At 46.6% G+C, this 62670-nt stretch overlaps 2 long non-coding RNA genes and 1 pseudogene across 2 annotated transcripts; all 3 read left to right on the plus strand.

The window, feature by feature from the left end:
* Positions 1 to 16752: 16752 nt before the first annotated feature.
* LOC134202760 (uncharacterized) lies at positions 16753 to 17276 on the plus strand. The gene is made up of 4 exons (XR_009977336.1): positions 16753 to 16889; positions 16954 to 17032; positions 17089 to 17155; positions 17223 to 17276. It is a non-coding gene; the product is annotated as an uncharacterized LOC134202760 (long non-coding RNA).
* A 19726-nt stretch (positions 17277 to 37002) lies between these two features.
* Positions 37003 to 53023, plus strand: LOC134202755 (uncharacterized). Its single transcript, XR_009977331.1, has 4 exons — positions 37003 to 37783; positions 37953 to 38136; positions 38196 to 38364; positions 52864 to 53023. It is a non-coding gene; the product is annotated as an uncharacterized LOC134202755 (long non-coding RNA).
* A 1360-nt stretch (positions 53024 to 54383) lies between these two features.
* On the plus strand, positions 54384 to 55785 carry LOC134202761 (eukaryotic translation initiation factor 3 subunit F-like; annotated as a pseudogene).
* The last annotated feature ends 6885 nt before the right edge of the window (positions 55786 to 62670 follow it).

A 62670-nucleotide genomic window follows, 5' to 3' on the forward strand; every position in this document is an offset into this window, starting at 1 on the left:
ATATGACCAGCATAGCGAATATTGTTGATTTGAACTTTGTTCACTACTATTGAACCAATCGACCAGAAATAGACATCTAGCAGCATACAGCCCCGTGGGGAATCATATGAGGAATCCCTAAGAAGCACCCTGCCTACTGGGTTGGTCTTGGTAGGCCTGGGTTCTATGCTTTTTTGACCAGTATAGTGAAAGTTGCTGTTTTGTACTATGTGGGCTACTATTGATACAATCGACCAGAAATCGCCTTCTAGCAGCATACAGCCCCATGGGGAAACATATAAGGCATCCCTAAGAAGCACCCTGCCTACTGGGTTGGTCTTGGTAGGCCTGGGTTCTATGCTTTTTTGACCAGTATAGTGAAAGTTGCTGTTTTGTACTATGTGCGCTACTATTGATACAATCGATCAGAAATCGCCTTCTAGCAGCATACAGCCCCATGGGGAATCATATAAGGCATCCCTAAGAAGCACCCTGCCTACTGGGTTGGTCTTGGTAGGCCTGGGCTCTATGCTTTTTTGACCAGTATAGTGAAAGTTGCTGTTTTGTACTATGTGCGCTACTATTGATACAATCGACCAGAAATCGCCTTCTAGCAGCATACAGCCCCATGGGGAAACATATAAGGCATCCCTAAGAAGCACCCTGCCTACTGGGTTGGTCTTGGTAGGCCTGGCTTCTATGCTTTTTTGACCAGTATAGTGAAAGTTGCTGTTTTGTACTATGTGGGCAACTATTGATACAATCGACCAGAAATCCCCTTCTAGCAGCATACAGCCCCATGGGGAATCATATAAGGCATCCCTAAGAAGCACCCTGCCTACTGGGTTGGTCTTGGTAGGCCTGGGTTCTATGCTTTTTTGACCAGTATAGTGAAAGTTGCTGTTTTGTACTATGTGCGCTACTATTGATACAATCGATCAGAAATCGCCTTCTAGCAGCATACAGCCCCATGGGGAATCATATAAGGCATCCCTAAGAAGCACCCTGCCTACTGGGTTGGTCTTGGTAGGCCTGGGTTCTATGCTTTTTTGACCAGTATAGTGAAAGTTGCTGTTTTGTACTATGTGGGCAACTATTGATACAATCGACCAGAAATCCCCTTCTAGCAGCATACAGCCCCATGGGGAATCATATAAGGCATCCCTAAGAAGCACCCTGCCTACTGGGTTGGTCTTGGTAGGCCTGGGTTCTATGCTTTTTTGACCAGTATAGTGAAAGTTGCTGTTTTGTACTATGTGCGCTACTATTGATACAATCGATCAGAAATCGCCTTCTAGCAGCATACAGCCCCATGGGGAATCATATAAGGCATCCCTAAGAAGCACCCTGCCTACTGGGTTGGTCTTGGTAGGCCTGGGTTCTATGCTTTTTTGACCAGTATAGTGAAAGTTGCTGTTTTGTACTATGTGCGCTACTATTGATACAATCGACCAGAAATCGCCTTCTAGCAGCATACAGTCCCATGGGGAAACATATAAGGCATCCCTAAGAAGCACCCTGCCTACTGGGTTGGTATTGGTAGGCCTGGCTTCTATGCTTTTTTGACCAGTATAGTGAAAGTTGCTGTTTTGTACTATGTGCGCAACTATTGATACAATCGACCAGAAATCGCCTTCTAGCAGCATACAGCTCTATGAGGAAACATATAAGGCATCCCTAAGAAGCACCCTGCCTACTTGGTTGGTCTTGGTAGGCCTGGGTTCTATGCTTTTTTGACCAGTATAGTGAAGTTGCTGTTTTGTACTATGTGCGCAACTATTGATACAATCGACCAGAAATCGCCTTCTAGCAGCATACAGCCCCATGGGGAAACATATAAGGCATCCCTAAGAAGCACCCTGCCTACTGGGTTGGTCTTGTAGGCCTGGCTTCTATGCTTTTTGACCAGTATAGTGAAGTTGCTGTTTTGTACTATGTGCGCAACTATTGATACAATCGACCAGAAATCGCCTTCTAGCAGCATACAGCCCCATGGGAAAATATATAAGGCATCCCTAAGAAGCACCCTGCCTACTGGGTTGGTCTTGGTAGGCCTGGCTTCTATGCTTTTTTGACCAGTATAGTGAAGTTGCTGTTTTGTACTATGTGCGCAACTATTGATACAATCGACCAGAAATCGCCTTCTAGCAGCATACAGCCCCATGGGGAAACATATAAGGCATCCCTAAGAAGCACCCTGCCTACTGGGTTGGTCTTGGTAGGCCTGGCTTCTATGCTTTTTTGACCAGTATAGTGAAGTTGCTGTTTTGTACTATGTGCGCAACTATTGATACAATCGACCAGAAATCGCCTTCTAGCAGCATACAGCCCCATGGGGAAATATATAAGGCATCCCTAAGAAGCACCCTGCCTACTTGGTTGGTCTTGGTAGGCCTGGCTTCTATGCTTTTTTGATCAGTATAGTGAAGTTGCTGTTTTGTACTATGTGCGCTACTATTGATACAATCGACAAGAAATCGCCTTCTAGCAGCATACAGTCCCATGGGGAATCATATAAGGCATCCCTAAGAAGCACCCTGCCTACTGGGTTAGTCTTGGTAGGCCTGGCTTCTATGCTTTTTTGACCAGAATAGTGAAAGTTGCTGTCTTGTACTATGTGCGCTACTATTGATACAATCGACCAGAAATCCCCTTCTAGCAGCATACAGCCCCATGGGGAATCATATAAGGCATCCCTAAGAAGCACCCTGCCTACTGGGTTGGTCTTGGTAGGCCTGGCTTCTATGCTTTTTTGACCAGTATAGTGAAAGTTGCTGTTTTGTACTATGTGCGCTACTATTGATACAATCGACCAGAAATCGCCTTCTAGCAGCATACAGTCCCATGGGGAAACATATAAGGCATCCCTAAGAAGCACCCTGCCTACTGGGTTGGTCTTGGTAGGCCTGGCTTCTATGCTTTTTTGACCAGAATAGTGAAAGTTGCTGTTTTGTACTATGTGCGCTACTATTGATACAATCGACCAGAAATCGCCTTCTAGCAGCATACAGCCCCATGGGGAATCATATAAGGCATCCCTAAGAAGCACGCCATTATGGTCTTTAAAACACGCTAATCTTCAACCGTCTAAGACGAGTTAAGTAACTCCATTTAATTCCACCAATTATTTCGATATCTTTGCAGATACGTATTTCGACCACAACTGTGTGGTCGTCTTCAGTGTCTCGTACTTGACTCGACGACGCTAATCATTTCTACTTTGCTTGGCGGTCTTCATAACACGCAGGTCATTTAATCTTTACTTGGCTGTTCACTAAACACGCCATTGCGGTACTAAAACACGCCAATTCTTTCATATTGCGGTTCTCCAAACATGCCACAGCAGTTCTTAAAATACGCAAATGATTTCATCTCTACTTGGTGGTCTTCCCAACACGTCATAGCGGCCCTCAAAACCCGCAAAAAAATCATCTTTACTAGGCGGTGCTCCAAACACGCCATTGTGGTCCTCAAAACTCGCAAATCATTCCATCTTTATTTGGCGGTCCTCTAAACACGTTATTGCGATCCTCAAAACTCGCCAGTCATTTCAACTTTTCCTGGCGGTCCTCCAAACACGCCATTGCGGTCCTCAAAACTCGCAAAACGTTTCATCTTTACTTGGCGGTCCTCCAAATTCGCCATTGAGGTCCTCAAAATACGCAAAATAATTCATCTTTTCTTGGCGGTCCTCCAAACTCGCCATTGCGGTCCTCAAAACTCGCAAAACATTTCATCTTTTCTTGGCGGTCCTCCAAGCACGCCATTGCGGTCCTCAAAACTCGCAAAACAATTCATCTTTTCTTGGCGGTCCTCCAAACTCGACATTGCGGTCCTCAAAACTCGCTAATCATTTCATCTTTTCTTGGCGGTCCTCCAAACACGCCATTGCGGTCCTCAAAACTCGCAAAACAATTAATCTTTTCTTGGCGGTCCTCCAAACTCGCCATTGCGGTCCTCAAAACTCGCCAATCATTCCATCTTTTCTTGGCGGTCCTCCAAACACGCCATTGCGGTCCTCAAAACTCGCAAAACAATTCATCTTTTCTTGGCGGTCCTCCAAACTCGCCATTGCGGTCCTCAAAACTCGCAAAACAATTCATCTTTTCTTGGCGGTCCTCCAAACACGCCATTGCGGTACTCAAGACACGCAAACAATTTCAAATCTTCTCCGTTTTACTTACTTACGCAACCGCGTCTCTCCCAATTTAGAGCACCGGTCCCCACGTAAACACTGCAAAAAGCAAACATCCTTCTTGGTTCAGGAATTTACCTTTTCTTCTGAGAATGCGCAGTGGGTGATTTCCATGACGCAGTATTTTTTTCAGGCACATTAGTTTTAACATTATTCCACTTGATACTAACAAAAAATGAGCAGTAAAACCTGCCACTGTCGCCAAATGTGTAGCTTGCTGCTGCGCCAGGAAATCACCCATTGCGCATTATTGCACTCGGCGAAGGTATCGCCTTACTCGGATCACTGTAGGACTCTGACTGAGGGAGAACGATGCTTGGCTGCTTGCTCGTCACCAACACCAAGACGGCATAAACAGCATATAATATAGAGTGGTATACAACAGGGCTGTCTCGCCCCACACAGTGTGTACAGCGGGGGCGAGCCCAAACACCTACCATCGGTGCTACTTAGCAATTCTTAAAAAGCATCACAATTCTGACAATCATAATGTAGTTGAAAGTTTATTATTGACAAGAGCTTTAACATTACAAATTACGATACAAACTACATTTATACGATTTGAGAGTTTATACTAAATTTTAAAAACGATATTATCTGCTTTTGTAAACGAACATGCAATCGTCGATTAGACAAATCTGATCGCACTCCCACGCAAACCAACACCATCAACAGGTAGCAGTTACCCTCACCTACGTTTTGGTGGTGTTGGTTTGCGTGGGAGTGCTATCAGTTTCGTCAAATCGACGATTCAATGTTTGTTTACAAAAGCAGATAAGTCGTTTTGAAAATTTGGTATTGACTTCATTGTTGCATGTATATCACGGGGATGACAAGCTACGCCATCTTTGTCACATCTTTTCTGATCCACCAATACGAGTGCACTGCGAATGCAACATAAACAATTCCGAAGGTGAAAATGATATAAAACGAACAAAGGCATAGACAGTAACTCGTGCAAGTAGTATTCTGAAGAACAGAGCAAATAAGTTGAATATTCTTATGTTTAAAGCATGGAATCGAGTGTAAAATAGTTTTAATTTATAGTTCGTTAATTTTTCTTTCTATTTTCTCATGACTGTATCATGTTGGATTATTGAGTGGTATGGGCGTTTTGCCTCATATTCTCCTGTAAAAACGTCAACATTTAAAATTGGCGCACATACTAATGCAAAATAAATAAGTATTGGGGTAATTTGACACTGGGGGATAAATTTATCCCCCGACAAATAACGAACAGGCAAACCTGTCAAAATCCATAGTGAAAAAATTGGATGTCGGTCCTCTGATGTATATAGTGTGGAGAGGTGCAATGCACACCTTGTCACTAGCAACATTGGTCGCCGCACCCATATGTGACCTTTGTCTGTATGTTGCCAATCCCCCGAGTAGCGCAACTGACAGACACCGACTCGACGCCATCGTCATTCTCGAAGAGCGAACCGTAGAGCAACAAAGTGTTTATTAATTACCTCTGTAATTCTTCTATAAATAAAAGTTCACGTTAAAGTAATCGCGAGTGCTTTCTTATTACTTTTACTCCCGAATCCCTTCGCTGGTTTTTCCACTGTGCTACCGTGATTGTCCGTCAGGTTTTGGTCCCAGTTGGACCGGGAGAAAAGTTGTGAATAACATTCGGCTGTGTAGAGCCATTTTGTTTGGTGTTCCACCTAAAGGGTGAAGAAAAAGAAGTGCACAATCGCGATCGGCCGCGTGCGAGAACGTAAACAAAAGTTTGTTCGGGCGAAAAGTGAACTGTTTGTTTTTGCAAGTGAAAATGGTTGACCCGCGTTTCTCGATTACCAAGCTTAATGGTACAAACTGGCAGACGTGGAAAGTCCGCCTTGAGAATCTGCTTTCCCGCGAAGATGTGTGGTACACAATCGAAGAAGCTGTTCCGGCAGTGAAAAGTGAGAAGTGGAAGACGGCCGACCGTCGCGCAAAGGCCACGCTGATGTTAATGATTGAAGATAATCAGCTTCCACTTGTTAAGAAATGTGCTCATGCTCGCGATGCGTTTGAAGCTTTGAGTGATTATCATGAGAAGAAAACACGATCGGTTCGTGTGTCTCTCTTGAAGAAACTGTGCGCGATGAATATGGCAGAACGCGGTGATCTTGAGCAGCATCTGCTTGAAGTTGACGAACTTTTCGAGCGGCTTGACGCAGCCGGCACCGAACTGGACAGTGATACGAAGATTTGTCTGCTTCTTAGAAGCCTTCCTCCTTCTTTCGATAATCTGGTTACGGCTCTCGACAGCCGTTCAGATGATGACATTTCGATGGATGTTGTCAAGTCCCGGCTGATGGATGAGTATCATCGCCGGCTGGAACGGGAAAGTGTGAGTGTCACAAAAACAGAAAAAGCGATGCGATCCGCGGAAAGCGCAAATAGTGAAAAGCGTGTATGCCACTTCTGTAAGAAGGCTGGCCACATCCGACGCAACTGTAGAAAGTTTCTGGCGTCGAAGAGAGACAGTGAAAGTGCGTCGAAATTCCGTAGGGAAGACAGTGTGAAAGCGAAGGCAGCTCAAAGTGATAGCAAAGGTGTCGCATTTGTGGTTGGCTCTGAGACGGCTTGCTGGATCATCGACAGCGGCGCCAGCGCTTCTTGGCGCTGAAGGAATTCGCTGGCGGCTGGATAACTCTGGCCGACGGTAAGAAGACACAGATAAAAGGTGAAGGTAGCGGTGTTCTCTATGGTGTTGACGGCGAAGAAGATGTTATGAAAATCGACATTAGTGAGGTGAAGTTTGTTCCTGGTCTGTCGACCAATTTGATCTCTGTTGCAAAGCTTGCACAGAAAAAATTTAAAGTGTGTTTTGACGAAGAATTGTGTAGGATTGTCGATCCGAAAGGTGTCGTTGTAGCGACTGGATGTCGTTACGGCGGCTTGTACCGTCTGAAGCTTGCGGAGATTTCACTCAAGGTAACCACCGGACATCACAAGGAAAACTGTCAGCATCAGTGGCATCGGCGCCTGGGCCACCGTGACTGGGCGGGTGCTGAACGCTTAGTGAAGGAGAACCTTGCGACAGGCATGCAGGTAAGCGATTGTGGTTTGCGTATTATATGTGAATGTTGTTTGGAAGGGAAATCGTCTCGACCCCCCTTCCCTGCTGTTACTGAACGGAAATCGACTGGAATTTTGAACATCGTGCACACCGACCTGTGTGGCCCGATGAAGACCGCCACCCCTAGCGGTAACCGTTACGTCATGAATATCATCGATGATTTCAGTCGATTCACGGTTACATACCTCCTTAAGAACAAATCGGAAGCAGCTGAATCCATCAAGGAGTATGTACGATGGGTTGGAAATTTGTTCGGTCGGAAGCCGAAGGTAATCCGCTCCGACGGTGGAGGGGAATTCGACAATAAGGACCTGCGAAATTTCTACCGAGTGGAAGGTATCAAGCCACAATTTACCACCCCATACACACCACAACAAAACGGTGTGGCTGAGCGTAAAAACAGGTCGCTCACTGAGATGGCTACCTGTATGCTTCTCGATTCTGGACTCGAAAAGCGATTTTGGGGTGAAGCGACGCTTACCGCAACATACTTGCAAAACCGATTACCGTCTAGATCCGTACAGAAAACACCATATGAACTCTGGTGGGGCCGAAAGCCAGAACTAAGTAACTTAAAAGGATTCGTCACCAAAGCCTACGTGCACATCCCGGATGTGAAGCGAGGGAAACTGGAAGGCAAGGCGCGCAAGCTTACTTTTGTAGGCTATTCTATGGAGCATAAAGGCTACTGTTTTGTGGACCGGGAGACAGATCAAGTAACTGTGAGTCGAGACACTAGATTCATAGAGCTCGGCAATGGGTCAAACTCAGTGGAGTATCCGGTTTCAACTGAAGAGGACGAAATCAAGCTGCTGCCGTTTATGGAGAAGAAAGAAGACAGTGACAGTGAATCAGTGGTAGAAGATTCTGGAAGCGACGAATACTACCAAGCATCGGATAACGAAGCGCACCCCAAAGGCAACCGTCGATCAGCACGGCTAAACTGTGGTGCTGTCCCGAAGCGTTTCCACGATTTTGTTTTGGATTATGCCGTGGGCATCGCGGCATGTGCCGTCGAAGAACCGTCAAATTTTAGGGAAGCCATCCAGAAACCGGAATGGAGAAGCGCAATGGAGGATGAACTGGCCTCGCATCAACGAAACGGGACCTGGGAGCTCGTTCCACCACCACCCAAAGCACGAAAAATCGTGGGATCGCGGTGGGTGTTCAAGGTCAAACGCAACGAGCAAGACGAAGTCGTGAAATATAAAGCCCGGATTGTAGCTCAGGGCTACAACCAACAACAAGGAGTCGATTACGACCAAGTGTTTGCGCCGGTTACACGTCAAACGACTTTCCGAACATTTCTCGCATTGGCTGCTAAGCACAACATAGTTGTTCGGCACCTCGATGTAAAGACCGCGTATCTAAATGGGACTTTAGATGAGGAAATCCTGATGCGACAGCCTCCTGGCTGCGCAGTACCGTCCAAGGAGGAGTATGTTTGCCGACTCAAGCGAAGTATTTATGGTTTAAAACAATCGGCACGCTGCTGGCACCGACGACTCAACGAAGTGTTGGCGAAGTTAGAATTCAAGTCATCAGGAGCAGATCCATGCTTGTACGTCAAAAGTGTTGGTACAACTAAAGTGTTTCTACTTGTTTATGTTGACGACATGCTGATAGGGTCCACCGATGAACGGGAAGTGGAACACCTATTTGATTCTCTGAAGGAAGAGTTCGAGCTTACTTGTCTTGGCGAAGTTCGACACTTTCTCGGAATGGAAGTACAGCGAGAAGATGGAGTTTACAGGATCAGGCTACAGAAGTATATAGAGAAGCTCATCTTACTGAATGGGATGGGACAAGCAAAAATTGCTAAATCCCCCATGGACCCTGGGTTCCTGAAATTGGCCGAATCCAGCGAAGCCTTCGAAGATTTAACGAAGTACAGGAGTCTCGTGGGAGGATTGTTATACCTTGCGGTAACTGCTCGGCCCGACATTGCCGCGTCAACTGCAATCCTTGGAAGGAAATTCAACGCTCCCTGAAGAAGCTGATTGGATAGCTGCGAAACGCATCCTGCGTTATTTAGAAGCAACGGCAGATTACAGTCTGCAACTCGGAGGAAATCCAGAACAAAAGTTACTCGGATATTCAGATTCGGATTGGGCTGGAGATGTTGGCAGTCGAAAGTCAAATTCCGGCTCGATGTTCATGTTTGCTGGAGGAGTCATATCCTGGATGAGTCGCCGTCAAACATCTGTCACACTTTCGTCTATGGAGGCGGAATACGTGGCACTCAGCGAGGCCTGTCAAGAAGCTGTATGGCTGAGACAACTCTTACGTGATTTCGGCGAAGAACAGAAATCTCCAACAGTGATGTGTGAGGACAATCAAGGCTGCCTGGCATTTGTCAAAACGGAGCGATCTAGTCGACGGTCAAAGCATATCGACACGAGGAGAAATACGTAAAGGATTTGTGTGAGAAGCAGGAGATCAAGCTGGTCTACTGCCCAACCGACCAAATGACAGCAGATGTGATGACTAAGCCCCTTGGGCCGAAGAAACACCAACTGTTTTGCGAATTATTGGGTCTCGCGAAGCACTAGTGGCCCGGTAGTTTATTGAGGAGGAGTGTGGAGAGGTGCAATGCACACCTTGTCACTAGCAACATTGGTCGCCGCACCCATATGTGACCTTTGTCTGTATGTTGCCAATCCCCCGAGTAGCGCAACTGACAGACACCGACTCGACGCCATCGTCATTCTCGAAGAGCGAACCGTAGAGCAACAAAGTGTTTATTAATTACCTCTGTAATTCTTCTATAAATAAAAGTTCACGTTAAAGTAATCGCGAGTGCTTTCTTATTACTTTTACTCCCGAATCCCTTCGCTGGTTTTTCCACTGTGCTACCGTGATTGTCCGTCATATAGATGAGTTGAATCGTACATATGCATACTGAAACTGCATATGATAATCCCGATAAAATCCCGGAGGAACTTCCGGAGAAATGCCCGGAGGAATTCCGGGAGGAACTTCCGGAAGAATTCCCGGAAGAACTTCGGAAGGAATTTCCGGAGGAACTTCCGGAGGAATTCCCGGAGGAATTCCGGGAGAAACTTCCGGAGGAATTCCGGGAGAAACTTCCGGAGGAATTCCGGGAGGAACTTCCGGAGGAATTCGCGGAGGAACTTCCAGAGGCATTCCCGGAGGAACTTCCGGAGGAATTCCCGGAGGAACTTCCGGAGGAATTCCCGGAGGAACTTCAAGAGTAATTCCCGGAGGAACTTCCGGAGGAATTCACGGAGGAACTTCCGGAAGAATTCCCGTAGGAACTTCCGGAGGAATTCCCGGAGGAACTTCCGGAGGAATTCCTGGAAGAAGTTCCAGAGCAGAGGAGGAATTCCCGGAAGAAATTCCAGAGCAAAGCAGGAATTCCCGGAGGAACTTCTGGAGCAATTCCCAGAGGAACTTCCGGAATTCATTTAGGAACTTCCGGAGGAACTTCCGAAGGAACTTCCGGAGGAATTCCCGGAAGAAGTTCCAGAGCAATTCCCGGAGGAATTCCCGGAAGAACTTCCGGAGGAATTCCCGGAGGAGCTTCCGGAAGAATTCCCGGAGGAACTTCCAGAGGCATTCCCGGAGGAATTCCTGGGGAAACTTCAGGAGGAATTCCCGGGGAAACTTCAGGAGGAATTCCCGGAGGAACTTCCGGAGGAATTCCCGGAGGAACTTCCGGAGGAATTCCCGGAGGAACTTCCGGAGGAATTCCCGGAGGAACTTCCGGAGGAATTCCAGGAGGAACTTCCGGAGGAATTCCCGGAGGAACTTCCGGAGGAATTCCCGGAGGAACTTCCGGAGGAATTCCCGGAGGAATTCCAGGAGGAACTTCAGGAGGAATTTCGGGGGAAACTTCCGGAGGAATTCCCGGAGGAACTTCCGGAGGAATTCCCGGAGGAATTCCAGGAGGAACTTCAGGAGGAATTTCGGGGGAAACTTCCGGAGGAATTCCCGGAGGAACTTCCGGAGGAATTCCCGGAGGAACTTCCGGAGGAATTCCCGGAGGAACTTCCGGAGGAATTCCCGGAGGAACTTCCGGAGGAATTCCCGGAGAATACCTGGAGGAATTCCTGGAGGAACTTCCGGAGGAACTCCGTAGGAACTTCCGAGGAATTCCCGGAGGAACTTCCGAGGAATTCCGGAGGAACTTCCGGAGGAATTTCCGGAGGAACTTCCGGAGGAATTCCCGGAGGAACTTCCGGAGGAATTCCCGGAGGAACTTCCGGAGGAATTCCCGGAGGAACTTCCGGAGGAATTCCCGGAGGAACTTCCGGAGGAATTCCCGGAGGAACTTCCGGAGGAATTCCTGGAGGAACTTACGGAGGAATTCCCGGAGGAACTTCCGGAGGAATTCCTGGAGGAACTTCCGGAGGAATTCGCGGAGGACCAGTCGGAGGAATTTCCGGTGGAACTTCCGGAGGAATTCCCGGAGGAACTTCCGGAGGAATTCCCGGAGGAACTTCCGGAGGAATTCCCGGAGGAACTTCCGGAGGAATTCCCGGAGGAACTTCCGGAGGAATTCCCGGAGGAACTTCCGGAGGAATTCCCGGAGGAACTTCCGGAGGAATTCCAGGAGGAACTTCCGGAGGAATTCCAGGAGGAACTTCCGGAGGAATTCCCGGAGGAACTTCCGGAGAAATGCCCGGAGGAATTCCGGGAGGAACTTCCGGAGGAATTCCGGGAGCAACTTCCGGAGGAATTCCGGGAGCAACTTCCGGAGGAATTCCCGGAGGAATTCCGGGAGAAACTTCCGGAGGAATTTCTGGAGGAATTCCCGGAGGAATTCCGTGAGAAACTTCCGGAGGAATTCCCGGAATTTCTGGAGGAACTTCAGGAGGAATTCGCGGAGGAACTTCCGGAGGAATTCCCGGAGGAACTTCCGGAGGAATTCCCGGAGGAACTTCCGAAGGAATTCCCGGAGGAACTTCCGGAGAAATGCCTGGAGGAATTCCGGGAGGAACTTCCGGAGGAATTCCGGGAGGAACTTCCGGAGGAATTCCGGGAGCAACTTCCGGAGGAATTCCCGGAGGAATTCCGGGAGAAACTTCCGGAGGAATTTCTGGAGGAATTCCCGGAAGAATTCCGGGAGAAACTTCCGGAGGAATTTCGGGAGAACTTCCGGAGGAATTCCGGGAGGAACTTCCGGAGGAATTCGCGGAGGAACTTCCGGAGAAATTCCCGGAGGAACTTCTGGAGGAATTCCCGGAGGAACTTCCAGAGGCATTCCCGGAGGAACTTCCGGAGGAATTCCCGGAGGAACTTCCGGAGGAACTTCCGGAGGAACTTCCGGAGGAATGCCCGGAGGAACTTCCGTAGGAATTTTTGGAGGAACTTCCGGAGGAATTCCCGGAGAAACTTCCGGAGGAATTCCCGGAGGAACTTCCGGAGGAATTCCCGGAGGAACTTCCGGAGGAATTTTCGGAGGAACTTCCGGAGGAATTCCCGGAAGAACTTCCGGAGGAATTCCCGGAGGAACTTCCGGAGGAATTCCTGGAGGAACTTCCGGAGGAATTCCCGGAGGAACTTCCGGAGGAATTTCTGGAGGAACTTCAGGAGGAATTCGCGGAGGAACTTCGGGAGGAATTCCTGGAGGAACTTCCGGAGGAATTCCTGGAGGAACTTCCGGAGGAATTCCTGGAGGGACTTCCGGAGGAATTCCAGGGGGAACTTCCGAGGAATTCTGGAGGAACTTCCGGAGGAATTCCGGAGGAACTTCCGGAGGAATTCCCGGAGGAACTTCCGGAGGAATTCCCGAGGAACTTCCGAGGAATTCCCGGAGGAACTTCCGGAGGAATTCCCGGAGGAACTTCCGGAGGAATTCCGGAGGAACTTCCGGAGGAATTCCCGGAGGAACTTCCGGAGGAATTCCCGGAGGAACTTCCGGAGGAATTCCCGGAGGAACTTCCGGAGGAATTCCCGGAGGAACTTCCGGAGGAATTCCTGACGGAACTTCCGGAGGAATTCCTGACGGAACTTCCGGAGGAATTCCTGACGGAACTTCCGGAGGAATTCCCGGAGGAACTTCCGGAGGAATTCCCGGAGGAACTTCCGGAGGAATTCCCGGAGGAACTTCCGGAGGAATTCCCGGAGGAACTTCCGGAGGAATTCCCGGAGGATATCCCGGAGGAACTTCCGGAGGAATTCCCGGAGGAATTCCCGGAAGAACTTCCGGAGGAATTCCCGGAGGAACTTTCGTAGGGATTTTCAGAGGAATTCCCGGAGGATTTCCCGGAGGAATTCCAGGAGGAACTTCAGGAGGAATTCCGGGGGGAACTTCCGGAGGAATTCCCGGAGGAACTTCCGGAGAAATGCCCGGAGGAATTCCGGGAGGAACTTCCGGAGGAATTCCGGGAGCAACTTCCGGAGGAATTCCCGGAGGAATTCCGGGAGAAACTTCCGGAGGAATTTCTGGAGGAACTTCCGGAGGAATTCCCGGAGGAATTTCCGGAGGAATTCCCGGAGGAACTTCCGGAGGAACTTCCGGAGGAATTCCCGGAGGAACTTCCGGAGGAATTCCCGGAGGAACTTCCGGAGGAACTTCCGGAGGAATTCCCGGAGGAACTTCCGGAGGAATTCCCGGAGGAACTTCCGGAGGAATTCCCGGAGGAACTTCCGGAGGAATTCCCGGAGGAACTTCCGGAGGAACTTCCGGAGAAATTCCCGGAGGAACTTCCGGAGGTATTCCTGAAGAACTTCCAGAGGAATTCCTGGATGAACTTCCGGAGGAATTCCTGGAGGAACTTCCGGAGGAATTCCTGGAGGAACTTCCGGAGAAATTCCGGGAGGAACTTCCGGAGGAGTTCCGGGAGGAACTTCCGGAGGAATTCCGAGAGGAACTTCCGGAGGAATCTATGGAGGAACTTCCAGAGGAATCCCTGGAGGATTCCCGGAGGAACTTCCGGAGGAATTCCCGGAGGAACTTCCGGAGGAATTCCCGGAGGAACTTCCGGAGGAATTCCCGGAGGAACTTCCGGAGGAACATCCGTAGGAATTCCTGGAGGAACTTTCGTAGAAATTCATGGAGGAACTCCTGAGGAATTCCCGGAGGAACTTCCGGAGGAATTCCCGGAGGAACTTCCGGAGGAATTCCCGGAGGAACTTCCGGAGGAATTCCCGGAGGAACTTCCGGGGGAATTCCCGGAGGAACTTCCGGAGGAATTCCCGGAGGAACTTCCGGAGGAATTCCCGGAGGAACTTCCGGAGGAATTCCCGGAGGAACTTCCGGAGGAATTCCCGGAGGAACTTCCGGAGGAATTCCCGGAGGAACTTCCGGAGGAATTCCCGGAGGAACTTCCGGAGGAACTTCCGGAGAAATGTCCGGAGGAATTCCCGGAGGAACTTCCGGAAGGAATTCCCGGAGGAACTTCCGGAGGAATTCCCGGAGGAACTTCCGGAGGAACTTCCGGAGGGATTCCCGGAGGAACTTCCGGAGGAATTCCCGGAGGAACTTCCGGAGGAATTCCCGGAGGAACTTCCGGAGGAATTCCCGGAGGAACTTCCGGAGCAATTCCCGGAGGGATTCCCGGAGGAACTTCCGGAGGAATTCCCGGAGAAATTCCCGGAGGAATTCCCGGAAGAACTTCCGGAGGAATTCCCGAAGTAACTTTCGTAGGGATTTTCAGAGGAATTCCCGGAGGAACTTCCGGAGGAATTCCCGGAGGAACTTCCGGAGGAATTCCAGGAGGAACTTCCGGAGGAATTCCCGGAGGAACTTCCGGAGGAATTCCCGGAGGAACTTCTGGTGGAATTCCAGCGGAACTTCCGGAGGAACTTCCGGAGGAATTCCTGAGGAACTTCGGAGGAATTCCCGGAGGAACTTCCGGAGGAATTCCGGAGGAACTTCCGGAGGAATTCCTGGAGGAACTTCCGGAGGAATTCCAGGAGGAACTTCGGAGGAATTCCCGGAGGAACTTCCGGAGGAATTCCCGGAGGAACTTCCGGAGGAATTCCTGGAGGAACTTCCGGAGGAATTCCGGAGGAACTTCGGAGGAATTCCAGGAGGAACTTCCGGAGGAATTCCGGAGGAACTTCCGGAGGAATTCCGGAGGAACTTCCGAGGAATTCGGAGGAACTTCCGAGGAATTCCGGAGGAACTTCCGAGGAATTCCCGAGGAACTTCCGGAGGAATTCCCGGAGGAACTTCCGAGGAATTCGGAGGAACTTCCGGAGGAATTCCCGGAGGAACTTCCGGAGGAATTTCCGGAGGAACTTCCGGAAGAATTCCCGAAGGAACTTCCGGAGGATTTCCTGGAGGAACTTCTGGAGGAATTCCCGGAGGAACTTCTGGAGGAATTCCCGGAGGAACTTCCGGAGGAATTCCTGGAGGAGCTTCCGGAGGAATTCCCGGAGGAACTTCCGGAGAAATTCCCGGAGGAACTTCCGGAGGAATTCCCGGAGGAACTTCCGGAGGAATTCCCGGAGGAACTTCCAGAGGAATTCCCGGAGGAACTTCCGGAGGAATTCCCGGAGGAACTTCCGGAGGAATTCCCGGAGGAACTTCCGGAGGAATTCGGAGGAACTTCCCGGAGGAACTTTTGAGGAATTCAGGAGGAATTCCCGGAGCAACTTCCCGGAGGAACTTCCCGGAGGAACTTTCGGAGGAATTCCCGGAGGAACTTCCGGAGGAATTCCCGGAGGAACTTCCGGAGGAATTTCCGGAGGAATTCCCGGAGGAATTCCCGGAGGAACTTCCGGAGGAATTCCCGGAGGAACTTTCGTAGGGATTTTTAGAGGATTTCCCGGAGGAACTTCCGGGGGAATCTTCGGTTGATGGGAACTTCCGGAGGAATAACCGTAGATATTTCCGGAGAAATTATCGTATAAACTTCCGAAGTAATTCCCGAAGGAACTCCTGGAGGAATTCTCGTAGAAGCTTCCGGAGGAATGCCCGTAGCAACTTCCGGAGGAATTTCCGGAAGATCTTCCGGAGAAATTCTTCAGAGGAAATCCCGGAAGAAAGGAGCTTCAGAGAAAATCCCGGAGGAAGAAGAAATTGCGGAGAAATTTTGATATACATATTAGTTCACGCCGATTTACGCCATCACGTCAGGATTTTCCGTGAGATCTTCCGGAAGAATTCCCGTAGGAACTTTCGGAGGAATTCCCGGAGGAACTTCCGGAGGAATCGCTGTAAGAACTTTCGAAGGAATTGTCGTACGATCTTCTAGAGGAATCGCCATAGGATCTTCCGGAGGAATTGCCGTAGGTGTAACCGTCGGTTCCATTATTAACTTGTGGCTCCTCCACAATTCCAAAATACTCCAATCACCAAAAACAATATACGCCTCAATCAAAACAAATATCCCATCCGAATGAGATAGTTGGCACTCACGCAGTGACTTGGTGTGTGAGCTGAGCCTGTCTCACTCTCACGGCGATCTGTCATGCTAGAGTGACAGCTCATATTCGTGCGGTGTGAACCGGCCTTTACCAGCCAATGATGGTTCCATGGCTGCAGCCCACATGTGGAGCGTTAATAGCGCAAATACAGGCTGCGGAAATGCGAAAAGCATAAATTTATTTACCTTAGATTCTGGGTTTCCTATAAATAGGAAATAAATCCCAGAATCGTTCTCTTTTGGCTGGTGAATCAAGAACGGTCTAGAAGTGCGCGCGTGTGTAGCTTTTTATTAAATAGAGGTTAGAAAGTAAATCCTCATGTGGTGTAATTGTTTTAACTTGGTGTTTTTGTTTCTTTAATTAGGTGTTAGTCAGTTAGTAAAAACGGCTAATTGTAGTACGTCGAATTAAAATTGTGTTAGTGAAAGTTATGATTGTAAAAAGTATGTACAGTGTTAGTAAGCGTTGAAATTGTCCTAAAAATAATTGTATATTACAGTCCGATTGTTAAAAGTTAATTGTTCAAACACAAACATCGACAAACAAGAAGAAACTATAAGAAAAAGGTAAAAATTAATTGTAAAATTGTGAAATCATTGTTAGTGACGTCACAGGGGTCTAATGTGTGGTTAGGTCCGAGGCAAGGGCCTTTTTCTTTTATTTTGGGCTTTTTCCCAGCAAACGGCAGAAGAAAGCGACGATGAGCCACCTCGAGCGATGCACAAAAGCCAATGCCAGCCATAAGACGCCATTGTCGATGGCATCCCACGGTTCGAACGCCTATGAACCCCCTCACCCGGCGACAAGCTCCCCTGCAACCATCCGCCATTGCGAAAGCGGCATATTCGCCTTTGGATTCCGCACCATCTCGCCCGGTTGCTACCTGTAATCGGCGACTGCGGCAATCCGCCTTGGAGTCTGGCGCAGATACCCAACACCAGTTCGGCATTCACTGTCGAATCGAACCAGCATTCGGAACCAGAGGTTCCCTACTACAAGACTACCAACCACACACCAAAAACCGCAAGTATAAACCCCCTGAAAATGACGTCAATAAATAGGCCTTAGTTTGTAAACAGTTCCACAGTGGTAGCTTATTTAAAGAGCATAGCCCGGAGGTAAAGCTTTTCCACCACTTTGTTCTTTTCCGCTTTGTCGAGCTCAAACGGAGCTATCAGGCCTCGCCTTTCTGGTATTCTCCCCCAACGTAAAACCATTATTATGCTTTCCGTATCAAACAGCCGACCTATTAGCGAAACATTGGTGGGTAAGTATACCAAAAAAAAGGTCCTGCACAATAGGTTTGTCCTCAGCTGGAGATGAGAGAGACAAGTCAGTTCCAAAATGACCCCGAGATCCTCAATCCCTGAGCAGGCGAGTTACATAGGAACTGCCGTAGGTACTTCCGAAGTAATTCCCGTTGGATTTTCCGGAAGAATCTACGTGGGAACTTCCGGAGGAATTCCAGGAGGAACTTTATAACTTTATCTTAATGAGCCTCACCAACCTGGTAGAATTAGATTACTTCTTACTCCCTTTTAGCTCTGCTTAAGAGACAAGTGCTCAAAACATCAATTGGGTGAAGTGGATCCTCATGTGATCTTACGTTTACTCGGCATGAGACACTTGGGCTAGCATTAAAATTAATGGGATCACAATTCAGCCAATAGTAATCATAACACACGACTTACAACATTACATATATTGAACGTAAACATCTTCTTACTCACAGTACACGCCTAGCTTACTATTAACATTCACTTCTTCTGTGCCCTTTACCGGCCGTCGCCGGTACGCTGCGTGGCCCCGTGTGTTTGTACGGCAATCCTGTGCGACTCATGCAGATTACTCCGGATGCAGCCGCCCCTCCGCTCGCGGTGTGCAAATCAGGAACGCGTACGCCGATGATCTCCCTCTCGCTTTGGTCCTACGCAGTGCTTCTTAGGGATGCCTTATATGTTTTCCCATGGGGCTGTATGCTGCTAGAAGGCGATTTCTGGTCGATTGTATCAATAGTTGCCCACATAGTACAAAACAGCAACTTCACTATACTGGTCAAAAAAGCATAGAAGCCAGGCCTACCAAGACCAACCCAGTAGGCAGGGTGCTTCTTAGGGATGCCTTATATGATTCCCCTTGGGGCTGTATGCTGCTAGAAGGCGATTTCTGGTCGATTGTATCAATAGTTGCGCACATAGTACAAAACAGCAACTTCACTATACTGGTCAAAAAAGCATAGAAGCCAGGCCTACCAAGACCAACCCAGTAGGCAGGGTGCTTCTTAGGGATGCCTTATATGTTTCCCCATGATGCTGTATGCTGCTAGAGGGCGATTTCTGGTCGATTGTATCAATAGTAGCGCACATAGTACAAAACAGCAACTTTCACTATACTGGTCAAAAAAGCATAGAAGCCAGGCCTACCAAGACCAACCCAGTAGGCAGGGTGCTTCTTAGGGATGCCTTATATGTTTCCCCATGGGACTGTATGCTGCTAGAAGGCGATTTCTGGTCGATTGTATCAATAGTAGCGCACATAGTAAAAAACAGCAACTTCACTATACTGGTCAAAAAAGCATAGAGCCCAGGCCTACCAAGACCAACCCAGTAGGCAGGGTGCTTCTTAGGGATGCCTTATATGTTTCCCCTTGGGGCTGTATGCTGCTAGAAGGCGATTTCTGGTCGATTGTATCAATAGTTGCGCACATAGTACAAAACAGCAACTTCACTATACTGGTCAAAAAAGCATAGAACCCAGGCCTACCAAGACCAACCAAGTAGGCAGGGTGCTTCTTAGGGATGCCTTATATGTTTCCCCATAGGGCTGTATGCTGCTAGAAGGGGATTTCTGGTCGATTGTATCAATAGTAGCGCACATAGTACAAAACAGCAACTTCACTATACTGGTCAAAAAAGCATAGAAGCCAGGCCTACCAAGACCAACCCAGTAGGCAGGGTGCTTCTTAGGGATGCCTTATATGATTCTCCATGGGGCTGTATGCTGCTAGAAGGGGATTTCTGGTCGATTGTATCAATAGTAGCGCACATAGTACAAAACAGCAACTTCACTATACTGGTCAAAAAAGCATAGAAGCCAGGCCTACCAAGACCAACCAAGTAGGCAGGGTGCTTCTTAGGGATGCCTTATATGTTTCCCCATAGGGCTGTATGCTGCTAGAGGGCGATTTCTGGTCGATTGTATCAATAGTAGCGCACATAGTACAAAACAGCAACTTTCACTATACTGGTCAAAAAAGCCTACCAAGACCAACCCAGTATGCAGGGTGCTTCTTAGGGATGCCTAATATGTTTCCCCATGGGACTGTATGCTGCTAGAAGGCGATTTCTGGTCGATTGTATCAATAGTAGCGCACATAGTACAAAACAGCAACTTCACTATACTGGTCAAAAAAGCATAGAACCCAGGCCTACCAAGACCAACCCAGTAGGCAGGGTGCTTCTTAGGGATGCCTTATCTGTTTCCCCATGGGGCTGTATGCTGCTAGAAGGCGATTTCTGGTCGATTGTATCAATAGTTGCGCACATAGTACAAAACAGCAACTTCACTATACTGGTCAAAAAAGCATAGAACCCAGGCCTACCAAGACCAACCAAGTAGGCAGGGTGCTTCTTAGGGATGCCTTATATGTTTCCCCATAGGGCTGTATGCTGCTAGAAGGGGATTTCTGGTCGATTGTATCAATAGTAGCGCACATAGTACAAAACAGCAACTTCACTATACTGGTCAAAAAAGCATAGAAGCCAGGCCTACCAAGACCAACCCAGTAGGCAGGGTGCTTCTTAGGGATGCCTTATATGTTTCCCCATGAGGCTGTATGCTGCTAGAGGGCGATTTCTGGTCGATTGTATCAATAGTAGCGCACATAGTACAAAACAGCAACTTTCACTATACTGGTCAAAAAAGCCTACCAAGACCAACCCAGTAGGCAGGGTGCTTCTTAGGGATGCCTTATATGTTTCCCCATGGGGCTGTATGCTGCTAGAAGGCGATTTCTGGTCGATTGTATCAATAGTAGCGCACATAGTACAAAACAGCAACTTTCACTATACTGGTCAAAAAAGCATAGAACCCAGGCCTACCAAGACCAACCAAGTAGGCAGGGTGCTTCTTAGGGATGCCTTATATGTTTCCCCATAGGGCTGTATGCTGCTAGAAGGGGATTTCTGGTCGATTGTATCAATAGTAGCGCACATAGTACAAAACAGCAACTTCACTATACTGGTCAAAAGCATAGAAGCCAGGCTCATTTCAAGACCAACCCAGTAGGCAGGGTGCTTCTTGGGGATGCCTTATATGTTTCCCCATGGGGCTGTATGCTGCTAGAAGGCGATTTCTGGCCGATTGTATTAATAGTTGCGCACATAGTACAAAACAGCAACTTCACTATACTGGTCAAAAAAGCATAGAACCCAGGCCTACCAAGACCAACCAAGTAGGCAGGGTGCTTCTTAGGGATGCCTTATATGTTTCCCCATAGGGCTGTATGCTGCTAGAAGGGGATTTCTGGTCGATTGTATCAATAGTAGCGCACATAGTACAAAACAGCAACTTCACTATACTGGTCAAAAAAGCATAGAAGCAACTTCACTATACTGGTCAAAAAAGCATAGAAGCCAGGCCTACCAAGACCAACCCAGTAGGCAGGGTGCTTCTTAGGGATGCCTTATATGTTTCCCCATGGGGCTGTATGCTGCTAGAAGGCGATTTCTGGTCGATTGTATCAATAGTAGCGCACATAGTACAAAACAGCAACTTTCACTATAGTGGTCAAAAAAGCATAGAAGCCAGGCCTACCAAGACCAACCCAGTAGGCAGGGTGCTTCTTAGGGATGCCTTATATGATTCCCCATGAGGCTGTATGCTGCTAGAAGGCGATTTCTGGTCGATTGTATCAATAGTAGCGCACATAGTACAAAAACAGCAACTTTCACTATAGTGGTCAAAAAGCATAGAAGCCAGGCCTACCAAGACCAACCCAGTAGGCAGGGTGCTTCTTAGGGATGCCTTATATGTTTCCCATGGGGCTGTATGCTGCTAGAAGGCGATTTCTGGTCGATTGTATCAATAGTTGCGCACATAGTACAAAAACAGCAACTTTCACTATACTGGTCAAAAAACATAGAAGCCAGGCCTACCAAGACCAACCCAGTAGGCAGGGTGCTTCTTAGGATGCCTTATATGATTCCCCATGGGGCTGTATGCTGCTAGAAGGCGATTTCTGGTCGATTGTATCAATAGTAGCGCACATAGTACAAAACAGCAACTTTTACTATACTGGTCAAAAAAGCATAGAAGCCAGGCCTACCAAGACCAACCCAGTAGGCAGGGTGCTTCTTAGGATGCCTTATATGTTTCCCCATGGGGCTGTATGCTGCTAGAAGGCGATTTCTGGTCGATTGTATCAATAGTTTGCGCACATAGTACAAAACAGCAACTTCACTATACTGGTCAAAAACATAGAAGCCAGGCCTACCAAGACCAACCCAGTAGGCAGGGTGCTTCTTAGGGATGCCTTATATGTTTCCCCATGGGGCTGTATGCTGCTAGAAGGCGAATTCTGGTCGATTGTATCAATAGTAGCGCACATAGTACAAAACAGCAACTTTCACTATTCTGGTCAAAAAAGCATAGAAGCCAGGCCTACCAAGACCAACCCAGTAGGCAGGGTGCTTCTTAGGGATGCCTTATATGATTCAACATGGGGCTGTATGCTGCTAGAAGGCGATTTCTGGTCGATTGTATCAATAGTAGCGCACGTAGTACAAAACAGCAACTTTCACTATACTGGTCAAAAAGCATAGAACCCAGGCCTACCAAGACCAACCCAGTAGGCAGGGTGCTTCTTAGGATGCCTTATATGTTTCCCACGGGGCTGTATGCTGCTAGAAGGCGATTTCTGGTCGATTGTATCAATAGTAGCGCACATAGTACAAAACAGCAACTTTCACTATAGTGGTCAAAAAGCATAGAAGCCAGGCCTACCAAGACCAACCCAGTAGGCAGGGTGCTTCTTAGGATACCTTATATGATTCCATGGGGCTGTATGCTGCTAGAAGGCGATTTCTGGTCGATTGAATCAATAGTAGCGCACATAGTACAAAACAGCAACTTTCACTATAGTGGTCAAAAAAACATAGAAGCCAGGCCTACCAAGACCAACCCAGTAGGCAGGGTGCTTCTTAGGGATGCCTTATATGTTTCCCCATGGGGCTGTATGCTGCTAGAAGGCGAATTCTGGTCGATTGTATCAATAGTAGCGCACATAGTACAAAACAGCAACTTTCACTATTCTGGTCAAAAAAGCATAGAAGCCAGGCCTACCAAGACCAACCCAGTAGGCAGGGTGCTTCTTAGGGATGCCTTATATGATTCAACATGGGGCTGTATGCTGCTAGAAGGCGATTTCTGGTCGATTGTATCAATAGTAGCGCACGTAGTACAAAACAGCAACTTTCACTATACTGGTCAAAAAAGCATAGAACCCAGGCCTACCAAGACCAACCCAGTAGGCAGGGTGCTTCTTAGGGATGCCTTATATGTTTCCCCATGGGGCTGTATGCTGCTAGAAGGCGATTTCTGGTCGATTGTATCAATAGTTGCGCACATAGTACAAAACAGCAACTTTCACTATACTGGTCAAAAAAGCATAGAAGCCAGGCCTACCAAGACTAACCCAGTAGGCAGGGTGCTTCTAAGGGATGCCTTATATGTTTCCCCATGGGGCTGTATGCTGCTAGAAGGCGATTTCTGGTCGATTGTATCAATAGTTGCGCACATAGTACAAAACAGCAACTTTCACTATTCTGGTCAAAAAAGCATAGAAGCCAGGCCTACCAAGACCAACCCAGTAGGCAGGATGCTTCTTAGGGATGCCTTATATGTTTCCCCATGGGGCTGTATGCTGCTAGAAGGCGATTTCTGGTCGATTGTATCAATAGTTGCGCACATAGTACAAAACAGCAACTTTCACTATACTGGTCAAAAAAGCATAGAAGCCAGGCCTACCAAGACCAACCCAGTAGGCAGGGTGCTTCTTAGGGATGCCTTATATGTTTCCCCATGGGGCTGTATGCTGCTAGAAGGCGATTTCTGGTCGATTGTATCAATAGTTGCGCACATAGTACAAAACAGCAACTTTCACTATACTGGTCAAAAAAGCATAGAAGCCAGGCCTACCAAGACCAACCCAGTAGGCAGGGTGCTTCTTAGGGATGCCTTATATGTTTCTCCACGGGGCTGTATGCTGCTAGAAGGCGATTTCTGGTCGATTGTATCAATAGTAGCGCACATAGTACAAAACAGCAACTTTCACTATAGTGGTCAAAAAAGCATAGAAGCCAGGCCTACCAAGACCAACCCAGTAGGCAGGGTGCTTCTTAGGGATGCCTTATATGTTTCCCCATGGGGCTGTATGCTGCTAGAAGGCGATTTCTGGTCGATTGTATCAATAGTAGCGCACATAGTACAAAACAGCAACTTTCACTATAGTGGTCAAAAAAGCATAGAAGCCAGGCCTACCAAGACCAACCCAGTAGGCAGGGTGCTTCTTAGGGATGCCTTATATGTTTCCCCATGGGGCTGTATGCTGCTAGAAGGCGATTTCTGGTCGATTGTATCAATAGTTGCGCACATAGTACAAAACAGCAACTTTCACTATACTGGTCAAAAAAACATAGAAGCCAGGCCTACCAAGACCAACCCAGTAGGCAGGGTGCTTCTTAGGGATGCCTTATATGATTCCCCATGGGGCTGTATGCTGCTAGAAGGCGATTTCTGGTCGATTGTATCAATAGTAGCGCACATAGTACAAAACAGCAACTTTTACTATAGTGGTCAAAAGAACATAGAAGCCAGGCCTACCAAGACCAACCCAGTAGGCAGGATGCTTCTTAGGGATGCCTTATATGTTTCCCCATGGGGCTGTATGCTGCTAGAAGGGGATTTCTGGTCGATTGTATCAATAGTTGCGCACATAGTACAAAACAGCAACTTCACTATAGTGGTCAAAAAGGCATAGAAGCCAGGCCTACCAAGACCAACCCAGTAGGCAGGGTGCTTCTTAGGGATGCCTTATATGTTTCCCCATGGGGCTGTATGCTGCTAGAAGGCGATTTCTGGTCGATTGTATCAATAGTAGCGCACATAGTACAAAACAGCAACTTTCACTATTCTGGTCAAAAAAGCATAGAAGCCAGGCCTACCAAGACCAACCCAGTAGGCAGGGTGCTTCTTAGGGATGCCTTATATGTTTCCCCATGGGGCTGTATGCTGCTAGAAGGCGATTTCTGGTCGATTGTATCAATAGTAGCGCACATAGTACAAAACAGCAACTTTCACTATAGTGGTCAAAAAAGCATAGAAGCCAGGCCTACCAAGACCAACCCAGTAGGCAGGGTGCTTCTTAGGGATGCCTTATATGTTTCCCCATGGGGCTGTATGCTGCTAGAAGGCGATTTCTGGTCGATTGTATCAATAGTTGCGCACATAGTACAAAACAGCAACTTTCACTATACTGGTCAAAAAAGCATAGAAGCCAGGCCTACCAAGACCAACCCAGTAGGCAGGGTGCTTCTTAGGGATGCCTTATATGATTCCCCATGGGGCTGTATGCTGCTAGAAGGCGATTTCTGGTCGATTGTATCAATAGTAGCGCACATAGTACAAAACAGCAACTTTTACTATACTGGTCAAAAAAGCATAGAAGCCAGGCCTACCAAGACCAACCCAGTAGGCAGGGTGCTTCTTAGGGATGCCTTATATGTTTCCCCATGGGGCTGTATGCTGCTAGAAGGCGATTTCTGGTCGATTGTATCAATAGTTGCGCACATAGTACAAAACAGCAACTTCACTATACTGGTCAAAAAAACATAGAAGCCAGGCCTACCAAGACCAACCCAGTAGGCAGGGTGCTTCTTAGGGATGCCTTATATGTTTCCCCATGGGGCTGTATGCTGCTAGAAGGCGAATTCTGGTCGATTGTATCAATAGTAGCGCACATAGTACAAAACAGCAACTTTCACTATTCTGGTCAAAAAAGCATAGAAGCCAGGCCTACCAAGACCAACCCAGTAGGCAGGGTGCTTCTTAGGGATGCCTTATATGATTCAACATGGGCTGTATGCTGCTAGAAGGCGATTTCTGGTCGATTGTATCAATAGTAGCGCACGTAGTACAAAACAGCAACTTTCACTATACTGGTCAAAAGCATAGAACCCAGGCCTACCAAGACCAACCCAGTAGGCAGGGTGCTTCTTGGGATGCCTTATATGTTTCCCCACGGGGCTGTATGCTGCTAGAAGGCGATTTCTGGTCGATTGTATCAATAGTAGCGCACATAGTACAAAACAGCAACTTTCACTATAGTGGTCAAAAAAGCATAGAAGCCAGGCCTACCAAGACCAACCCAGTAGGCAGGGTGCTTCTTAGAGATATCTTATATGATTCCCCATGGGGCTGTATGCTGCTAGAAGGCGATTTCTGGTCGATTGTATCAATAGTAGCGCACATAGTACAAAACAGCAACTTTCACTATAGTGGTCAAAAAAACATAGAAGCCAGGCCTACCAAGACCAACCCAGTAGGCAGGGTGCTTCTTAGGGATGCCTTATATGTTTCCCCATGGGGCTGTATGCTGCTAGAAGGCGAATTCTGGTCGATTGTATCAATAGTAGCGCACATAGTACAAAACAGCAACTTTCACTATTCTGGTCAAAAAAGCATAGAAGCCAGGCCTACCAAGACCAACCCAGTAGGCAGGGTGCTTCTTAGGGATGCCTTATATGATTCAACATGGGGCTGTATGCTGCTAGAAGGCGATTTCTGGTCGATTGTATCAATAGTAGCGCACGTAGTACAAAACAGCAACTTTCACTATACTGGTCAAAAAAGCATAGAACCCAGGCCTACCAAGACCAACCCAGTAGGCAGGGTGCTTCTTAGGGATGCCTTATATGTTTCCCCACGGGGCTGTATGCTGCTAGAAGGCGATTTCTGGTCGATTGTATCAATAGTTGCGCACATAGTACAAAACAGCAACTTTCACTATACTGGTCAAAAAGCATAGAAGCCACGCCTATCCAGACTAACCCAGTAGGCAGGGTGCTTCTAAGGGATGCCTTATATGTTTCCCCATGGGGCTGTATGCTGCTAGAAGGCGATTTCTGGTCGATTGTATCAATAGTTGCGCACATAGTACAAAAACAGCAACTTTCACTATTCTGGTCAAAAAGCATAGAAGCCAGGCCTACCAAGACCAACCCAGTAGGCAGGATGCTTCTTAGGATGCCTTATATATGTTTCCCCATGGGGCTGTATGCTGCTAGAAGGCGATTTCTGGTCGATTGTATCAATAGTTGCGCACATAGTACAAAACAGCAACTTTCACTATACTGGTCAAAAGCATAGAAGCCAGGCCTACCAAGACCAACCCAGTAGGCAGGTGCTTCTTAGGGATGCCTTATATGTTTCCCCATGGGGCTGTATGCTGCTAGAAGGCGATTTCTGGTCGATTGTATCAATAGTTGCGCACATAGTACAAAACAGCAACTTTCCCTATTCTGGTCAGACAAGCATAGAAGCCCGGCCTACCAAGACCAACCCAGTAGGCAGGGTGCTTCTTAGGGATGCCTTATATGTTTCCCCATGGGGCTGTATGCTGCTAGAAGGCGATTTCTGGTCGATTGTATCAATAGTAGCGCACATAGTACAAAACAGCAACTTTCACTATAGTGGTCAAAAAAAGAGCAGAACCCAGGCCTACCAAGACCAACCCAGTAGGCAGGGTGCTTCTTAGGGATGCCTTATATGTTTCCCCATGGGGCTGTATGCTGCTAGAAGGCGATTTCTGGTCGATTGTATCAATAGTAGCGCACATAGTACAAAACAGCAACTTTCACTATACTGGTCAAAAAAGCATAGAAGCCAGGCCTACCAAGCCCACCCCAGTAGGCAGGGTGCTTCTTAGGGATGCCTTATATGTTTCCCCATGGGGCTGTATGCTGCTAGAAGGCGATTTCTGGTCGATTGTATCAATAGTAGCGCACATAGTACAAAACAGCAACTTTCACTATTCTGGTCAAAGAAGAGGAAGCCAGGCCTACCAAGACCAACCCAGTAGGCAGGGTGCTTCTTAGGGAGGCCTTATATGTTTCCCCATGGGGCTGTATGCTGCTAGAAGGCGATTTCTGGTCGATTGTATCAATAGTAGCGCACATAGTACAAAACAGCAACTTTCACTATACTGGTCAAAAGCATAGAAGCCAGGCCTACCAAGACCAACCCAGTAGGTAGCAGGAAGCTTCTTGAGGATGCCTTATATGTTTCTCCATGGGGCTGTATGCTGCTAGAAGGCGATTTCTGGTCGATTGTATCAATAGTAGCGCACATAGTACAAAACAGCAACTTTTACTATACTGGTCAAAAAAGCATAGAAGCCAGGCCTACCAAGACCAACCCAGTAGGCAGGGTGCTTCTTAGGGATGCCTTATATGTTTCCCCATGGGGCTGTATGCTGCTAGAAGGCGATTTCTGGTCGATTGTATCAATAGTAGCGCACATAGTACAAAACAGCAACTTTCACTATTCTGGTCAAAAAAGCATAGAAGCCAGGCCTACCAAGACCAACCCAGTAGGCAGGGTGCTTCTTAGGGATGCCTTATATGTTTCCCCATGGGCTGTATGCTGCTAGAAGGGGATTTCTGGTCGATTGTATCAATAGTAGCGCACATAGTACAAAACAGCAACTTTCACTATAGTGGTCAAAAAAGCATAGAAGCTAGGCCTACCAAGACCAACCAAGTAGGCAGGGTGCTTCTTAGGGATGCCTTATATGTTTCCGCATAGGGCTGTATGCTGCTAGAAGGCGATTTCTGGTCGATTGTATCAATAGTTGCGCACATAGTACAAAACAGCAACTTTCACTATTCTGGTCAAAAAAGCATAGAAGCCAGGCCTACCAAGACCAACCCAGGCAGGTGTTTTAGATGCCTTTATGATTCAACATGGGGCTGTATGCTGCTAGAAGGATTTCTGGTCGATTGTATCAATAGTAGCGCAATACATAGTACAAAACAGCAACTTTCACTATAGAGTAGAGGGGGCAAGAGTAGCGTGGGTAAGAGCTACGTTTTCGATTTTTAAAGTAATAAACAAAGCAAAATGTAAACTGGCAGCACTGCATCACTTTGACAGGTATTCTGCTGTATTATCATGTGTAATTGTAAAACGATTTGAATAAACAACAAGGAGATATGGGTTAGATAACTTTTGGTCATTTTGCTAAAATAATTGGATTTCCGCAACTAGTATTTCATTTACCATATATACGTTCAATCAAGGTGAACATTATACCATTTCGATAACCTATTGTATAGAGTACTTTATGGTACAGAACACCAATCAGTTGGTTTCTCCAAGAAGTCAAAACCATTACTTGAATAATTTTGGGAGGGGTAAAAGTACGCAGGAACCGGTGGAGAGGCAAGAGTACGCATATGAATCTTCAAGTTATGATACAAACCCGTATCTCCGGCCGAAATAAGACTTCTTCCAAAGCGTAAAGATCCACAACTAAGAAAAAGGGACAGAATTTGAAATTATCACAAGTTTTTAGGATAAGTTGAAGTAATTTGGTGTTAGAAAGGATTTAGCGAACAAAGCACTGAAGCGAAATAATGAAATTGTATTAGGACTTGTCGTACACCTAAACATAGTACGAAAACACAATTTCATCTAAATGATAATTTCATTTAATCAAAAGAAACATTCATAAATTACGCAACGTTTAGCTGGGAGGGGTTGTGAGATGTGTGACGATCCATATAATTTTGAGAGGATTCATACAAATAGTGTAAGATAAAGGGGGAGGGGTGATGAAATAGCCAAATTTTACGTTACGTGATTGGTGGACTTTCTTTAAGAAAAATGCCTTTGTATACGCCACGCGAAACCTGATATATATTTTTACCTCTGTAGTTTTTTGTACATATAAAAAACAATGGTTTTTTGTATGAAAGAGCACATTTTTAGGACCCCTTCCCCCTTTAAGAGTTACGTAATCTTTAAACATACCCTAATATATGCTCATTAAACATTAATTAAATGTTATTAACTCTTATTTGTGTTAATATATACTTAAAGAACATGATTGGATAAATGCGTACTTACATCTTATTCTGACCGATGCACTTTTACCCCACCGGTGGGGTAAGAGTGCGTTTTTCACTTGTCTTGCAATAAGGGTTCTACTAAAACGAATCTCAATAATTTCAATATTGTTTACACTGGGTAACATAAAGGAAGAGTATATGAATCATCGACCCTGATTTGATATGCAGAAGCTTGCTTCATGAGGGCCATATGATCGATTGAAAACTAAGTGCGTACTCTTGCCCCACTCTACTCTACTGGTCAAAAAAGCATAGAAGCCAGGCCTACCAAGACCAACCCAGTAGGCAGGGTGCTTCTTAGGGATGCCTTATATGTTTCCCCATGGGGCTGTATGCTGCTAGAAGGCGATTTCTGGTCGATTGTATCAATAGTAGCGCACATAGTACAACACAGCAACCTCCACTATTCTGGTCAAAAAAGCATAGAAGCCAGGCCTACCAAGACCAACCCAATAGGCAGGGTGCTTCTTAGGATGTCTTATATGTTTCCCCATGGGCTGTATGCTGCTGAAGGCGATTTCTGGTCGATTGTATCGATAGTAGCGCATATAGTACAAAACAGCAACTTTCACTATAGTGGTCAAAAAGCATAGAAGCCAGGCCTACCAAGACCAACCCAGTAGGCAGGGTGCTTCTTAGGGATGCCTTATATGTTTCCCATGGGGCTGTATGCTGCTAGAAGGCGATTTCTGGTCGATTGTATCAATAGTTGCACATAGTACAAAACAGAAACTTTCACTATACTGGTCAAAAAACATAGAAGCCAGGCCTACCAAGACCAACCCAGTAGGCAGGGAAGCTTCTTAGGGATGCCTATATGTTTCCCCATGGGGCTGTATGCTGCTAGAAGGCGATTTCTGGTCGATTGTATCAATAGTTGCGCACATAGTACAAAAACAGCAACTTTCACTATACTGGTCAAAGCATGAAAGCCAGGCCCCAAGACCAACCCAGTAGGCAGGGTGCTTCTTAGGGATGCCTATATGTTTCCCCATGGGGCTGTATGCTGCTAGAAGGCGATTTCTGGTCGATTGTATCAATAGTAGCGCACATTAAAACAGCAACTTTCACTATTCTGGGCAAAAAAGCATAGAGGCCAGGCCTACCAAGCCCAACCCAGTAGGCAGGGTGCTTCTTAGGGATGCCTTTTATGATTCAACATGGAGCTGTATGCTGCTAGAAGGCGATTTCTGGTCGATTGTATCAATAGTAGCGCACATAGTACAAAACAGCAACTTTCACTATACTGGTCAAAAGAAGCATAGCCAGGCCTACCAAGACCAACCCAGTAGGCAGGGTGCTTCTTAGGGATGCCTTATATGTTTCCCATGGGGCTGTATGCTGCTAGAAGGCGATTTCTGGTCGATTGTATCAATAGTAGCGCACATAGTACAAAAACAGCAACTTTCACTATTCTGGTCAAAAAAAGAAGCCAGGCCTACCAAGACCAACCCAGTAGGCAGGTGCTTCTTAGGGATGCCTTATATGTTTCCCCATGGGGCTGTATGCTGCTAGAAGGCGATTTCTGGTCGATTGTATCAATAGTTGCGCACATAGTACAAAACAGCAACTTTCACTATTCTGGTCAAAAAAGCATAGAAGCCAGGTCACCAAGACCAACCCAGTAGGCAGGGTTACTTAGGATGCCTTATATGTTTCCCCATGGGCTGTATGCTGCTAGAAGGCGATTTCTGGTCGATTTGTATCAATAGTTGCGCACATAGTACAAAACAGCAACTTTCACCTATACTGGTCAAAAAGCATAGAAGCCAGGCCTCACCAAGACCAACCCAGTAGGCAGGGTGCTTCTTAGGGATGCCTTATATGTTTCCCCATGGGGCTGTATGCCTAGAAGGCGATTTCTGGTCGATTGTATCAATAGTTGCGCACATAGTACAAAACAGCAACTTCACTATACTGGTCAAAAAACATAGAAGCCAGGCCAAGACCAACCCAGTAGGCAGGGTGCTTCTTAGGATGCCTTATATGTTTCCCCCATGGGGGCTGTATGCTGCTAGAAGGCGATTTCTGGTCGATTGAATCAATAGTAGCGCACATAGTACAAAACAGCAACTTTCACTATAGTGGTCAAAAAACATAGAAGCCAGGCCTACCAAGACCAACCCAGTAGGCAGGTGCTTCTTAGGATGCCTTATATGATTCCCCATGGGGCTGTATGCTGCTAGAAGGCGATTTCTGGTCGATTGTATCAATAAGTAGCGCACATAGTACAAAACAGCAACTTTCACTATAGTGGTCAAAAAGCATAGAACCCAGGCCTACCAAGACCAACCAACCCAGTAGGCAGGATGCTTCTTAGGGATGCCTTATATGTTTCCCATGGGGCTGTATGCTGCTAGAAGGCGATTTCTGGTCGATTGTATCAATAGTAGCGCACATAGTACAAAACAGCAACTTTATACTGGTCAAAAGCATAGAAGCCAGGCCTACCAAGACAAACCCAGTAGGCAGGGTGCTTCTTGGGGATGCCTTATATGTTTCCCCATGGGGCTGTATGCTGCTAGAAGGCAATTTCTGGTCGATTGTATCAATAGTTGCGCACATAGTACAAAACAGCAACTTTCACTATACTGGTCAAAAAAGCATAGAAGCCAGGCCTACCAAGACCAACCCAGTAGGCAGGGTGCTTCTTAGGGATGCCTTATATGTTTCCCCATGGGGCTGTATGCTGCTAGAAGGCGATTTCTGGTCGATTGTATCAATAGTTGCGCACATAGTACAAAACAGCAACTTTCACTATACTGGTCAAAAAAGCATAGAAGCCAGGCCTACCAAGACTAGAGATGGGCAAAACAGCTCATTGCAGTGAGCGGATCTGATCCGTTCAGCTCATTGAAAAGAGTCAGCTCCTTGGATCAGCTCTTCAGTTCTTTAATGCTACATATAATAAAACATAATTGTTAATATTATTATTTTAATTATTGTTCAAAAATTTGAAAAATTTGTGTCATTCATTGATTTATTCATTCATTCATCATTCATCTATTTACCTTTCTTTGAAATTTTTAAAATGTTTAGCTACAGTGAGGTAATAATTTCTATTGAAAAACCGACAATTTTAAACTAATAACATTTATTACGCTTTTTTCTGACCGTCTAGTTTTGAAGTCTAGGAGAACCATAACATTTATTTCTATACAAAAATCTCTTCAACATTATTTTCTATTCATAATTCTAAGTTGCATTTTATTGATACCGTTTCTCAAATCGTTAATTTAAATAATTCAGTCCCTAGTCTCTGATAGTGATATGATATGAACCATCACGTGTCATAAGATTTTCTCTTCATACTTGGTGCAGTAAATCAATGCCTTGTTTGCGCGCTTCTAATCCTTCTAACCATGCGTAGTTGACATTTTCATACAAGCGAGCTATTCATCTATATTGGTTCCCGAAATGCGAGAGAAATAAAACAAGAGAGTAAAAAAATACAGAGCACGGTGCTACAAACAAACCGAGTGCACATGTAGCAGTATGCTGGCGGGAAAACCCGTCGCAAGTAAAGATCCGCTCCGTAAGACACAGCACCCAGCTCGGTTCGTTTGAACCACACGGTTCGCTCATAGAATCGGTCGCGACTGATCGGATCGAGATCCGTGTCGCACGGATCTGAGCTAGTGGCGCAGCTCTCGCTTCCATGGCACAGCAATTTCGGGCTGAACGCCGCCATCAGCGGAACTGAGAGTTGTTCTGATCTTCGGATCTTTTGCTTGGTACGGTTCGTTCGCTACCGCACTACTTGGTATCTTTTGTGTGTCCGTTCGTAGCGCCGAGTATGTGGGTATGGGTTAAGAAATAGGCGGCAAGCTAAATTATTTTTGCTTGTGTGTTTCTTATTCCTCTCTGCAGCAGAAATGATTTCTGTTGCTTGGCTAGATGGTTCTGTCGCTTGGCTTGATGGTGCTTGAGGTGCAAATAATAAACGATCAGCACGTGCGCAGTACTGGACTGGACTCGAGGGAGTTTCTCTAGGCGCGTGTTTGACAATGATTTCATCAATTTAAAGTGAGCTGCTGAGCTGGGCTTCTTTAAAAAAGATTCATAGCTCATCAGCTCAATGTAAGGAAGCGAATCTTTGGAACAGCTCCTGAGCGGAGCGCCCACCTCTAACCAAGACCAACCCAGTAGGCAGGGTGCTTCTTAGGGATGCCTTATATATTTCCCCATGGGGCTGTATGCTGCTAGAAGGCGATTTCTGGTCGATTGTATCAATAGTTGCGCACATAGTACAAAACAGCAACTTTCACTATTCTGGTCAAAAAAGCATAGAAGCCAGGCCCACCAAGACCAACCCAGTAGGCAGGGTGCTTCTTAGGGATGCCTTATATGTTTCCCCATGGGGCTGTATGCTGCTAGAAGGCGATTTCTGGTCGATTGAATCAATAGTAGCGCACATAGTACAAAACAGCAACTTTCACTATAGTGGTCAAAAACATAGAAGCCAGGCTCTACCAGACCAACCCAGTAGGCAGGGTGCTTCTTAGGGATGCCTTATATGATTCCCCCATGGGGCTGTATGCTGCTAGAAGGCGATTTCTGGTCGATTGTATCAATAGTAGCGCACATAGTACAAAACAGCAACTTTCACTATAGTGGTCAAAAAGCATAGAACCCAGGCCTACCAAGACCAAACCCAGTAGGCAGGATGCTTCTTAGGGATGCCTTATATGTTTCCCAGCTGTATGCTGCTAGAAGGCGATTTCTGGTCGATTGTATCAATAGTAGCGCACATAGTACAAAACAGCAACTTTTACTATACTGGTCAAAAAAGCATAGAAGCCAGGCCTACCAAGACCAACCCAGTAGGCAGGGTGCTTCTTAGGGATGCCTTATATGTTTCCCCATGGGGCTGTATGCTGCTAGAAGGCGATTTCTGGTCGATTGTATCAATAGTTGCACACTTAATTTTTTTTACCGGGATCTCAGCAAAATGTTGAACTTTTACCGAGAATCGCACAGCCGTGCCCCAGCAAATATGTTTTTTGCCGAGATTTCTGTCAAAATTGCTGATAATCAGCAAATAATTTGCCGAAAATCAGCTAACAAACGCTATTTTTGCTGGACTATCAGTTATTTATTTTGCTGGCGCACGGCTGTGCGGATTTTGCCGAGCTGCAGAAATAAAAACTGAGTGTGTGCGCACATAGTACAAAACAGCAACTTCACTATACTGGTCAAAAAAACATAGAAGCCAGGCCTACCAAGACCAACCCAGTAGGCAGGGTGCTTCTTAGGGATGCCTTATATGTTTCCCCATGGGGCTGTATGCTGCTAGAAGGCGAATTCTGGTCGATTGTATCAATAGTAGCGCACATAGTACAAAACAGCAACTTTCACTATTCTGGTCAAAAAAGCATAGAAGCCAGGCCTACCAAGACCAACCCAGTAGGCAGGGTGCTTCTTAGGGATGCCTTATATGATTCAACATGGGGCTGTATGCTGCTAGAAGGCGATTTCTGGTCGATTGTATCAATAGTAGCGCACATAGTACAAAACAGCAACTTTCACTATACTGGTCAAAAAAGCATAGAACCCAGGCCTACCAAGACCAACCCAGTAGGCAGGGTGCTTCTTAGGGATGCCTTATATGTTTCCCCACGGGGCTGTATGCTGCTAGAAGGCGATTTCTGGTCGATTGTATCAATAGTAGCGCACATAGTACAAAACAGCAACTTTCACTATTCTGGTCAAAAAAGCATAGAAGCCAGGCCTACCAAGACCAACCCAATAGGCAGGGTGCTTCTTAGGGATGCCTTATATGTTTCCCCATGGGGCTGTATGCTGCTAGAAGGCGATTTCTGGTCGATTGTATCAATAGTAGCGCACATAGTACAAAACAGCAACTTTCACTATTCTGGTCAAAAAAGCATAGAAGCCAGGCCTACCAAGACCAACCCAGTAGGCAGGGTGCTTCTTAGGGATGCCTTATATGTTTCCCCATGGGGCTGTATGCTGCTAGAAGGCGATTTCTGGTCGATTGTATCAATAGTAGCGCACATAGTACAAAACAGCAACTTTCACTATAGTGGTCAAAAAAGCATAGAACCCAGGCCTACCAAGACCAACCCAGTAGGCAGGGTGCTTCTTAGGGATGCCTTATATGATTCTCCATGGGGCTGTATGCTGCTAGAAGGCGATTTCTGATCGATTGTATCAATAGTAGCGCACATAGTACAAAACAGCAACTTTCACTATACTGGTCAAAAAAGCATAGAAGCCAGGCCTACCAAGACTAACCCAGTAGGCAGGGTGCTTCTAAGGGATGCCTTATATGTTTCCCCATGGGGCTGTATGCTGCTAGAAGGCGATTTCTGGTCGATTGTATCAATAGTTGCGCACATAGTACAAAACAGCAACTTTCACTATTCTGGTCAAAAAAGCATAGAAGCCAGGCCTACCAAGACCAACCCAATAGGCAGGGTGCTTCTTAGGGATGCCTTATATGTTTCCCCATGGGGCTGTATGCTGCTAGAAGGCGATTTCTGGTCGATTGTATCAATAGTAACGCACATAGTACAAAACAGCAACTTTCACTATACTGGTCTTATAAATAAAGAATCCAGACTAGGATCCAGACCTATCCAGCTTTCCACGCTCGGTAATGGCGGCTTGTCGGTGTGTAAAAATCAATCAGTCGCTGTACTGTTTGACACTAGCTGGAGGAACACTCACAGTCGAAAAGGCCTTTTTTCCCTTCCCCTCACCCAGGAACGCCAGTGGGCTTTCCTCCAGCTAGTGTCAAACAGTACAGTGACCAATTGACTTTTACACACCGATAAGCCGCCATTACCGAGCGTGGAAAGCTGGATTCGAGCAAGATTTTGATTTAGTTAGTGTTTAATAAAAGCAATTTGAAGTACACAGCAAAAAATAATGTAATGTGCATCGATGTAATTCAAGCGATGTACCAAAATTTCTATGTAATGCCAGAATCATTATGCATATTAACATTCATTTTGATGTAATTTCACATCGCCCAGAGATTACACAAAAGCGGTTTCATCATTTTCCCTCACGTCGCATTTGTGTAATATTAGATTGCCAAAACATCAAATATTACATAGAAAATGATGCAACCAATAGGATCCTATAGAGTTGTGTAAAATTACACAAATTGGATACAATATTATATTCATTAATAATATAATTTTCTCGCAACACTGCGGACTTGATGTCAGCGTCCAGCGACCGCCGACGCTGTTTGGTCGCCATCGCCATGTTTTGAAAGTTCACGGTTTTATTTTCTCGCAGCTTTTTTGTCGCGGCTAGTTTTTCTCGTTTTATTGTGATTATTTCGCAAGTTATTCGGCAAAAAGAATGTGTGTAATAAAGTGAAATTTTATCATCAAACTGGATACGGGAGTGACGATCTTTTTTTTGGATTTTTCGACGAAAATATCGGTTAGGATTTCGCGGATTTCAACGCCGATGATAAAGGAGAAAAAGGACGGATTTTAGGTAACGGGACTACATGCGTATCCTGGTCATGGAGAGCTGCGATGGCTCAGGTGAAACCGGTAATTTTTTTATGCCGCTGTTCAAGAAACAAACGACGAGAGATCAAGTTCAGTGCTAGAGTGCTATTTAGACGTACACAAAATCATCAAGCAGCTATGGAAGTTTACGGCTTTAAACACGATTCTAGCACTTCGATGCGCCTCGATGGATTCGCAGTTTGCGACCATTCACATGCTGTCGGATGTGATCGTTTCCATGCCAGGTCGAAACTGTCAGCGGTGCAGCACTGTGTTCGACGAAGGGACCATAGTTTTGAGATGGATTTCAGCGAGCAGCTAAAGGGGACCTTGTGCAGGTTTCCCGAGACAAAACAGATGGTGCAACACTGCCGAAGCTGTTGGGCTGGCTTGAATGATCCAATGCTGATCCGATTGCACGTAGAGTTGAGAATTCTGGAAGCCCTGTGATTCCGATGCACACTGTGTTCGACGGGACGGGAAGCAGCATCACGTTGATTTGATTTCTCTGGTGAGTATTTGATAGCTTATTCAGTTTAAATACAAACTTAATCAATTTTTATGAGAGCATATTATGTTGATATAAAAATCCGCACATTTTATTTTCATTTATTATAATATTAAATGATAGGGTAAATCACTTAATTTGGTCCCTATATATTTTTTATTCACTTGTTCAGGTTAAGAATGGAATGGCCTCTACGGCCTCTACATTGTCTTCTTGTCGCTCGGTTCATAACTGCACGTTACCAACAACACAGTCTACGAAGGAGCCGTAAATCATCTTCTCGATCGTTCCTCTCATCTCAGCTTCTCATGCCCAATTTTTAATGTGGAAGGAAAAGTCCGTAATTATCTACTCTGGTAAGTTATTATATACTAATTTATAAAGGAGTTTACGTTTATCTCCAATTTCTATTCAGATTCGGTCAACACATTCGTGCACGGCAACTTTGAAGACTATCAAAAAGTCTGACTTGCTTCACCGGGCAATGCCCGGAATGCTATCAACCAATCATTTTGCAACCACTGCGAAAAAGGATCGTTAATGTCTTGGAATTCCAAGAGGATGTAAAAAAGACCGGACGTAACGTATGTACATAGTTAAAAGTTAAATTTCTATAAATGATTTTTTTAACATATTCGATTCCGAACGGAATACTTCTAGGATTCTAAACAGAATCGAATCCACACGGAATCTGTTAGGATTTTTTCAAATTCTGGATGGTATACCCGTAAGAGAATCCAATCATTCCTTCTTCTTCTTCTTCTTCTTATTGGTATTACATCCCCCACTGGGACGTTGCCGCCTTGCAACATAGTGTTCATCCAGCACTTCCACAGTTATTACCTGCAAGGTTTTCTATGCCAGGTTACCATTCCGGGAATCGAACTCATCAGCAACTTTCAGCATGGTCTTGGTTCGTAGCCGCGCATCTCACCGCATGGCTAAGGAAGGCCGCAAATCCTATCATTCCACGCTGCATTTGTTTGAGATTCTGAAACGAAATCTTTCTCTGAAGGAATCCATCAAGGATTTCGAAAAATTCTTCGGACATTCTGATCGAAATGCTTTGTGGATTCCGAACGGAATCTTTTGGAGATTTTAAAGAATTTCATTTCGAAGAAACCCTTCGGAAATTCAAAACGAAAACCTTTGGAGACTCCTACGGAACCTTTCGGGATTATGACGGGAATTCCTTCAAAATTCCGACGGGAATCCTTTCGGGATTGTGACGGCAATCGTTCCGGGATTCCGACCGAATTTTTTTTCCGGATTACAACGGGAATCCTTTTGGGATTCCGAAGGGATCCTTCGGGTTTCTGACGGGAAACTTTTCGGGATTCTGACTGGAATCTCTTCGGGGTTCCAACGGAAATCTTTTTTGGATCCCGACGGCAATGCTTTCGGGATTCCGACGGGAATCCTTCCAAGATTCTGACGGAATTCAACTCGGGATTCCGACGGGAATCATTTCGGGATTGGGACGGGAATTCTTTCGGGATTCTGATGGGTATCCTTTCGTGATTCCAACAGAAATCTTTTCAGGATTAACATAAATTATTTTAAGCTTTTAGTTGAATGTATATTTGTTATTTGTACTATTCCATTTAATACCACTACTTTATTGTACCTTTGACAGATACGTATTTCGACCTCACCAGTAAGGCCGTCTTTAGCGTCTCGTACTTAACTCGACAAGTCGAGTCCTTTCTGGATTCCGACGGGAATCCTTTCGGGACTCCGACGAGAATCCTTTGGGGATGCTGACGGGAATCCTTTCGGGATTCCGACGGGAATCCTTTCGGAATTCCGACTAGATTTATTTCGAGACTCCGACGGGAATCTCTTTGGGATTCCACCGGGAATCCTTTGGGGATTCCGACGGGAATCCTTTCGGGAATCCTTAGGGGATTCCGACGGGAATCCTTTGAGAATGCCGACGGGAATCTTTTCGGGACTCCACCGGGATTCCGACGGGAATCCTTTCGGGATGCCGACGGGAATCCTTTCGGGACTCCATCGGGAATCCTCTGGGGATTCCGACGGGAATCTTTTGGGGATTCCGACGGAAATCCTTTCGAGACTCCGACGGGAATCCTTTGGGGATTCCGACGGGAATCCTTTGGGGATGCCGACAGGAATCCTTTGGGGATGCCGACAGGAATCCTTTGGGGATGCCGACGGGATTCCTTTGGGGATGCCGAAGGGAATCCTTTGGGGATGCTGACGGGAATCCTTTCGGGACTCCGACGGGAATCCTTTGGGGATTCCGACGGAAATCCTTTCGAGACTCCGACGGGAATCTTTTGAGGATTCCGACGGGAATCCTTTGGGGATTCCTACGGGAATCCTTTGGGGATTCCGACGGGAATCCTTTCGGGACTCCGACGGGAATCCTTTCGGGATTCCGACGGCAATCCTTTCGGGATTCCGACGGCAATCCTTTCGGGATTCCGACGGCAATCCTTTCGGGATTCCGACGGGAATCCTTTCGGGACTCCGACGGGAATCCTTTGGGGATGCCGACGGGAATCCTTTCGGGATTCCGACGGGAATCCTTTCGGGATTCCGACGGGAATCCTTTCGAGATTACGACGGGAATCCTTTGGGAATTTCGGCGGGAATCCTTTGGGGATGCCGACGGGAATCCTTTGGGGATGCCGACGGGAATCCTTTGGGGATTCCGACGGGAATCCTTTGGAGATTCCTACGGGAATCCTTTCGAGACTCCGACGGGAATCCTTTGGGTATTCCAACGGGAATCCTATGGGGACTCCGACGGGAATCCTGTGGGGATACCGACGGGAATCCTTTGGGGATTCCGACGGGAATCATTTGGGGATGCCGACGGGAATCCTTTCGGGATTCCGACTCCGACTCCGACGAGAATCCTTTGGGGATGCTGACGGGAATCCTTTCGGGATTCCGACGGGAATCCTTTCGGAATTCCGACTAGATTTATTTCGAGACTCCGACGGGAATCCCTTTGGGATTCCGCCGGGATTCCACCGGGAATCCTTTGGGGATTCCGACGGGAATCCTTTCGGGATTCCGACGGGAATCCTTTCGGGATTCCGACGGGAATCCTTTCGGGATTCCGACGGGAATCCTTAGGGGATTCCGACGGGAATCCTTTGAGAATGCCGACGGGAATCTTTTCGGGACTCCACCGGGATTCCGACGGGAATCCTTTCGAGATGCCGACGGGAATCCTTTCGGGACTCCATCGGAAATCCTCTGGGGATTCCGACGGGAATCTTTTGGGGATTCCGACGGAAATCCTTTCGAGACTCCGACGGGGATCCTTTGGGGATTCCGACGGAACCCAACAAGCATTGGAGGCTGATAAAGAGCTTATTTCGCCACAACTTGGCTTGTTCAGCTAAAAACTAGCTTATTCAACTTAAATTGTTTGTTGGGAATCCTTTGGGGATGCCGACAGGAATCCTTTGGGGATGCCGACAAAAATCCTTTGGGGATGCCGACAGGATTCCTTTGGGGATGCCGAAGGGAATCCTTTGGGGATGCTGACAGGAATCCTTTCGGGACTCCGACGGAATCCTTTTGGGATTCCGACGGAAATCCTTTCGAGACTCCGACGGGAATCTTTTGAGGATTCCGACGGGAATCTTTTGGGGATTCCTACGGGAATCCTTTGGGGATTCCGACGGGAATCCTTTCGGGACTCCGACGGGAATCCTTTCGGGATTCCGACGGCAATCCTTTCGATTCCGACGGCAATTCTTTCTGGATTCCGACGGAATCCTTTCGACTCCGACGGGAATCCTTTGGGGATGCCGACGGAATTCTTTCAGGATTCCGACAGGAATCCTTTCGATTCCGACGGAATCCTTTCGAGATTCCGACGGAATCCTTTGGGAATTTCGGCGGGAATCCTTTGGGGATGCCGACAGGAATCCTTTGGGGATTCCGACGGAATCCTTTGGAGATTCCTACGGAAATTCTTTCGGGATTCAGACGGAATCCTTCCGAGACTCCGACGGAATCCTTTGGGTATTCCAACGGAATCCTTTCAATTCCGACGGGAATCCTTTCGGAATTCAGACTAGATTTATTTCGAGACTCCGACGGAATCCCTTTGGGATTCCACTGAATCCTTTCAGGATTCCGACGGAATCCTTAGGGATTCCGACGGAATCCTTTGAGAATGCCGACGGGAATCTTTTCGACTCCACCAGGATTCCGACGGAATCCTTTCGGGATGCCGACGGGAATCCTTTCGGGACTCCATCGGGAATCCTGTGGGGATTCCGACGGGAATCTTTTGCGGATTCCGACGGAAATCCTTTCGAGACTCCGACGGGAATCCTTTGGGGATTCCGACGGGAATCCTTTGGGGATGCCGACAGGAATCCTTTGGGGATGCCGACAGGAATCCTTTGGGGATGCCGACGGGATTCCTTTGGGGATGCCGAAGGGAATCCTTTGGGGATGCTGACGGGAATCCTTTCGGGACGCCGACGGGAATCCTTTGGGGATTCCGACGGCAATTCTTTCTGGATTCCGACGGGAATCCTTTCGGGACTCCGACGGGAATCCTTTGGGGATGCCGACGGGAATTCTTTCGGGATTCCGACGGGAATCCTTTCGGGATTCCGACGGGAATCCTTTCGAGATTCCGACGGGAATCCTTTGGGAATTTCGGCGGGAATCCTTTGGGGATGCCGACGGGAATCCTTTGGGGATTCCGACGGGAATCCTTTGGGGATTCCGACGGGAATCCTTTGGAGATTCCTACGGAAATTCTTTCGGGATTCAGACGGGAATCCTTCCGAGACTCCGACGGGAATCCTTTGGGTATTCCAACGGGAATCCTTTGGGGATTCCGACGGGAATCCTTTGGGGATTCCGACGGGAATCCTCTGGGGACTCCGACGGGAATCCTGTGGGGATACCGACGGGAATCCTTTGGGGATTCCGACGGGAATCATTTGGGGATGCCGACGGGAATCCTTTCGGGATTCCGACGGGAATCCTTTCGGGATTCCGACGGGAATCCTTTCGAGATTCCGACGGGAATCCTTTGGGAATTCCGGCGGGAATCCTTTGGGGATGCCGACGGGAAACCTTTGGGGATTCCGACGGGAATCCTTTGGAGATTCCTACGGAAATTCTTTCGGGATTCCGAAGGGAATCCTTTCGAGACTCCGACGGGAATCCTATCGGGATTCTGACGGGAATCCTATCGGGATTCCGACGGGAATCCTTTGGGGATTCCGACGGGAATCCTTTATGGACTCCGACGGGAATCCTGTGGGGATACCGACGGGAATCCTTTGGGGATTCCGACAGGAATCCTTTGGGGACTCCGACGGGAATCCTGTGGGGATACCGACAGGAATCCTTTCGGGATTCCGACGGGAATCCTTTCGGGATTCCGACGGGAATCCTTTCGGGATTCCGACGGGAATCCTTTCGGGATTCCGACGGGAATCCTTTCGGGATTCCGACGAGAATCCTTTCGGGATTCCGACGGGAATACAATCGGGATTCCGACGGGAATCCTTTCGGGATTCCAACGGGAATCCTTTCGGGATTCCGACTGGAATCCTTTCGGGATTCCGACTGGAATCCTTTCGGGATTCCGACTGGAATCCTTTCGGGATTCCTTGGGGAATCCTTTCGGGATTCCGACTGGAATCCTTTCGGGATTCCGACGGGAATCCTTTCGGGATTCCGACGGGAATCCTTTCGGGATTCCGACGGGAATCCTTTCGGGATTCCGACGGGAATCCTTTCGGGATTCCGACGGGAATCCTTTCGGGATTCCTTCGGGAATCCTTTCGGGATCCCGACGGGAATCCTTTCGGGATCCCGACGGGAATCCTTTCGGGATCCCGACGGGAATCCTTTCGGGATCCCGACGGGAATCCTTTCGGGATCCCGACGGGAATCCTTTCGGGATCCCGACGGGAATCCTTTCGGGATTCCGACGGGAATCCTTTCGGGATTCCGACGGGAATCCTTTCGGGATTCCGACGGGAATCCTTTCGGGATTCCGACGGGAATCCTTTCGGGATTCCGACGGGAATCCTTTCGGGATTCCGACGGGAATCCTTTCGAGATTCCGACGGGTGTCCTTTCGAGATTCCGACGAGAATCTTTTCGGAATTCCGACGGGAATCCTCTCGGGAATCCAACGGGCATCTTTTCGGGATGCCGACGGGAATCCTTTCCGGGATTCCGATGCCATTCCTTTCGGGATTCCGACGGGAATCCTTTCGGGATTCCGAGCGGAATCCTTTCAGGATTCCGACGGAATCCTTTCGGGATTCCGACGGGAATCCTTTCGGGATTCCGACGGGAATCCTTTGGTGATGCCGACCGGAATCCTTTGGGGATACCGACGGGAATCCTTTCGGGATTCCGACGGGAATCCTTTGGAGATTACGACGGGAATCCTTTCGGGATTCCGACGGGAATCCTTTGGTGATGCCGACGGGAATCCTTTGAGGATACCGACGGGAATCCTTTCGGGATTCCGACGGGAATCCTTTCGGGATTCCGACGGGAGTCCTTTCGGGATTCCGACGGGAATGCTTTCGGGATTCCGACGGGAATCCTTTCGGAATTCCGACGGGAGTCCTTTCGAGATTCCGACGGGAATCCTTTCGAGATTCCGACGGGAGTCCTTTGGGAATTCCGACGGGAATCCTTTGGGAATTCCGACGGGAATCCTTTGGGAATTCCGACGGGAATCCCTTGGGGATTCCGACGGGAATCCCTTGGGAATTCCGACGGGAATCCTTTGGGGATTCCGACGGGAATCCCTTGGGGATTCCGACGGGAACCCTTTGGGGATTCCGACGGGAACCCTTTGGGGATTCCGACGGGAACCCTTTGGGGATTCCGACGGGAACCCTTTGGGGATTCCGACGGGAATCCTTTGGGGATTCCGACGGGAATCCTTTGGGGATTCCGACGGGAATTCTTTGGGGATGCCGACGGGAGTCTTTCCGGGATTCCGACGGGAATTCTTTGGGGATGCCGACGGGAATCCTTTGGGGATTCCGATGGGAATCCTTTGGGATTCCGACGGGAATCATTTGGGGATGCCGACGGGAATCCTTTCGGGATTCCGACTCCGACGAGAATCCTTTGGGGATGCTGACGGGAATCCTTTCGGGATTCCGACGGGAATCCTTTCGGAATTCCGACTAGATTTATTTCGAGACTCCGACGGGAATCCCTTTGGGATTCCGCCGGGATTCCACCGGGAATCCTTTGGGGATTCCGACGGGAATCCTTTCGGGATTCCGACGGGAATCCTTTCGGGATTCCGACGGGAATCCTTAGGGGATTCCGACGGGAATCCTTTGAGAATGCCGACGGGAATCTTTTCGGGACTCCGCCGGGATTCCGACGGGAATCCTTTCAGGATGCCGACGGAATCCTTTCAGGACTCCATCAGGAATCCTCTGGGGATTCCGACGGAATCTTTGGGATTCCGACGGAAATCCTTTCGAGACTCCGGCGGGAATCCTTTGGGGATTCCGACGGGAACCCAACAAGCATTGGAGGCTGATAAAGAGCTTATTTCGCCATAATTTGGCTTGTTCAGCTAAAAAACTAGCTTATTCAACTTAAATTGTTTGTTGGGAATCCTTTGGGGATGCCGACAGGAATCCTTTGGGGATGCCGACAAAAATCCTTTGGGGATGCCGACAGGATTCCTTTGGGGATGCCGAAGGAATCCTTTGGGGATGCTGACGGAATCCTTTCGGGACTCCGACGGGAATCCTTTTGGGATTCCGACGGAAATCCTTTCGAGACTCCGACGGGAATCTTTTGAGGATTCCGACGGGAATCTTTTGGGGATTCCTACGGGAATCCTTTGGGGATTCCGACGGGAATCCTTTCGGGACTCCGACGGGAATCCTTTCGGGATTCCGACGGCAATCCTTTCGGGATTCCGACGGCAATTCTTTCTGGATTCCGACGGGAATCCTTTCGGGACTCCGACGGGAATCCTTTGGGGATGCCGACGGGAATTCTTTCGGGATTCCGACGGGAATCCTTTCGGGATTCCGACGGGAATCCTTTCGAGATTCCGACGGGAATCCTTTGGGAATTTCGGCGGGAATCCTTTGGGGATGCCGACGGGAATCCTTTGGGGATTCCGACGGGAATCCTTTGGAGATTCCTACGGAAATTCTTTCGGGATTCAGACGGGAATCCTTCCGAGACTCCGACGGGAATTCTTTGGGTATTCCAACGGGAATCCTTTCGGGATTCCGACGGGAATCCTTTCGGAATTCCGACTAGATTTATTTCGAGACTCCGACGGGAATCCCTTTGGGATTCCACCGGGAATCCTTTGGGGATTCCGACGGGAATCCTTTCGGGATTCCGACGGGAATCCTTAGGGGATTCCGACGGGAATCCTTTGAGAATGCCGACGGGAATCTTTTCGGGACTCCACCGGGATTCCGACGGGAATCCTTTCGGGATGCCGACGGGAATCCTTTCGGGACTCCATCGGGAATCCTCTGGGGATTCCGACGGGAATCTTTTGCGGATTCCGACGGAAATCCTTTCGAGACTCCGACGGGAATCCTTTGGGAATTTCGGCGGGAATCCTTTGGGGATGCCGACGGGAATCCTTTGGGGATGCCGACGGGAATCCTTTGGGGATTCCGACGGGAATCCTTTGGAGATTCCTACGGGAATCCTTTCGAGACTCCGACGGGAATCCTTTGGGTATTCCAACGGGAATCCTTTGGGGATTCCGACGGGAATCCTTTGGGGATTCCGACGGGAATCCTTTGGGGACTCCGACGGGAATCCTGTGGGGATACCGACGGGAATCCTTTGGGGATTCCGACGGGAATCATTTGGGGATGCCGACGGGAATCCTTTCGGGATTCCGACTCCGACGAGAATCCTGTGGGGATGCTGACGGGAATCCTTTCGGGATTTCGACGGGAATCCTTTCGGAATTCCGACTAGATTTATTTCGAGACTCCGACGGGAATCCCTTTGGGATTCCGCCGGGATTCCACCGGGAATCCTTTGGGGATTCCGACGGGAATCCTTTCGGGATTCCGACGGGAATCCTTTCGGGATTCCGACGGGAATCCTTTCGGGATTCCGACGGGAATCCTTTCGGGATTCCGACGGGAATCCTTAGGGGATTCCGACGGGAATCCTTTGAGAATGCCGACGGGAATCTTTTCGGGACTCCACCGGGATTCCGACGGGAATCCTTTCGGGATGCCGACGGGAATCCTTTCGGGACTCCATCGGGAATCCTCTGGGGATTCCGACGGGAATCTTTTGGGGATTCCGACGGAAATCCTTTCGAGACTCCGGCGGGAATCCTTTGGGGATTCCGACGGGAACCCAACAAGCATTGGAGGCTGATAAAGAGCTTATTTCGCCATAATTTGGCTTGTTCAGCTAAAAAACTAGCTTATTCAACTTAAATTGTTTGTTGGGAATCCTTTGGGGATGCCGACAGGAATCCTTTGGGGATGCCGACAAAAATCCTTTGGGGATGCCGACGGGATTCCTTTGGGGATGCCGAAGGGAATCCTTTGGGGATGCTGACGGGAATCCTTTCGGGACTCCGACGGGAATCCTTTTGGGATTCCGACGGAAATCCTTTCGAGACTCCGACGGGAATCTTTTGAGGATTCCGACGGGAATCTTTTGGGGATTCCTACGGGAATCCTTTGGGGATTCCGACGGGAATCCTTTCGGGACTCCGACGGGAATCCTTTCGGGATTCCGACGGCAATCCTTTCGGGATTCCGACGGCAATTCTTTCTGGATTCCGACGGGAATCCTTTCGGGACTCCGACGGGAATCCTTTGGGGATGCCGACGGGAATTCTTTCGGGATTCCGACGGGAATCCTTTCGGGATTCCGACGGGAATCCTTTCGAGATTCCGACGGGAATCCTTTGGGAATTTCGGCGGGAATCCTTTGGGGATTCCGACGGGAATCCTTTGGGGATTCCGACGGGAATCCTTTGGAGATTCCTACGGAAATTCTTTCGGGATTCAGACGGGAATCCTTCCGAGACTCCGACGGGAATCCTTTGGGTATTCCAACAGGATTCGTTTGGGTATTCCGATGGGAATCCTCTGGGGACTCCGACGGGAATCCTGTGGGGATACCGACGGGAATCCTTTGGGGATTCCGACGGGAATCATTTGGGGATGCCGACGGGAATCCTTTCGGGATTCCGACGGGAATCCTTTCGGGATTCCGACGGGAATCCTTTCGAGATTCCGACGGGAATCCTTTGGGAATTCCGGCGGGAATCCTTTGGGGATGCCGACGGGAATCCTTTGGGGATTCCGACGGGAATCCTTTGGAGATTCCTACGGAAATTCTTTCGGGATTCCGACGGGAATCCTTTCGAGACTCCGACGGGAATCCTATCGGGATTCTGACGGGAATCCTATCGGGATTCCGACGGGAATCCTTTGGGGATTCCGACGGGAATCCTTTGGGGACTCCGACGGGAATCCTGTGGGGATACCGACGGGAATCCTTTGGGGATTCCGACGGGAATCCTTTGGGGACTCCGACGGGAATCCTGTGGGGATACCGACGGGAATCCTCTCGGGATTCCGACGGGAATCCTTTCGGGATTCCGACGGGAATCCTTTCGGGATTCCGACGAGAATCCTTTCGGGATTCCGACGGGAATCCAATCGGGATTCCGACGGGAATCCTTTCGGGATTCCGACGGGAATCCTTTCGGGATTCCGACGGGAATCCTTTCGGGATTCCGACGGGAATCCTTCCGGGATTCCGACGGGAATCCTTTCGGGATTCCGACGGGAATCCTTTCGGGATTCCGACGGGAATCCTTTCGGGATTCCGACGGGAATCCTTTCGGGATTCCGACGGGAATCCTTTCGGGATTCCGACCGAAATCCTTTCGGGATTCCGACCGAAATCCTTTCGGGATTCCGACGGGAATCCTTCCGGGATTCCGACGGGAATCCTTTCGGGATTCCGACGGGAATCCTTTCGGGATTCCGACGGGAATCCTTTCGGGATTCCGACGGGAATCCTTTCGGGATTCCGACGGGAATCCTTTCGGGATTCCGACGGGAATCCTTTCGGGATTCCGACGGGAATCCTGTCGGGATTCCGACGGGAATCCTGTAGGGATTCCGACGGGAATCCTTTCGGGATTGCGACGGGAATCCTTTCGGGATTCCGACGGGAATCCTTTCGGGATTCCGACGGGAATCCTTTCGGGATTCCGACGATAATCCTTTCGGGATTCCGACGAGAATCCTTTCGGGATTCCGGCGGGAATCCTTTCGGGATTCCGACGGGAATCCTTTCGGGATTCCGACGGGAATCCTTTCGGGATTCCGACGGGAATCCTTTCGGGATTCCGACGGGAATCCTTTCAGGATTCCGACGGGAATCCTTTCGGGATCCCGACGGGAATCCTTTCGGGATCCCGACGGGAATCCTTTCGGGATTCCGACGGGAATCCTTTCGGGATTCCGACGGGAATCCTTTCGGGATTCCGACGGGAATCCTTTCGGGATTCCGACGGGAATCCTTTCGGGATTCCGACAGGAATCCTTTCGAGATTCCAACGGGAATCCTTTCGAGATTTCGACGGGAATCCTTTCGGGATTCCGACGGGAATCCTTTCGTGATTCCGACGGGAATCCTTTCGGGATTCCGACGGGAATCCTTTCGGGATTCCGACGGGAATCCTTTCGGGATTCCGACGGGAATCCTTTCGGGATTCCGACGGGAATCCTTTCGGGATTCCGACGGGAATCCTTTCGGGATTCCGACGGGAATCCTTTGGTGATGCCGACGGGAATCCTTTGGGGATACCGACGGGAATCCTTTCGGGATTCCGACGGGAATCCTTTGGAGATTACGACGGGAATCCTTTCGGGATTCCGACGGGAATCCTTTGGTGATGCCGACGGGAATCCTTTGAGGATACCGACGGGAATCCTTTCGGGATTCCGACGGGTATCCTTTCGGGATTCCGACGGGAGTCCTTTCGGGATTCCGACGGGAATGCTTTCGGGATTCCGACGGGAATCCTTTCGGAATTCCGACGGGAGTCCTTTCGAGATTCCGACGGGAATCCTTTCGAGATTCCGACGGGAATCCCTTGGGAATTCCGACGGGAATCCTTTGGGAATTCCGACGGGAATCCTTTGGGAATTCCGACGGGAATCCCTTGGGGATTCCGACAGAATCCTTGGGAATTCCGACGGGAATCCTTTGGGAATTCCGACGGGAATCCCTTGGGGATTCCGACGGGAATCCCTTGGGGATTCCGACGGGAATCCCTTGGGGATTCCGACGGGAATCATTTGGGGATTCCGACGGAAATCCCTTGGGGATTCCGACGGGAAACCCTTGGGGATTCCGACGGGAATCCCTTTGGGGATTCCGACGGGAATCCTTTGGGGATTCCGACGGGAATCCCTTTGGGGATTCCGACGGGAATCCTTTGGGGATTCCGACGGGAATCCTTTCGAGACTCCGACGGGAATCTTTTCGGGATTCCGACGGGAATTCTTTGGGGATTCCGACGGGAATCCTTTGGGGATTCCGATGGGAATCCTTTGGGGATTCCGACGGGAATCCTTTGGGGATTCCGACGGGAATCATTTGGGGATTCCGACGGCAATCCTTTGGGGATTCCGACGGAAATCCTTTCGAGACTCCGACGGGAATCCTTTGAGGATTTCGACGGGAATCCTTTCGGGATTCCGACGGGAATCCTTTCGGGATTTATTTTGAGACTCCGACGGGAATCCTTTCGGGATTCCGACGGCAATCCTATCGGGATTCTGACGCGAATCATTTCGGGATTCCGACGGGAATACTTTCGGGAATCCGACGGCAATCCTTTCGGGATTCCGACGCGAATCCTTTCGGGATTCTGACGGGAATCCTTTCCGACGGGATTCCGATGGAAATGGATTCCCGTCGTAATCTCTAAAGGATTCCTGTTAAAATCTCGAAAGTATTCCAGTCGGAATCCTGAGAAGATTCCTGTCGGTGTTCCAAAACTATTCGCGTTGGAATCCCGAGAGAATTCTCGTCGGAATCCCGAAAGGATTCTCGTCGGTGTCCAGAGAGGATTCCCGTCGGAACCCCAAAGGTATTCCTATTGGAATCTCGGAAGGATTCACTTCAGAATCCTGGAAGAATTCTCATCAGAATCCCGAAAGACTCCACGTCGGAATCCCAAAATGGTTTTCATCGGAATCCCAAAAAGATACCCGTCGGAATCCCGGAAGTATTCGTGTGAGGATTCCCGTCAAAATTCCGAGAGGATTCTCTTTGAAATCCCGAAAGTATTAGAGTCCGAATCTTGAAAGGATTTTCGTGGGAACACCAAAATGATTCCCGTCGGAATTCCGTCAGAATCTAGAAAGGATTTCCGTTGAAATCCCGGAAGGACTCACGTCGAAATCACGAAAGAATTCCCGTAAGAATCCATAAAGGATGTCCCTAGAGGATTCCCGTCAGAATACCGAGTGGATCCCCGTCGGAATCCCGAAAGTATTCGTGTTAGAATCTCTGAAGTATTCCTGAAAAGATTCTCGTCGGAATCTCGAAAAGATTTTCATCGGAATACTTGTTGAAATCTTGAAAGTATTCGTGTTTGAATCTCGGAAGGATTTCCGGAATCACGAGGGGATTCCCGTGGTCGGAATACCGGAAGGATTCCCTTCGGAATCCCGAGAGAAATTCTATCGGAATCTCCAGAGGAATCCCGGTGGAATCCTGAGAGAATTTCCATCGGTATCCCGAAAGGATTCCCGTTGGAATCCCAAGAGGATTCCCGTTGGAACCCCGAAAGTATTCGCATTGAAATCCCGACAGGATTTCCTTTTTAATCCCAAAATTATTCCCGTTTTAATCCCAAAAGTATTCGTGTTGGAATCTCGAAAGGATTCCCGTCAGAATCTCGCAAGGGTTCTCGTCGGAATCTTGAAAAGATTCCCGTCGGAGTTCTGAAAAGATTCTCGTCGAAACACCGGGAGGATTCCCGTCGGAATCTAGAAAGGAGACCCTTCGTCAGTCCCGTCCTGAAATGATTCACATCGGATTCCCGAAAAGATTCTCGTCGGAATCCCGAAAGTATTCGCATTAGAACCCAGAAAGAATTCCTGTTGGAATCCTGAAAGAATTCGTGTTAGAATCTTGGAAGGATTCTCTTCAGAATCCCGAACGGATTCTCGTTGGAATCCCGAAAAGATTCCAATGGAGTCCCGGATGGATTCCCGTTGCAATACCTAAATTATTCCCGTTGGAATCTCGGAAAGATTCCCGTCAGAATTCCAAAAGTCTTCTCGACGGAATCCGGAAAGGATTTCCGCAGAATCCCGATAGGATTTCCTTTGGCATCCGGAAAGGATTTCCATCAGAATCCCAAAAGATTCCCATCGGAATCCCGAAAATATGATTGCCGAAATCCCGAAAGGAGTCCCGTCGAAATCCCGAAGAGACACCCGTCGAAATCTTGAAAGGATTCCCATCGGAATCCAGAAAGAATTTTCGCCAGGATTCTGAAAGGGTTTTTCTTTGGAATTCCGAATCGATTCCCGTTGCAATCCCCCCAAATTCCCAAGAACTTCGAATGGATCCCCGTAACAACCTCGAATTGATTTCCGTCGGGATCTAATTTTTTTTTTTCGAAATCCCGAATAGATTCCTGAAAGGAGTCTCGTCGACGACCGGAATCCCGAAGGGACACTTTTCGAAATTTCGAAAGTTTTTCCGTCGGAATCTCTAAAAGATATCCGCCGAAATTCCGAATGGATTTCCGTCGGCATCCGGAAAGGATTCTGGAAACTGGAAAGGATTCTCGTTGGAAACTGGAAAGGATTTCCGCCGGAATTCGGTTTGGATTCTCTTCGGTATCCTTGTCGGTATCCCTATATGATGTCCACCGGAATTCTGAAAGGCATTCCGTCGGAATCCTGAAAGGTGTTCCCGATGGGATTTTTTTTCGCATTCCTGATAGGATTCCCGTCGTCGTTATTTGAAATTGTCATACACCCGCAAACCAGATCTGCATGCTAAACATGTTTCATTATTTTCAGCGGCTTTGAAGCTCCCCCGCACACAACGGGAATCCAGCAAGACATAAGCTACCCGGGGTCTGCGGATCGATACTGGTTCCTGGATTCCCGATGATTCTTCAACATGTGTATACTGCCGGTTTTGTGATAGATCTGCTGATCTATAGTGAAAAAATATATAGAATCATAAATATTATCTTAAATTTTCGAATTCTTTTAAAAACTAGACCAAAATAATATTGAAGAAAGAAATCCATGATAAGAAAACTCAATTGTACGCCTTGTACGACGCACTATTTTACATAACTTAATTCTACATCGCCTCGATTACGTTGAATAATTTTTACATCGGGAAAAAATTACATCGCTTCTGTTTATTACACAGCAAGCTTTCGAGTACATCGCGCAGTGTAATATTCAACAACCGATGGATTCGATGGGTTGCATCGATTTCGATGTAATATTCAACAACTTTTTTTGCTGTGTAATTCAATCATTTTATTATCTAAATTCGAGTTTAACATTCTTGAGCTGAATCACGACCTGCTCGCGCATTTCACTGTGTTCAGCGCTAGCAACGACTTGCTCGCGCATTTAGCAATGTTTCTTGCCCCCACTTTTTCTGGTTGCACATGAACAAAATTGTTGCTCGCGCACTCCGACTGCTCGCGCATTTCACAGCGATCCACAAATGTCACAATCCTTGGCTTTATGGATCAACACGGTTAGATGACTTTACCCATTAATGGGTACTGTGTTATTGTTGATATTACCGTGGACCCCCGATAATTTGAACGGTACCTCATTCAAATTAACGGGGTTCATTTCTAATTTGAACTTCTGGTTACTCTATTTGCAACAGAAAAACTAGTTTCTGGCTGCTCTCTTTGCTGGTTTGTTTTGATTCTGCATTCCGTTTCACGATGTTCCATTTTTCTTTTATCGATTCCACGTGCTAAATGACGTTTGAACCATTTTTAATTTGAACGATGTTCAAACGAACGGGGTTCAAATTAAAAAATGTTCAGATTAAAAACGGTCATATTACCGGGGGTCCACGGTATTCCCACCGTGAAAAATTCACCCATTTTCTTCAAAAAGCGCCACTACTCATTAAAATGGGTAGTGGCACTTTTTCAAGAAAATGGGTGAATTTTTCACGGTGGGAATAATATCAACAATAACACAGTACCCATTAATGGGTAAAGTCATCTAACAGTGAAAAGGTCTGAGCCATCAACAAGAGAGAAAAAAAAAATGGTTCAAACAGGTTCAAACACAGATTGATTATATTATTTTTTATTGTTAAAAAAATTAAATAGTGAAAAAAATTACTGATAAATATTTACTTTAAAATTATTTATTTATTAGGTATTTATTGTAACCAGATAATTATCATTCAATTCGAACATCCACTGTTCGCTTCAAAACGTCAAAGTTGTCAGGTGGGCGTTTGTCAGTTTTCGTCGCTCCGTTTTGCCCTTTCTTTTCGCGAGGGAAAATCGTGTCATCTCGTCATCATCACGATAAATTTGCCCTGAATGACCTGCGTCCATCCGGTCGTCTTGTTCCAGATTGTTGACGCCTACGAGCGCCGTAATGCCGATTCGCAACGAGTCATCAGGACGCTTTTGGGTAAGTGCCCTGGTACGGCGGAGCTCCGCAACCTTCTGTGAGCAAAACATAACCCCTTTTATGAGACGCTGGTTGTATTGTGAATCAATAATCGTGTTTGTGTTTCTAAACAGGTTCTGTTGATAAAGGAGTCGTTGAAGTGAAACTGCTTCTGCGTTACAAGGAACATGCGGACCAGGTAGAAGCGGAACTCGGATACGCATCAGATTTGTACGATTTGAACCGCGCTCAATCCGTCGGAGAACATCGTCGGTGAGTGTTTGAGAAATTGTGACGTTTCGCCAGGGAATGTGGTTTAAACAGACTCTTTAATACAAATTTTATTCCAATTTTAGTATAAGGGAAATACGTAATAGCTGGAGCTAAATTTTATATTTTAGCAGGATTGTATTGTTTTACTTTAATAATACGTTATCCTGTTGTAGGAACGTTGACAGTTTACCTATTTTATGGGTCTTCTTTTCAACTAGTCCCAATTATTTTAATTATTTTACTAATTTTGATTCCACTTTAATACCTACTACATCTCTAGATACTGAATGTTCACAGATTGTTGCAGATTCCTTGTACCAACGATTTGAGATTCTTTCTGTAGAAGAAGTGTCAAATATGTTTTGACATATTTCATCTTCATGCTTACTCTGCATTATGAGGCAAAAGCCTTTGCTGTTAAATTGTAATTTTATTGAGTATACTGCTAAATCCATAATTATTTCACCGTAAGAAGTAACAACATTTCTCTCGATCTTCAACAGGATGGTGGGCCACCGGCCGAAGTAACGAACCCAGTTCGGTTATCCACAGAACTACGCTCGCAGTGCAACAATCGATTCACTTGACGTTGGACACATCGCTGACTGCGGCTCGTATGGGTTTCAAGGCGTACGTTTGCGTCTCGCGGCGTTCCTGTGGCAAACGGCTGCATGTTTAGCCAATCACGTCGAAATTGCAAGTTACAGGCCAGAGGTCGTCGGCAGCTGTGTTCGAAAACGATCGGTGTGCAGCCGAATCCAGCGCGACCGGCCTTACGCCATGTTGGCCTGAATCACCGATGCTTCGGGCAAGCTGCAAACCCTTTTGGGAGAGGTGTTGACCTACTCGAGGATGTTTTGGCGGAGAAGCAACCGGACAACTCCGTAGGCGCGCCTTGCTGATCTGATCCACTTCGGCGCGAACATGACCTCGATCAGTTTCAGATGCCAACTCAAACGTGAAGGATTTGTTGATGGTGGTTACCCTTTCGCAGCTGATTAAAGACGCAATTGCAGTTAATAGAGAAATTAAAACTTGACATCGTTCATCAACTAATGAATGAGAAGAATTGTGTTTGATAGTGCGAAAAACATCAAAAAGACGATAAACAGATATTAAACTAATCGATCGACGAGTGTCGAATCAGATACATGTTTTGAAAATCCGTGATTTTGTTGTACGTAATTGCCATCGGTGAGTATTCAATTTGTCAGAGCATCGATTACAATACAGACATCCAAAATATTTCCAGTTTGATTTTTGAAAAGTCCTAAAACGATTATGGCATCAAATTGAACGAGGGATAAACGGTGAATCTGTTTTATTATTGAAATTAAGCATTATGCGTAAAATGCATTATTTTCGTTGAACAAACTTGCTTCACACTAATGAAACGCAATCGTATCTCATCTGAACAGATGACTAGGGTAGGAAATCTGAAGACCGCGAAGCTTGAACCATTTTGGTATAAGGTGCAACGAAAAAATTCAATGGGCTGGGTAAACATGCAAGATATGATGTTGAGCACATCGTTGCGAATCAATTCATAAAATTAGGAATTTTTTTTTGATGACAATTTGTACAATTATTTGATTATCGAGATCATAAAAGCTTCTTTACCTCTTTAATTCCTCAGTGTACCTTACCGTTAGATTTATTTCATTGGTCTGGGTATCGGATATCACTACATGAGATTTTTCCCTTGTCGCCACAGCTAAGATTATTTGATGGACATTCGTGACTTTTCAATTGATTGACAAGAGTATTTCAAAACGTAGGTATTCCATTTCAGTGTCTTCTGACTTAAATAATCGCTGAATAACGGTATGATGGATACCAAGTAGTATTGAGCGATTCCAAGCAACACATCAAAATTCAATAAATTTTTGATTCGATTTTCTATAAGTTGAAACTTTATACTTGATTTTCATTTTCATCTAAATCGTCATTTTCGATATCAAATCTTCACTGAGTCACGTACAACTTTTCACTAAATGGTGATTCTAAGAAACAAAATGTGTACCGTAAAAAATTGTTTTTTAAAAACTCAAAGATGCACCCATAAGGTTGTACGCAAAGGTGACTAGGAACGTAGCTATACGAAATAGGAGATTTTCATCATAACTTATCAATTTAGAGCATTGTGCAAACTGCCAGAGTCAACAATGCAAACTGAAATGCTCCCAGTTGGATGAACCAGCCGTGGAAAGAAACGACTCATCGGCCGCATCCTGAAGCCACTCGTCTATCTTTCAGTGGATATCATCAGAATCTAAGACATTATGCTCAAATGTCCGAAATAATGAAAAAATAAGCAATCGGAGGTGGCGCGAAACCTACCAAATATATTAATTTGCAACGTTCGACTTCCGATAGCGATGGAAGCATCGTTTTCTATAGCGCTGGTGGCAAAGTGAGCGGACTTGAAGAATAATTAAACAGTCCTTTTCGGACTTAAACTATTTATCCAAGAAGAGGTTTTGACCGTTGGGAAAATTGTTTACCCAGACAAACAGACTGTTCAGCTGTTTAAACGGACGATTTTCTAAAGATTTATTGTTTTAATAGAGCTATTTGAAAAACTAAGGCAGCTAAACGCATCATTTTCACTAAGGTGGCGTCTGAAATGAAATGAAATTTTCTGGCAAGATTCATTGGTTTTGTTTCGTTAATTATTAGAAATGATATCGATTTTTTCGGTTACCATCGTTTGGTGACGACAGAAAGTTGCCCTTTTTCAGCACAACCACAAGCGCGCGTCGGAAGGAGATGATGCAATGAGTTTGTTTAAGGTGATTATACAATCAAACCAAGTGGTGAAATTCAAATTCACCACAGGTTTCTCCTATCATCAAAAGTTCAAATCTAACGTAATTATTTGTCAATGCTGAAATTAAAGTCGATTGTTTAGCATAAGTAAGCAAACGATCTACGGATGTTTCATCACCATGGGCCTTGTGGTTCTCTCAATTTGTGCTCTTGAAAAATCAATACAAAAAGCACGTGGTTTTCAAGATGGCTGATTTGTGGCTTTGTTGTATAACCACCTTAAATGGATGGCGTCAGTAGCAGTCATGGAATTTCCTCACAAGATTTTGATTATGTTTTTTTGAGTTGAAGTTGAAAAGCTCCATTTTGAAACATATCGGTTTTTACAGTACCATTATTTTACACAAGGGTAGTTTAATCGGGATGCAAGAATGTTCATCAAAGTCCAAAATTAATAGTTTGGCGTTGACAGAAAGTTACCCTTCGATAGCAGAATCATAAGCGCGTCGGTGAGTAACAGCACAAATTTGTTCGAATGAATGGAATCGCTCACACAACCGAACTATCAAAACGCCGATTCCACCGAAGCAGTCTCGCATCACCCTTTCTGTTCAGAAGATGCTGGTCCTAGAAGGACCAATTTTGTGTCCCCAATGCACCTTTCCAATAACTAACTGCAACCCAATGCTCTCGAAACTTTAGGTTAGAATTCTACTTCGCTTGTTATTGTTCGACGACCACTCGATGAGACGCCACTCATCGCCAGACTAAAGATCGCCACTGCATAGCACGGATCAGAACAGACGTCATTTTGTAATCAACCCTTTATTCACAAAATTCTGGTTTGTTGAGGTTGAATGACGACCATCAACGCGAGCTTCCACCACCAATTCGATGATTTTCCTTTGAATGCTACCAAGCTTCTTCGTGCTGTGTTCGCTCCTGCATCGCATAGCGCGGAGGAGATGATGCAGTAAATTTGAATGGATGCGATCACTAACCAAAGCTACCACGCCAAACCCGATACCAACATCATTTTCGCAATTAACTCTTTCTTTTCATAAAATGTTGGCCTAGAAGAACCAATTTTCTTTCCCAATTCCCATTCCAATAACTTGCATCCAATCAATCGTGTAAATTTGCAGCATTGCCACGACCACTTCGTGCTGCGGTCCGCTTCGTTGCATCGAATGTCGGACCGCCTTCTGTAAATTCCGATCAAAATGGCTCGCGCCTCGAGCAGCACTTTCTTGTATTTAATAAATTAAACCCGTAAGCCCCGCCCTTTGTGAGCTGTATTAAGTATAATGTGCACTCATAACGATTAATGAAAGGGCGGCCTAATGAAATTACTTCATTAAAGAAAGCTGCTTTTCGCGCGCGCGAGCCATTTCATCGGATTCCCGAACAACGGACCGTTCGAGATGACAAATTCTGAAAATCCTATAAAATTTTCTCACAAGATTCTGAATTTGGTTATGAGATCAATCATAAATAGCAGATTTGATAGCACGTCGGAGGAGATGATGTAGTGAATTTTAATAGATGGGATCACTAGCTCACATAGCCAATGCCACCAGAAACAGTCCATTTTCAAAATGTTTCATAAAACCAATTTCTTTTCCAATGTACCTTTCCAACTGACACACAATTTGTAATAAATTTCAGCATCGCCAGTGCAATATTTTTTGGTCAACCTTTCATTCATGAAATTTGGTTCGTTGAGGTTGAATAATCTGCAGCAACACCGAGACCACCACCATGCGATGAATTTTCTTTGAAAATGTTATCGCCCTCCGTATGCTGCTCGCTCGTCCTTTGAGCGTCTGCTTGCGTAAATCTTTTCAAACTGAGTTAGATCAAACCCGCAAGTTTGATTTTGATGTCTGTGTGTGATGCTGTACGTGATTGGTTGGTTTACCTATTTCTAAACTTTTTATCAATATCGATAATAAATAGCTAAAAATCAGTATTTTCAAATAAATACAAAAAGCGTTGCTCATCCTTGATCGAATTCCAAAAAATGAAAATCCATCGAGAGCTAGATATTAAAGTTTAAAGTCTATCATATTTTCGTGACGGTCCGATTTTCAATCGTAAAGTGTCCCAATATAGAAAACACAGACTAGTCTAACGTCAAAACTGCACAGATAACCATAAATTCATTCCTATAACTAAGATAGTAGACACAGTTTAGCTGCATCACATGACAACGCCGATGTCGAGCGAGGTTTCTCTATGTCAGGAAAATAATGAGCGATAATATGACTTAAAGTACTTTAAAATTGTTTATGATTGTTGTCAAAAGTAATTCTCGGCCAGGCTAGACAGTGTTTTTACCAGTAAAAAAACAGGTTTTACAAATCGAGTTGCGGACCAAGCACAAAAGGTCATGAACTCATACACAAAATTTAATTTTGAAAATTCGTATTTTAGCATATAATGCACATAAAAGTATTTTATATAGTCCCTGTTTTGTAAACGTATGCTGGAGCATGAGAGAACAGTCATATGTTTCACGATATGCTTAAAATCTTATATGAATGGTTGGCAATCAATCAGAAATTTCCTTCAAATAATGGTCCATAAAAACGTTCCTACAGATTTTTTACGGCACGACACAACTCGTAAAACAAATATCTAATCAGTACATTCAAAGTTAATTGCCTATATCCGGGTATTAAGCCACCCAGGTGGAAATTAATTACTATGTCTGAAACTTGATTATGCATATGTACAACTATGATGAATTTAGTTCGGAAAGGTATTGGAGGTACCGCCCCTTCGGTGGGGTTTGATCCCACGACCCCAGTTCGCATGACAGGTGCTTTCCCTACTAAGCTACGAAGGACCTCCGTCGTCCACGCAGCTTAGCGGGTACTGATGAAACCAAATTCCCAGCACCAGGTACCAGCCGATCTCTCTACATGTTTTCAGAACTAACTCTCTCAAATGTATTTTGTACAATTCAACCAAGTAGGATGAGTATTTAGTATTGTCCGGCTCCACACACTTGCTTTATCAGCAGAGCGCTCAATGAAGTAGGGTTTGTGAGTTGTCCAGTTTGGTCGTCAGATCCCAACACGACCACACAGCGAAGAGAGATCGCCACTCGAGTTAAGTACATTCAAAGTTAATTGCCTATATCCCGAGTATTAAGCCACCCGGAAATTAATTACTATCAAAACTTGATTATGCATATGTACAACATGTGATGAGATTTAGTTCGAAAAGGTATTGGAGGGTAACCGCCCTTCGGTGGGTTTGATCCCGACCCCAGTTCGCATGACAGGTGCTTTCCTACGGCGATCTCTCTTCGCTTGTGTGGTCGTGTTGGGATCTGACGACCAATGGCACAACCTCACAACCCTACTTCATTGGCCTTCTTTGATGAAGCAAGTGTGAGGAGCCGACAATACTAAATACTCTCCTACTTGTTGACATTGTGTACAAAAATACATTTGAGAGAGTTAGTTCTGAAAATGTATTGCGAGATCGCTGGTACTTGGTGCTGGGAATTTGGTTTCATCAGTCCCGCTCGTGGACGACGGAGGTCCTTCTAGCTAGTAGGGAAGCACCTGTCATGCGACGGGGTCGTGGGATCAAACCACCGAAGGGCGGTACCCTCAATACCTTTCGAACTAAATCATCAATTTTACATATGCATAATCAGTTTCAGACATAGTAAATATCTAATATTAAGCAAAAATATTGTATTGCCAACAAAAAACAGTTAAGTTAGACCTTGTATGCGAGAAACAGAAATGTTAAATTCGTTGAAATATTAATCAGATAAGATTTTTAAACTTAAATAATTCGGAGCTCAGAAAATAGTTCAGAGGTTCCACCCTAAAACATCAACAGAATCGTTGTTTTCTTGTACCCTATGAAATCATGTATGTGTAGCTGCAACTATCCGCAATTTTGTGAGTTTCAATCAGTTGAAGTTGCATTAAATTAACTTCCTATTAAAATTCTTACAGAGACCGGTACTTTTCACGAAGTTTTATACAAATACCATAGAAAACTATCGAAAGGATTGCCCACCTACCGCAAAGACTGTTTTGATGTCTTAGCAATCCGTTCTTCATGGGTACTTTTACCTCATACAACAGTTAAACAATACAGCTAGCCGATTCAATCTTAAAATTTTATAAAATCTCAATTATATTGATAATAAAATGACTCATGATGCAAACCGCTTTTTAGTTGGCAGCTCTTAGGAAACAATGCAACACGCATCGCGGATCACATTGGTATGAGCGTGCATGGAGACGCGTATTGCATTGTCAACCTCCTTCACCACTTTAAGCTCCTACTGCTATTGAAAAAATCTACCTATTGCTGGAAAAATCTTTATTTAAAAATTTCTTTATTTTAATTTCTTAAGTTTTTAACTACTAAAGATTTATAAGCATTGTGGGTTCAAATAATTCTCTGTCGAGGAATCAATTAGATCATTGTTTTGCGTTTAAGAAAACTTTAAGCTCATATTATTATATAAACATATATACCACAATGCTGTAATTGCTTTAAAATCGTTGCTGAAATTATAAACTTGTAACTAACTACCTGTTTCCGTGAATGATATATACTTTTTGTGGTGTGACTAAATATGATTTTCCATGGTCAAACTGCAAGCTTCTGAAGCAACGAACGAATACCTTCCCCAATATTCAACTCCGGTTATGAGGTTGTCGCTAAGGCGATGACCTCTTGCTAAGTTCCATCCTTTCCTGGTTACCGTGAAGATGGCGTAGTATTAATCTTGATGCTCTTAATTTTAATTTTTTGTCTTCTGATTTATGTGCATTCTAGATAAGGATTAAGGATAAATATGATTATCGCTCATGTTTTTAGTCTACGAATTACACAGTAACAATGCTAATGCAACTTGTAGCTCACTATCTGGTTATAAACTGTATACAAAAGTCACTATTTGGTCACTTTCCCAAACTAAAAGTCACTATTTGGTCACTTTTTAGTTCGTTGGTCACTAAGTCACTATTTTGAATGTCATTCATCGCTACCAAACCTGAGAATTAGATTTGCCTCGCCACCGCTCTAGGAGCTGACCGAGTGTGATCCGTTAACACCGCCTCTCGAATGAGCTGGTTTACGCCACTCAGCGCTTTTCGCCTCCTACCTCTCACGCAGTGTGGTCTTCTCTAG

The sequence above is a fragment of the Armigeres subalbatus genome, unplaced genomic scaffold (genome assembly GCF_024139115.2).
Source record: "Armigeres subalbatus isolate Guangzhou_Male unplaced genomic scaffold, GZ_Asu_2 Contig1406, whole genome shotgun sequence".
NCBI classification, from domain to species: domain Eukaryota; kingdom Metazoa; phylum Arthropoda; class Insecta; order Diptera; family Culicidae; genus Armigeres; species Armigeres subalbatus.